This window comes from Melanotaenia boesemani, chromosome 16 (assembly GCF_017639745.1).
Source record: "Melanotaenia boesemani isolate fMelBoe1 chromosome 16, fMelBoe1.pri, whole genome shotgun sequence".
In the NCBI taxonomy this organism is placed as follows: Eukaryota; Metazoa; Chordata; class Actinopteri; order Atheriniformes; family Melanotaeniidae; genus Melanotaenia; species Melanotaenia boesemani.
This window is the reverse complement of record NC_055697.1, coordinates 27,022,018-27,094,106: the sequence shown is the minus strand read 5'-3', so window position 1 is coordinate 27,094,106 and position 72,089 is coordinate 27,022,018. Positions and strand designations below refer to the sequence as shown.

The window sequence follows — 72,089 nt, the reverse complement described above, 5'->3', positions numbered from 1 at the left end:
CTTGCTCCTCTGTGTGTAACATACTGAGGATATGCAGGCTAATGTCAATAACAATAGTAGTGATTACATATCGGCCGTTATAATAATAGCAAGATCTTAAATTCAATGGGAGAGAGTTCCAGAGTTTTGGTCCAACAACCCGAAACACACAGTCAATTTTAAGTCTTGATAGAGGCCAGTAAACCCTGATCAGAAGAAGTCACCCTGTGAATGTTCACACCAACCTGAAATGCCATGTCTGCATTCCCAACCTCACCTCATAAATATGACAGCTACACAGTCTGTACCTTTGGAATACTCCAAATTTATGGTGTACATGGGAAAATACTTATATTTGAAATAAACATAGAAGAGCCCTTTTGAATTACACTGGTTTTCAGTTCACATTTATTGTGTGAAACATGTCATTTCTCAGAGATAAATGTTCCATAGCCGATGATCTGAATATGACAGAAAACCCATGTACAGATGATCTTAAGCCTGCAGTAATCCAGTTGAGTCTTATAAAAAGACTGGTTATAAAAACATTTCATTTGAATCATGTAGGAATAAAGCCTTGGTCTGACATTTTTCTGGTTTTGGACATAGACTTTCATGGCCTCACTTCTTTAAGATGGAGAGACTACAAAGCAGTAATACAGGAGCAATCTGGGGAATAAACACTTCAACACTGATATTAAAATTTTTAGATGAACATATCTTAAACAACATGGTGAAACTGAACGAGTGAGCATGAGGGTACATTTAAACCAGCAAGAGTTAATAATTTAATGTAGGCTCTGATTGAATCATTAAATCAAATACTAATTTTGTATTCCAGATATATGTTGCACACTTCAATATCTTTCCATAGATACCTGAGGGAACCAGGCTCATTAAAGTAGAACTATTGTTGTGCAGACAGAAAGAGGTCTGTGCTTTAATGTATTATGGGTCCCCAGCCAGATGAATTCACCTCTAAAGAAGTCAATCTCTCTCTAAAGTGTAGATTCCTAATAGTACTGAACTCTTGTTTCTTACTAATGGGAGCTTTCTCTATTAAAACATGGACTTTACTCTTTGAAATAGGTTAACTAAAATGAGACCATTCAACTATGCACAAAAAAATCTATGTTTTCATAAATGTTATAGTTATGTCATAAATGTTTCATTAATGTCACAAAAGCTACTTCACACACACACACACACACACACACAAAAAAGTCAACTTTATCAACCAGCTAAAAGCAGACAGCTATATTTAATTCAATTTTGTTTAGAAACTGATAGCACTGGTTAAATAAACTGGCCAGTTTGAACAGTTTTAATTTTTAGTTCAAAGTAAAAGTCAATTAGAACAGAAGAGTTTTAAATAGCAATGAAGTTTTCAGTCCTGAGAACAATTTACCTCTCTTTGAGATCCACGCACGCTTAACCTAGAGTCAGAATTTTAATTTTACAGACAACAGCAGGCCACAGAAATATATATATTTTTATTACAATAACAGCAATAACAGTGGTCGACTGGAGCAGAACTCCCTAAAGTGCCCCTCCTCCACCTCTAGCCTTGCTGCAGCTGTCCATCTCATGTAGACAAACAGGAGAGAGCAGGTATATAAAACAAACAGAAGTTTTCTGTCTGGTTCTGACAAAAGAAAGAAAGAAAAAGAAGGACGTTTAAATGTCTGTCGCACACAATAGAGAAAGGAGTTACGATGAAGCGAGTGGATTTGTAAAGCTCATTTGGAAAGTCAATTTACATATTTCACAAGTCTATATCAAAACTATGAACTATGGAATATTATTTTATGTTTAAGTTATTAATTACTGCGCCAACAAGAAGGATAAATAATTAAAATTTACATTAAGTTTATTACCTCTGACAACTTGATTCTGTAATATCTGTTGGCAAGAAACCTATTTATAAACTGGTGCATTAATGGGGATACTGTAACTGTTCCTGTTGAATTTTAAACAAATCCCTTTATCTAAGAATTTGATGATCTTTTTCTCTTGAAAAAATGTTTCATGTTGCAATGTCACAATGTTTTATAGTTAAATTTCCAATTAAAACTTTATTATTTTGAATGCGGAAATCAAAATGAGTCAATAAAATCGCAACCAGTGCATCTCTAGAGAAAACTTGTCCTGGATCAATAAAATTATTTACATTCTAATAATTTAGAATCCATCTGCAGTCCAGTTTTATCAAAACACTAAGATCTTCTGAAGAGTTCCATAATGGCAGATGGAGATGGAAGGATGAACAGATGCAACAACAGTCTTTCAATGCATGGCTGGAATATCTGAGGAGATACTAGATCCATCTGTTTTCCAAAAACAGCAACACGCTGAGACAGAAGCTTGTTAATCTTTCACAGCACAGCAGTCAGACTCATAGGTTGTGTCCAGACCTCCTCAATGGGGAGAAGCTATAGAAAGGATCCATCACTCAAAATATTGCAAAAGATTTTTGTGTGATACCATGAATGACATGATAAAACCAGAGTGGTAAGATGTGTTCTAGATCATGGCTGGTGTTTTAGAAAAGCGAACAACTTTATTACCCTTTATGGGTTGAATTGCTACTGGGTTAATGAGAAGCTCTCACATTCACACAACTTTTTGAAGAATTCAGGCTACATGATGAAACAGTCTCCATCATCTCATTGATAAACATTACACATTTGCAAATATTTTTCAAATATAACTTGCATCTAAAATCATACATAATTGAAAGCTTATACGTTTAGAATTGTGTCAAACTATAACATAGTGATTTTTATTAGTTTAGCTTATGTAAATGTATCTGTTGCTGTCTGTTGCTTCAGTTAAAAAACTCAGATGTTTCTAACAAGCGGCCATTCTTTTAATATTTTTTTCCTATTAAATATTTCACAAAACACTTTGCTGAATACCACTCAATACACTTAAAGATAATCTAGTGCCAACACTGTTCTCACTGTCCAGAAGTTTTGAGTGCAACTAAGCAGTAGGTTTAGTCCAAAGAGTTAAGTCTACTGTATCCCAGTAGCAGTGGCCCTTGGCAACCAGTGTCTTTAAGTTGAAATGTGCCAACTTCTGAGGGCAAAAGAGAAATTAGTTAAAGCTGCACAGACAGGCAGACGCCATGAACGTGCAAAACACATTTGTGTTTATAAATCCACCATGAAGTGTGAAGACCTTGTGGAATCATTACATTACAATGCACCAGTGCTTTCTTTCTGTCTTTTCTGTTGAGATTTGTTTTGTAAACATATCTGCTTTTGTGTTTTCTGTGCATTAGTATAATTCCATCTACCAGCAGTAAAACATCTTCTACATCCACTAAGTTAATATTGTTCTACACTCAGATTTCTTATATGTTAGTAAGCTCCTGTGTCAGATCCTACTTCTCTCATCTTTTTGCATGTACACAGGAGTTCTTCACTTGTGTTCATTAATTCTTGGAGGTTGATTACAGCTGGTTCATTTCTCATTCTCATTGTGTGATTTCTCTTTTTCACAGCTACACAAAAACCTGCAGAATTATTCTCCCTTCAAATTGCAATAATTGCTCATCTCATGATCGTTTATTAGATCATTTGTAGCAGAGTTCCATCTGGGCAGGACATGAAGCATCAAACAGACAGATGCATCTGGCTTTATCATATTGGCATTCGTAAGCATTTGAGCTGGGCATAAAAAAAGCTAGGCATGAATAAAAATAAATAAATAAGAAAATTGATTAATCGATTGAATCCGTGACGTCACACATAGGTTTCTGAAGAGCTGAATTAAAGCTCATTGGGTGGTTCCCATCCCATCTTGGCAGCATCACGAGTCTTCATTCCCAGAAAATCCAAAAATGGGCAAAGAGGTGGAGCTGAGAGGGGGACTGTGAAGGTGGGGGTGGAGGATTGACACCCATCAAACTCTGAGCTGCCTGTAGCTAAGAGCTAACCAAGCTAACCTGAAGCTAACGGTAGCTAACCAGCTAGTGGAGGTAGCCGGCTAAAAGCCGCTTTTGTACTGCACTCTCTCTCTTCGTGCTGCAGATATTGGATACCTGTTGATCAAAAGGACACGCCCCTAATTATGCCGAATTTCAAGATTAAATAACATTCAAATGGATGAGTTAGAAAGAAATTTACCCCCCTAACAGTTGTCATGAAGGTAAACTTGGCCTATTAATCCTAAAAAAAATTTGTGCCAGGCCTTAAACATGTTTATTTCTGCTGTGAAGTTGGTCTTTTTAACATGGGAGTCTATGGGGATTTGATCTGTTTTGTAGCCAGCCCCTACCGGATGATGGGTAAACTGCAATTTTTGCTCTTCCGCAAAGGCTTCACACTTTACCAGCGGAGGTTGCCACTTGATATATACACACTGAAAGGCTGCCTGTGCCTCTTACATCAAAAACCAGCTTCTCTTACCAAGATCATGCTAAATTCAGATTTTTAAAATATTACTTGTAATGATTTTATTTCTGGAGACCTGATGATAAAGGCTGGACAATGATCAAAAACTTTATAAATAAGGATGAAGAATGGTCTTTGGTCACAGTCTTGTCAACTATGACAAGACTCTTTCCAGCTGTTGTGACAAGCCTATTTGTTACTATGCATCAGCAATTATAGATCATAAAGATTCAGTTAATTTTGTTCTTGGCCAATGAGCTTGTCTTTAAAACTTTTTCATTTTTAACGTGGCCACTTTGAACTTAGATCTGGTGAAATCAGTTGGATCAGGTCTGCTTTGGTGCTGGGAGGTCTGCTACAATCAATCAATTTTTTTTTTTTTTTTTTTTACGTGACTAGACTAACAATAAAGAATGCTTATTATTACTTTTAGTTGTTTTTTTTTTTTAAGAAATGTGGCTGTGGAATAAAGTATTAAGGGTTGTATTTAAATTGAGGCACACAATATTTAATATAGTAGTAAAACCAAGAAAGACATCCATACTGGTCTTTTGAAATGGCAAGTGTATGTATAGCCGTAAATGAAAATGTAATCTGTTACCTTTTTATCTCCTTTCTCTCTCTGCTGATTGCCAACGGCTTTGTCTAGTATAAATGCTCTAACTACACAATCCAAGGTTTTAATTAGAAACCAATTCATCCTCTCCTCTTACACTGGTTTGTTGGATTTTATTTGAAAAAAGCACATTCTGTTCTTCTACTTGTTCCTCCTCCTCAACCCTTTTTTTTCTCCTTCTGTCTGCCCCCTCACCTTTCTTTTCTTAGCTTATGTAAAATATATGCAAATTGAATAGTTCTGTCACTGGCACCACTGGATTTAAGCCCTCCCACAACCAGCATGTCAGGCTCTGTGTTTTGGCTTTTTAAAAGTTACAGCCAGCAGTAACAAACAAACAACCCCATTATCGCTGTATTACTGAAACAAGGTGAATTAATACAGAGGCCAAGTCAAGACGACTCAGTTGTTTTATTATCTTTGATCTGTTTTCCTTTTCACTATTTGTTTGATTAATATTTGAATAAAAATGTGGAAGAGTGCATTTCAAAGAAGACACAACATGCATTAATTTTGATAGCTAGATCACTAAACATTAAAATAGCATTTCTGATGATGTACCTGTAATTTCATAGTTTGTTGTTTAACTTGCAGACAGGAAGCTGTGCATAACATTTGGTTTCTAATTCTTTTTTTTTCTGCAAGTTATTTTCTCCAACATACTATCCAGACTCCTAAATGAAGGATGATATCCACAGAAAATAAACCAGCAAATCATTCTCATTTGTAAAACTATAACCTGCATAATTTTCCACTCATTTATAAACCCAGCATGAAAAATCCTCTGCTTGTCGACTGAGTTGAACTTGAACTTTGCTGCCTCCTGCTAGCTGTCATCTGTTAGAGGCTTGCTGGGAGAGAATGTGTGTGTGTTAGACATGTTGAGACTGATCTAAATATGATCTAAATATGTGTTGTTCAGAACACAGAGCGAACTCTGCTGATTCACAGCAGGAGTTTCCACAGTTTCCTCAGGAAGGAAGGTAAAGTTAGCCAGGCTTCTGTCAACATAAATCTGTGCACCCTTTTTTCACCCATTCATCACACTGGCAATACAAGTGGTAATGTTTGAAGAGCAATACTGATGTCGGCTAATTTAGACATTTTAGAATAAAGTATATCTTCTAGATGAAATCAGATATTCACCAGTTGCAAATCCACCAAAACACACGCAACTTATATGATTGCAATGTTTCTTGCATATGATGTGTTTAAAACGTTCCATATGCACGAGTTCTAGATGCATCTGTGATAAGCAAGCCAAATTCACAAAGATTCTGCTAATTTAACTATCAGCTAATTTAACCATCAGCCAACATCCCAGTAGCTGACACTCCAGAACAACCTCAAGTGACCTCAGTCCACAACTTGACTGGTCAGAGCCCTTTTGGAAATACAACCTAGGCGGGTCATGTAATGCAGTATTATGTCTGACCAGTGTGTGCAGCAGTCGTACCTGGAAAAAAAAGTGTTTAAACTAGACTATTGCTTATAATAAAGACAGGTAAAATAAAATTTAAAGTAGCACCCTCAGAGGCATTAGGTGGAAGTATCTCTTAGCTTCTGAACTTTATTATCCTGTTGACAGACGGTCAACTTCTCTACAGTCAGACTACATACGTTTTAGAGTGAAGCTGTAGTAATACATCAAAAATGGTATTACCTAGATACATATGGTTAAAACCTTCTCTATAAGATATATTCTCACAAAGCTCAAAATTTACTGTAAATCTAAAAAACAAATCTTAAAACACAGTCAGCATGTTGAACAGAGAGGTTTCACACAGTCAGTCACTCCCAGGTTGCTATATGTACACTTTATATTAGACTATGAAGCAGGTTCATTTCTTAGGATTAAGACTTTATCTATAAGAATGAGGTTGTTTTATTATTATCTATTTATTTAAGATTTTTTTCCCTTAAACCCAACCATTATGTAATGTATGGAAGGCAGCTATGTGTGAAATCTGGTCCATGGGGATTGTTGCTGTGTTTCACAAGACAGGATCATTTATCATTATAAAAGAAACCTATTCCAGATGGATCAAAGGCTGTGCAGCTGCCACTGCAGAAATGAGAGGCAAATCCTCAGTAAGACTGGATCTCTGAAAGGATCTTACTCTGTTAAAAAATAAAACAAATAATAATAATAAAATAAATGATCAAAAATAGATGTTTCAATCTAACAAATTAATCAAAAGACAAGCAGTAGGTAGAAAAAGAACAAGAGGTGGGCTGCAATACATTTTAGATGAATACAGGAACAAATCATCCATTTTGATATAATAAGTGAGATTAAGTTATGCTTCATGATAAATTCAGTGAAAATTGCAATGAAATAGCTGTTTTATTAAAAAAATATAGTAAGAATATTAGCAGCAATAAGAAATTAAATGACAAAAGTAGTGTGTTGTTTCAACTTAAACAATTAAGTTTGAGTATAGCAAAAATGGCATCAAACGAATAGCTGGTGGTTGATCTATTAATTTGTTAATATTCTTACTTTGATGGTTCTGTAAGCTAAGTAAAGACAAATTATCTATCTTTAATCCTACAATGAAATAATAATTGGCACACATGTTCTATCCCCATCACTGGATGTCAGAGCATTTAATCAACTATGTAATTAAGACCATGAGTGAAAGATGACACAGAAGTTTTAATCCAGCCCAAAGGAGTATCTGAGATGCTGAGTCAGATTTTGAAATATTTGAATTTTGCTTGAGATGAGCGGGTGGGAATGATCAACACTGTCAACAGCTGTATTAAGATCTATAGCTAAAACAGCAGAGTCATTCATCACTTTAGAGACCTGTCTCAGTGCAATGAAGAGCTCTGTGGCTAGACTGGAACTTCTCAAATGACTCCATTTTCCCAACCTCAAAGCTTTGTATGTTTTATTTTATATAAGTGAAACATTCAGAGACACAACTATTTGTATTTGAGTACGCAATCCATCTTCCTTTGAGTTCCTTGGATTTGTGCATACACAGGACTATTATATATATATATATATATATATACACACACACACTAGTGCTGGGCACATTAACGAGTTAATTAATGCCGTAAATATTTTTAATCGCGCGTTAATTTTTTTTTTTTTTTTGTCCAGTCGCTGGCTTTGATGACAGAATTATGGTGTCCATGTCTCCCTTCCCTGCTGCAGCGGTGCGTCTGATGTAATCAGAAGAGAGCGGGTTAATTTTAAATGAAGAGACATTTTCTGTCTGGAACTTAAGAAAGAAGAAGAACTGACATTTCTCTTTGTCTGTCAAAACCCATGCAGATGGCAGGACATCGTGATTTTTGGATGGAAACTGCTACCAAAATACAATGAGAAACTTTTATTTATTGCTTTATTTTTAATAAATGCAGCTTTAATTTATGCAAGACATGCGTTCTGACTTTTACAAACGTAAAGCATGAATCGGACCTTCTTCTGCATCTGGCTCGGTGAATCTTGTTCATAGTGAGATGAAACTTCCAGCTATGGAATCTGTGAGATGTGAGCTTTCAGTAGAGGATTTGTTTGTTCGTGTTCACGGGGAGACATCATCTGTGTTTACATTTTTTTCGGGCATTGTGTACCTGGTTTTTGAATTGTTTGTTGTCTTAACTGTGTTTGGTAGTCATAGAAATGGTTTTGCTGAGCTGAGAGTCTGGACTTTATGTGGATACCAGACCTGACGTTACACCCGGAAAGGAGATGTTAACCCCTTAACTCCTGGTAGCGGAGGCTGCAGGTGCAGAGATGAAGCTAAACAGTCAAGCTAAGAATGAAAGGTTAGAGAATTTATAGGCCAGAAATCTGGATAATGAAGCACTGAAGGTGCATGGATGAAAGTTATTTTTCATATTGTGAATATTTCTCTCTCCTCACCATCTAGAATCCTGCTTTCTGTCTGTTCACCTGATGCTGATATTCATCACATATTGTTCCTTCTGTGTTTAGAAGGAAGCAACTCTACAGCTTTAAAACCATCCTGCTGACTTTTTACCTTTTAGTTAGTAAATCCTGAACATTTCATTATTCTTTCTCATAAATATTTGATTTTATAAATATATATTTAAAGAAATATTTTAATTGTTGCTATTTAAAAAGAAAACTGGAGTTAAATGTGTTTATGTATTTAGTGCAGAGGTCTGCAGCCTTTCCACTTCAAAGAGCCATTTTTCCCCTCAGCCGACTAAATAAAACTCCTTTAGAGTTGCAAAAAGGCAACTTAATATATATATTCTTAATGAAGAGCCACCATAGGATATTTGTTATTTTTGAAGAACCACATTTTTATTTCCATTTTTTAAAATAAAGAAAAACATAAAACCTTTATAAAAAGAGGATAAACAGATGGGATGTAGACGTTTGTGGAAAATTATGTAAAGTAAAAAAAAAAAAAGTCCCTGGTTTCCAACCTAATGACAAGAAAGATAGATTTAAAAAAATATTTTAGCCCCGTATTTAGAGGCATTGTGGAATTCTGAGATTAAAGTCGGTACTTTTTCCCAAAACTGCTGCTAACAAGGAACCAACATTGGTGTTTGTGTCATTGTGGGAGAGCAGGAGAAAAATGACAAAGTTGAATATTAAAGATTTTCTTCCGAGACAGAGGCATCTCAGAAGACCAAAAATCTATGTTGGAGGAGCAAAAGGTGGGTAAAACATATTTACTGGTTAGTTTGTGATTTTTGTACATTAAAAAGTGTGAAGCAACATCTTTGATTAGGCTAGCCTGCATGCTAACATAAGCTAAACGTTTGCGCATTTAACCCTATGAGCGGACGGCAGACCCATTTGTGGTCTAATTGCAATATATATTACAACCACACTGTTTATCTTCATATAATACAGACTGGGTGTGTTGAGGCAAGGTAACATCTAAAACCTGCAGGACAGTGGACCTCAAGAACCAAACTTTAAAATCCGTTTTTGGCATTTGTGTGTTATGCATCCTTACTATTCACATTCTAAATTATAATATAGTGGGTATCTGTTTTTCATCCATTTTCTATACCCGCATATCCCATTGCACGGTCACAGGGATGGTGGAGTCTATCCCAGGTGCTAGTAGACAGGGTAGCCCATGGACAGGTTGCCATGTTCATCACAGGGTCAATGTAGAGAGACAAACAACTACTCACAGTCACTCCATGGGAGAATTTATAAACCACCAATAACCTTATGTGCACATTTATGGTCTGTGGGTGGAAGCAAGAGAGAACCCACACATGCACAAGGAGAACATACAAACTCATAAACTGCCACAAACTCCAAACAGAAAGACCACAGCTGAGAGTAAAACCACGAACCTTCTTGCTGTGAGGTGATGGTACTTGCCACCACATCACCATTCAGCATTTTGGCTTTCCTACGAACATAAAAAGTGAGAAAACTGCACAAAGGTCTCTAGTTAGGTTGAAAATTGGAGTGCAGTAGACCTCACTGTACCACTGTGCAACATTTAATTGTGCCTTTTTTTTATGATTCTTGGAATTGTAATTAACTTTACTAATTGCGTCTGAAAAAACCTCATTCCATGTTTGAGTAATTCTTAACATGATTAATGTTTAACTTTATAATAAACATGATTAATGCCTTTGGCACATGCTTTAAACCCTCTCCCAATAAAGTATTAGAACAGTTTTCTTACACAAACACAACATAAGCATGTTTAGCACAGACATATACATGCACATTAATTTACTTCCACATATATATAGAAAAACAGGCTAGGCTTCTTTTATAAGCATTTAATTTACGTTAGCACAACTGTATGCTTTTCATGTTAAAAACACAACGACAAGAAGAAAACTGAACTATTTTGTTTATTAATCTTGAGATAATCACATCAAAGTCCATCTCCATTAGACTCCGACTTCTTAACAACTCACCCATTTTCCTCAAAATGCTATAATTTTAAGGTTTTGGCATGAAACAAAAAAACTGATGGTCTTAATATTGTCTGGGGATTTACTCTCCAACCCTTCTTTCATTTAATGAGGAGATCTGTGTATACACTCATTAGCTCCACCCACAGCGGAGAATAACTTGGTACTTTTTAATTAATCTTTAAATTTAATTACAAATCAAATTTCCCACACTTCCCACTACACCATATTCAAACTGTTTTGGACAAAGTGAGGTGGGACAAAGTAAAGTGAGAATGATATCCTGACATTTTCATCCTTCTTGTGGCGGTGACATATTTGCCTCCTAAACCATAAGTTGTATAATGTGACCTTTCCTTTTTGGCACAGAGCTGAGTTTGTTTTTCTATCAATAACAACAGCTGTCAGAGTGGTGCGCCTGTAAGCCTATGACGTACAGTAATTTTCCCTAGATAATGCCCTTCTCTGTCCCGTGGCCTGTCTGTCTTTTTATTTGTTTGCATCTGCTTTGTTTCTCTCCCTCCTTATCTCTGTCGTTGCTCTCTATTATATTTCAAGCCTCATCTTAGCCTCAGAAATTAATCTGAGGTTTCCACAATGAGCTTAGATGGAATTACATATGCAAACAAAAGTCTGATATTAAAAATCTAGCTTTGCCACAGAGGAGCAAGAAAGACAGCATGTGTATTTAAACAATGCTGTTCTTTCACATTTGAAAATGTAGGATTTATATGGAGTAAATGAATATGTTTTAATATGTTTTACAGCTTATGAGCAGATGACCTGGTACTATTCATCATTCATTCAGTCTTCAGCAGGTCCAAGATTATTTTTAATTTTATTGTTTTCAGACTGGTGTTGTGTTATGTTAAATACCAGCAGCTGAAATCACCTTACTTTGTTTTGGTGAATATGCTTAACATAATTTTATTTGAAGGATGCATTTCTCCATCATAAAATGTAATATTTTAACACTCATGAACACTCATGCTTTTGATCATTGCCGTTACAAAGGCTTACAAAACAGGCCATTATTGCCACTACAGTGAGTTCCCTTTTGAATTTTTAAAGATGTAAAGGCCGTAGAGTACTTCAGATCTAAGAGCAATACCCTGATTTTTTGTTAGTAAGCTTGCTGATCATGATAGAGAAAGGAAAAATGCCCATTACCTAATGCAAGGCCGTGTCCAAGGAGCAAGTTAATTTTGTGTGTGTGTGTGTGTGTGTGTGTTTTATTACAAAGTAAACCAAACTGATCACTGCCAAACCTCTGTATCTTTGAGAAATTATTCTATTCTTGCTTTATATGTGATAGAATTCCAGCATTTCAGTGTAAACATGGAGGTTCATGACTTAGTAATGAAATATAACTAAAAAGGAAATAGAGTCAGATGGAGGAGTCACTCAAACTGCTCTGAGCTAAATTACAATTAGAGTGGGGCAGAGACAGCTGTGTGTGCATATATTCTCACCTAAGAGCACTAATGTGCTGTATGCGCCTGGACATGTGTGTCTAGCTGATTAGCTCTTAGTGCTAATGCATTTATTACTATTAGCCCGCACATTCATCCATCACAGCCAATATCGCCAATATCAACAGTAGAAATGTGCAAGGCTATATGTGCTTGATACACAGCTAAAGATGTTTTTTTTTTTTTTGTTTGTTTGTTTGTTTTTTGTTTTGTCTTGTTTTGTTTTTTTGTATATCGATCAGTCTCAATGTTGACAATAAGAAGTTAATGCTGTCAATTTAAAAGTATACCAGTAACGACCACAAGGGAGATCATGTCTAGTGCTATGAAATATATCTGCACTTTGTTTAAATAATTTCCATATGGGAAGGTAACTAAAAAATTATTAAACATGATGTTTTACTGTTTGATGCTTGCAGTCAAATAAAAGCAGATGCACAGAGTTTCATTGGTCTACATTTTATTGCTTTCGGCATTGCTACTGGGATATTACTGGGATATACTGGGCTGTAGCTCAGGAGGAAGAGCAGTCACCTACCAACAGGAAAGTCGGCGGACTGATTCCCGGATTCCTCTGACTCCATGTCCGACACTTTGCCTCTTGATGTGCTGATTGGGGTGTGAATGTGTGCTTTAGTAGAAAGCATTTAGTATTTTAGATTGGACTTTATTAATCTCACAGTGGAGTGGTATATAATAGAGGATCTGTTTGAGTGTGTGGATGAATATGATATGTAATGCAAAAACACTTTAGGTGGTTAGCATGTGACTAGCAAAGCGCTATATAAGTACAGTCCAGTTACATTCTAAATAAACAAATTATTCATGTTTCTTGTTTTGGTATTTATCATCTGACAAAGTCTGCACAGTCTGGGTTTAATAATTTGTACTAAATCCAAATCACTTCTATATTACTGATAGTGGGACCTTTGTCAACTACCCTGACAGTTTGGGAAAATAACATGAATTCAGTTTCAGTCTCACCCCTGTTTTTGTGACTCCTAAGATACATTAATTCTCTATTTCTTTCCTCCTCCGTCCGCTAGCAGGTCATCGTAACATTTCTTTTTCATCCCCCCTCTTTTTCCCTTTTTGGTTTTCCTTGTGATAAACAATCATTTTAGTGGTGCATTACTGCCAGCTAGTAGACTGGAGTTTGCTGAAGGATACACACATCTGTAGATCAGTGTTTCCTGGTCCACAGGATCCCCTGCTCTGCATGTTGTAGACATTTCCAATTCCAGCACACCTGATTCGGATTAGCTCAACTGCTCCTCAAGTTCTTTGCAAGCCTACTAATGAGCCATTTATTCAATCAGTCTGATTGGTTTTAAGTACAGGGACATCTAAAACATGCATGGCAGCGGGTTCAGGACCATAACTGAAAACACTTCTGTAGATTAAAAATATCTCTTGCTCATCACTGAGATCAATGCAAATTTAATCAAAAATCAATTAGACAATCTCAATTTCTTTGAGATTGTCTTATTTCGCAGCTTTAGTGCATCCATGCATGCATGCAGGTGTACAAAATTTTTAAATGGTTGTGGTTTTAAAATAAAAATAAAAAAAAAAGAATTGAATTCCATAACAAATGCTCACAAGACAAATGCTTACAACAGTAAAAGAAAATTAGACAAATGCTCACAAATTGTTTGATAATATATATTATTTTTGATAATATATATTACTTCCACAGTCGCTAGAGAGGCAGAGGATGGGTTCGGTATATTCTATGACACACTGTCAGCTTTCTAAATACAGCACATAGTTTTGATGCATTTCTCTGTTTATTTAATGGGATTGCTGGTTCACAGGCATAACTCACTGGGCATGATGCAGGGACAAACTGGTTAAACATAAGAGGACAGCATTTAATGTACTACTATAACTACTGCTACAGTCATTTAGCAGATGCTTTTTTCCAAAGCGACTTGCATCTGAGAGTGAGAACGCCACTACCAAGAAATCAAACAGGAGGGGACATCATAATAAAGTGGTAGTCAGGATGCTGTGACACAGGTGCTGACATGTAGTGCTAGACACAATGTTTCTTTTGTTGTTTTTTTTTTTTTGTTTGTTTGTTTTGTTTGTTTGTTTCTCCCTTTTCCACTCCCTACAATAGTCCTTTGTTTAATTACAGGATCACAAGTTCATCACACAACATCAACTTGGGTAGGTAAGTGCATGCAGTAAGTGCACACTGCTTTTTCAGTACTGAGTTGTGCCAAAGAGCTGGACAAATCTTTCTAACTCATTCTGATGGGTAGAAGAGTTAAGGTAAGTGCGGAAATGCTCCTTAAACAGCTGAATCTTCAGCTTGCTCTTGAAAGTAAATGAGGACTCTGCGGATCCGACAGTTTAGTGGAAAAGAGTCTAGCTACTTATTTCATGCCACATTGTGGTGGGCGCACTAGGCATATTTCACTGGCACTAAAGCTTTTCATACTTGATCTTAGCACATTTAAGCCTAGCGGACAACAAAAATTACGGCTACAGGCCAAAACAAGACAGGCCCCACGACAGAGTTCAGGGGGGACCAGCTGGAGGTGGAACAGACGGCAGGATCTGGTCAGGAGGCCGGACGGGGGGCCGGACGGACCGGGGCAGAACCTCCGGCGGATGACCCGGAGGCTGAGCAGACAGCAGGACCAGGTCAGGAGGCCGGCCAGGGGGCCAGATGGAACGGGGCAGAACCTCCGGAGGGCAACCCGGAGGTCGTGAAGACCTTGACCTGACATCTGGACAGGCAGGCCGGATCTCTGGCGGCGGACGGGCGGACTGGGTCCCTGGCGGCGGACGGGCAGACTGGGTCCTTGGCAGGCAGGCAGGCTGGGTCGCCGGCGGCGGATGGGCAGACAGGATCTCTGACAGGCAGGCAGGCTGGGTCGCCGGCTGCGGACGGGCAGACAGGATCTCTGACAGGCAGGCAGGCCGGGTCGCCGGCGGCGGACGGGCAGACAGAATCGCCGGAGGCGAACGGGCAGGCTGGGTCTTTGGCAGCGGACGGGCAGGCTGGGTCTCTGGCGGCGGACGGGCAGGCCGGGTCTCTGGCGGCGGACGGGCAGGCTGGATCGCCGGAGGCGGAGCAGGCTTAGACCAGAGCTCTGGAGGACAGGCAGACTGGATCTCTGGCGGTGGCGGACGGGCAGACTGAATCTCTGGGTCGGGCACCAGTAGCGGGTAAGGGGCGTCTCGGCCTGAGACCCCCTCGGGAACAGGAACTCGAGCAGGGTGAGAAGCGTCTCGACCGGAGACCCCCTCGGGAACAGGAACTCGAGCAGGGTGAGAAGCGTCTCGACCGGAGACCCCCTCGGGAACAGGAACTTGAGCAGGGTGAGAAGCGTCTCGACCTGAGACCCCCTCAGGAACAGGAACTCGAGCAGGGTGAGGAGCGTCTCGACCTGAGACCCCCTCAGGAACAGGAACCCGAGCTGTGGATAATAAAGGTGCCGACACAGGGGAAGAAGACCTGGACACTGTCGTGGGACGCTGCGGCGCAGGGCAGGACCTTGGAGCCGGCGTCAGACGCTGCGGAGCAGGGCAGGACCTTGGAGCAGGCGTGGGACGCTGCGGCGCAGGGCAGGAGCTCGGAGCAGGCGTGGGACGCTGCGGCGCAGGGCTGGACCTCGGAGCAGGCGTGAGATGCAGCGGCGCCGGACAGGGCCTTGGAGCAGGCCTGGGATTCGGCGGCGCAGGACAGGACCTTGGAGCAGGCTTGGGATTCGGCGGCGCAGGACAGGACCTTGGAGCAGGCGTGAGATGCGGTGGCGCAGGATAGGACCTTGGAGCAGGCATGGGATTCTGAGGCACTGGAACTGGAGGCGAAGCTGGAGGAGTGAGCCTGGGAGCTGGTGGCGGCAACTGTGACAGTGCCACTGATGGCGTCACCCGAGACGTGGACCGAGGAGCTGGTGTCGACCTCCGGGACGATGCCCGCCCTAGTGGCCTGGGGCTTATCGCCAATCCAGTCCCCCAGAAAGGCGACCACTCGGGACAGTCCAATGGCTCTGGCTCCGTATCCAGTCCCAGAAGAAGTCCCACCAGTTCGCTCGATGTCATGATCTCGAGGGGCTGTCGCCCCCGGTGCCTGGACGTCCTCCTCCTCCTGGACCTTGTAGGAGGAAGATCAGGAAACCATGGGTCTGGGTCCACCACAGTCGGGAGGCTTTTAGCTGCCTCACGGCTGAAGTAAAGTCATCATACCGCCTGCTGGGTCCATTTGTGGTCGGATCCTACTGTCATGAATGGCGGGCGTCGGAGGAGGTGAGGACCCAATTGCAGGCAGGAGGCAGAATTGGTGCAGGTAAAAAGGGTTTATTTCCAAAACAGAAACCAGAGGGAACAGGCATCCATGAATGGTGATGAAATAATGATGAGGATCCGACAAGGAACAACAGAAAACCAGGGGTACTTATACACTGAGGAAATAACAAGACACAGGTGAAGTGGATGACTAATCAGACCAGGTGAACTAACGAGGCAGGAATAGAAAACCACAGAACACAAGGGAAAAAACTAACTAAACATAACCAGAAACCCAAAAAACACCAGCATAAAGTCCATAATCGTGACAGTTGCCTAGTGGTTACAGAGGTGGGCTTAGGTCTGGAGGACCTGGGAGGTGAACCACTGTGCGCCCCTCAGCAAGGCCCTTAACCCTCAACTGGCAGCCTGCACGCGGGCTTTTATTTTGAAAAATACTGGAAGCTTTTACACTGCTCCCGTGTCTGATTTCATGTCTGCCCCGATCTGAACTGTGGTAATTGATGCATTCTAGGTGCATGGAGCGGCAAAAATAGACTTGGCGCATAAATCTAGTGGAGCGCTGCAACAATGTGCTTCTGGGATGCTTCTGGGATGCTTCTGATATGCGCTGTGGCGCACCTGGTGGAAACCAAACCATTCACTAAAATGGCTGCAAATAGCAGCAGAGGCCGGAGCACAGCTGTAACATGGCACACGCGCACCCGGTGTAAAGGAGGGTTACAGCATGCAATATGTAGTTGGTTACAACATCCTATAAATCTTTAACAACGTTTTATTTGAATTCCTTTTTTTTTTTTGTTTTTTTGTTTTTTTTTGCTTGCAAGGGACATATGGCACCAGTCAAAAGTTTGAAACAGAGGACGAAAGTGTGTCCAAACTTTTGACTGGCTGTGTATGTTTAAATCGCAAACTTGCAGCAAAAACAACCACTAAAATTTGCTATACTGGAAAAATAGTCATCTTCTTAGTTTTTATTCACTTGGCGTGTTTTGTCGACCTTCTTTCCTCTCACATGAGAGACTTTTCAATCAGTAAGCCCTCAATCCAATCGTTTTAGCCACAGAAGAACTCTCCACATTACAGCATAGATTACCTCACTAAGAGACAACACAAAGCCCCGCAGCTTCCATCAGCCCAACAATCCTACCTAGAACCGAGGGATTACTTACAGAGTGAAAGTCAGTGGGCAGATACAGAGGTGGAGAGAGAGAAAATGAGATGTTGGTAGAGGGAAAGAGCAGGTGCAAATGGGACCAAGAAAATAATAAAAAGGCCTGTAGAGAGTAAAGAGAGCATGAAGAGAGCAAAACAGCATGAGTGAAAGGGAGAAAAAATCTCCAGAGGTGATTCTGAAGATGCAGGACTTTGTACAGTCCATCATGAATACATCGACAGGAGGATGGACAGAGGTCAAAGGACAGATGAATGAAGGATAAAGCAATGGATTAAAAGTAAAGTAGAAAGAGTCATAAAGAAAGACGGCACAGAGGCCATGAATAGAATGAAAGATGGATGGATATAGGTAGAAAAGCACTGTTAAATAGTGCTTTAGAAAAGTGAATAAGGGCCAAAAGACCACTAACTGATTCTCTTACAGTATCATTCTGATGGTTCACAGTTAGCCATTTCTCCTTTAATAGATTGATTTTCTTTGCCTTCAAAAGGCATGAGTGACAACGCTGCTTCAGCTTTTTGGACAGAAAGCAATCTTTGTGTGTGTGTGTGTATATATATATATATATATATATATATATATCCAAGTTTCTAGTCCACCAGACTCATATTTCCAGATTTCTCAGTTAAGATTTATGTTTTTTTTTCTATATATAAGTATCTAGATGTTCATCTAGATTGTAACTAGCTAGTAATAATCCCCTTTTGCAGAAACACCTTGGAACAGTCATCCTTTTCCATGAAAGGCAGCGATATCTGAAGCACAATGCCAAACGACATGAAGGGTATACCAGATTTTACAACATTTACACTAAATGTGAGGAAATGACTGAAAACAAAACAAGAATGTACTCACATATATGCTTGTGTTATTTTGTATTATATTGGTGTTGTTTATAATAAATTATATTATTTTGTTTTCTTTCTCTCTTCTTCCCTTCTTCCTTTCTGTTTTAGTTGAAAAGCCCAACCAGAGACAAGAGTTGCAAATTAGTTTGTGATATACCCTACATGCAAAACACCAGTGGTTCTAAATTTTCTCTATGGGTCTTTGCATTGTCCCTGATAAATAAATGAATAAATAAATAAAACTATATTCCCATTAGATATAACAGAGACATTAAAGTTGCGTATGCTTTAGGACTGGGCGAGCTTGTGTGGACTTTTAATGTTGTTGTTGTGCTTTTCCGCCCATGTTTGTGTTTTCAAATCTGTGGTGGCAGCTGAAATCAAATCTTCCATGGTCTTCATAACATGTTGGGACAAGCATGAAAAGACCAGACTGAAGGCACAAAGGAAGGGAAAAAAGACTTTATTTTACTCTAAATGAAACCGCCTAACAGATGTGTTGTCTTTATTAAAGGGTGTGGTTCTCTGTGATTGAGATTAGTGCTGCTATATGGCCTCTTTCTTTAGTCAGAGTTAAAATAATTTGTCCGCTTGCAGGTCTTTGCTAATTTACTTGTATTGGAAATCATCCATCTATGGCTAATTAGATGGCCTCTCATTGTGGCTGATGCTGGAATTCCCATCAGAAAGAAAATCCTGACATAATAGGACAGAGGACACACTAAAAGGGAAGCTTACCAGGAGGTGGAGAGATTGTGTACTTGGTGTGTGTGTGCTTGTGTTTATGCACAGCTGCAGTTTAAGGTTTAGGTGTGTGTGTTCATGAGTGGTTGTGTTAAGAGAAAAGAGGGCTGGTTTTACCTAAAGCTTGGGAATCTTTCTGTGTGAGAGTGCAGTATGTTTTGTTTGTATATTTCTGTTTATGTTTTGTTGTAACTGTACTCTGAGGGAGACATTAAAAATAGATAAGGACCATGTAGAAAAATAGTCTGGGGTTAAAGAGAAAGAAATGCTAGGTAAGTTCACATGAAGTCTTCTTTCACAACATTCTAGCCATGCTTTGCCGTATCCTTCCCTCCATCTTTAAAATAGCTTAATTTTAATTTATTTTTTATTAGTTTGGATCAGTCAAGTTTTAAATTAACATTATTTATCTTGTTAGAACTATGATGAAATGACAAAATTGTAAGGCGCTCACTGGGGCTTAACACTGATGTACGACATTTTATGACTGCAACAGTTAAAAAAAAAAAAAAACATTAAATATACATTAAAAACATATGCACTTGTACACATTTTTTTCTACTATTGGGCTTAAATTAAACTGTTAGTATTACTTATGGTAAAGTCCCAAGGATAGCAGTAGATAGTATTCACTAACAAGCTCAATTGTTTCAACATCTGGATCATGGTGAAAACCAAACAACATAGAAATCAACTGTATTCCATTTTTTCTGTTGCAGCTTGATATTTTAAAATAACATTCATTATGTGAAAATGTGAAGCCTAATATATGTGATTTGCTGTTAAAGAAGGAGACAAAATATTTCAAGTGTGTACATATGAGTGGATAAGGGTGGCACATCACTTGAAAGAGACAGAGAGAGTACAATTGGACAAGAATTTGTAAAAAGCTTGCAAAATTCCCCCATAAAGACATTTGTACAGCTGTTGACCTTGGGGATGCAGCAATGACTTAGAGTAGGAAAAAACACGATAAGAGCTTTTATTTAGATAAGCCTCTCTTTTGCTCCATGTCCCTTCTCTAATCTGCATAATGTTGTGAAGTACTACAGGGTAATTTTTCAGCTCCAATTGGAATAATAATAACGCTGCTTGCTTTTCAGAGAAAAACACTCCTAATTACTGCAACCTTGCAGAGTAAAAAAAGGGCAAAGCACTTACTACTTTTGCACTAAGTAGCTCTTGACTTAGTCTTGTGCATGAATCCATCTTATCTTTATACTGATTTGCTGGTCTAGAAGAAGATGTCATACTTATGATATTTTAAGTTTCAAATTTTAAACCATTTTTTTGTTTGTTTTGCAACTATAGCTCAGAAGGTAGAGTGATTCAAGTCCCAGCTTTCCCAGTTTGCATGTCTCCCCTCACACTGAGTCCCCCTAATGTGTTCCTTCATTGTACCTTACTTTGGATAAAAGCATCTGCTAAATGAATGTCATATAATGTAATAAAACTCTGTATTTTCCCATATTTCTGATTAATGCACAAAGACCACATTAAATACCACGAAAAACAGACTATAACAGGCATATCAACTTGCTAAGTAATTTTTCTTAAATATTAGAATATGTTCACTAAAATACTAACTTCTCCACAATTCTTAAATAATAGCAATTCTTATTTCAACACAGTCACTAAGTTTTTCACTTAATATTTACGGTATTAAGCACAAAATACTGCCCTGTAATACAGATTTTAAAGCAGATGTATTTTTTGTTAGACTTTTGTGAAACCACAAATCCCATCAAAAGCAGTGAATGATCCTCTGATCTGGAGTCCCTGCACTTAGCTGTGAAAATTAAGAGTGATTTAGCAGTAATGGGAACAGTGGTGGCCTTCCAATGGCATTTTGCCATTTCTCCTTGAGTACAGAAGAAACCATGCTGAGTTATTTTCAAGTGTAGAGCTTTTTATCAAAGAGTTGCTAGGGGCTGCTTCTCTGGAGACAAAGTTGTTGCAATCTCCATCTTTTCTTCCCTCTGGTTCATTTCTCTCTTTTTCTCTCTGTTGTAATTTTTACCCTGCCTTATTGTTTAGTGATATCCAAAAATGACATAGAATTGCCAAACCATAATATCCAAGCACTGGTCAGTCAGAGCGGACCTTTTTTCTAACATGATTTTTTACACTAGAGACTGGCTTAAACAGAGCTCACTTTTGTGCACATGTGTGCAATAATTGCACATTAGAACTGCATTCTTCTCATCTGTTCAATGAGACAAACTATCTGCTCCCAAGTTCAGAGACTTTCATATATGCCACCCCTTCGCTTTCTCAGTTTGTTTCCATACATCGTTTTTTCCCACTTGCTGTCTCTGGATTATAATAACCTACCACACTGGGCGCATAAGAGCATCAAAGAAGGACTCCATGAAAACAGTGATCACTGTGCTCGGAGCAGAGCGCTCAGTTTTGATTGGCTCTAACATGCACATAAAAAAAAAAAAAACAGCTAGAGAAAACAAGAAAGAAGGCAAGAGACTTATTTAACACAAAATTGATAGTGTCTTTTGAAGTTAAGATTGAATCTTGAGCTTTTTGACAGCTGTGTATAATACTGGGCCTGATCCCTTTAGAAACACAAGGCTTTATACTTTCCTTGTGCTGTGGTTGTTTTGGTCCTCAAACAGGTCAGTTCCATCCAAAAATATTTCTTAATGTTAAAGTTGCAGTGGGTGCATTTTTACTTTTCCCTAACATTTTTACTCTAATTGTTACTTTAATCCAATTTAAAAGCATAAGAAATTATGGTAATATCCCATTTCCTTATCAAAGGCCCTCTGCACAAAATTTGCCCAAGATGCCTTCTGCCAGTAGGAACTAAGGACACCTCTTCAGTTGTGTACCCTGGCATCATCAGATAACTCACAATGCACCCTCTGCTGAGGCAAGCCCACCACAGGTTGATCGGACATTTCCTTCTTTCCTCTTGATCCCCTTGCTGCAGCGCTCAGTGGTCCCTGATATTTCCCTGGTGGTCTTGCGCAAGGCTTGGCAGCAGATCCTCAAGTCTTTAAGGAGTTGGAAAAAATTTATATTCAAAATTTAATTCTCTTTTTGAAATTACAGGATCACTCTGTTCATCAGCAAATTATGTCATACTGACCCTTGACAAACTATAGATGTAGTGGCTGAAATACTTGATTTGTGAATACATGAATAAATAGAATTAGCCTTATGTGCAAGAAACTGTGTGGTAATAAATCTACAAGCTCTATAGAATAATTCAGTCCAGATTAGAACACAAGCCTTGCAGTTTTTCAGCAGGACCTGGTCTATTGTGATCAATGCACCTCCACCCAAAAAAATAATGGACACACACTTTGTGAATATTACCAATAAAAAGCTAACTTCAGCAACGTAAGATTGCTGTTTTTGCCCATTTCTTCAATCCACACTCAGCACCTGTCTTTAAAAACTAAACAGCCTGATGTATTCATTTTATTTAAATGAGGGAATGTCATCCTAAATGGCTGCGGGTTTACAAATCTCCTCCACCCGATGTGCAAACACACAGACACATTTAGTACACTCCCACTCAAATACTTCCATTTACCAACATTCTCTGTGTTAAAAACAAAAGTTAACAATTGGTCTGTTAACGATTAGGATGCTTTCTCCAGGATTACAAACCTACCCTCCATCCTGCCAACAACAGACATAGCATACATTTACAAGCATCAATGTTTCTGATCACTGTGTGGTCTAGCATCGGTCTAGGGTGCAGCTGGATCCCTCAACCAATCATTTTCTAAGGCTCACTCAACTTTTGATTGGTTGATTAAAGCTCAGTTCTTCTCAATAGAATAATTCAAAGTGATGATAACCCACATTATCAATGTATTAAATTGCCCCCCTCACACCAAGAATTTCCACATCTAGAGATCTGGCACAGTCCTGAAATACTTTAGCCCTGAATACTGTAGCTGTCACAATCAACAATTTGAAGGAGTCTCCAAAAATATTAGTCTGAATGATAAACTTAATCATATTAAAATCCAAGAAAATCAGGCTGCTGCATTTCAGGGGAATTTGGATGCTCTGAAACGCCAGGATTTGACTGAGAAAATAAGAAGTCTAGATTGCGAGAAAATTAGAAGGAAAGACAAAGAAGCACTATATCTGCTGAAGGACCACTTTAAGAATGTGTGGAACAAAAAGAGTCTGACTATGGAGCAGAGTGCTTGAACAGTGAAATAATTGGGTGAAAAATAGACTAGGCACATATAAACACAGTTTTTACATGTGTATAGCCAGACTGCCAGACTGTTTGAGATATCTTATTTAATTTTTCACAGCTCCTCTTTTATTTAGCATGTCTCATTTGCTCCTGCCTGTTGGTGTGATCCCAAAGTGATTCAGTGAGACTGAGATCAGGACTCTGAGGGCACTAGGCCATATGTTGTTAAGACTCCTTGTTTTTTCTATCGTGCTAACACCCACGACTGGCTGTATGTTTGGAGCAATTATCATACCACAGAATTACTCAGATTGTTCACATATGACAAAGAATGACCATTTAAAGTGCCTAAAATTAAGCAGAGAAAAGTCTACCACTTGACAGTATTGGATTTGTATATTTAAAAGAAAAAAAAAAACTCAATGAATGTGCCACATTCATTGAACAGGCTGCCTAGTAAAGACACAAATGGGTAGAGTATAATGTGCTTTGTTTCCGTCTGCTATAAATGTGTAAAATCACAAGAACATAAGCAATTCATGTCAATGTCAGCTTCATTTATATAGCACATTTAAAAGCCTATGGCCAACCAAAGTGCTTTACAGTAAAAACAGTCATCAACAATAAGCAGGCAAAAAAAAACAAAAAAAAGTGAAATAAAACCGATAAAAAATCCAGTAGTGGTAACTTTACTCAGCCAAATGCCAGGGTGAATAAGTGGGTCTTAAGATGCATTTTAAAAATGAAGAGGTTATTCGCAGACCACACAGAGAGGGGCAATGTGTTCCACAGCGTTGGGGCCACAGCTGCAAAGGTTCAATCTCATCTGGTTTTCATGAGGGATCGAGGAACGTCCAGGACCATCTGGTCAGCTGACCTAAGGGCTCTAAAGGGTTGATGCATGTGTAAAATATAAAGAGATTATTCTGTGGAATAAACCTTTTTTTTGGCATTAATGTATAAACAAATTATTACTCAAGTCAAATCAAAAATCAGAATATGGCTTTTTCTCAACAAGAGAAGCTTATTTTGGGCATGTAGGTGTTTTTTCACAGTAGTGAACTGAATCTACCAAAAACCACTTTATCCTTCTTATTTTTGAAGATTCTGGCAATTTTCAGGCCACAAATATAGAGAATGGCTGCAGGATGACCCGTTTGATGAGGACTTTGCTTTTGTTCCGTATGCAATTTAAGCTGATCTGCTGTTATGATTCAGACATGATCTTTTGTTTAAGTGTCAAAATTGAGGAATCTTTGTGATTAATTATTAATTAATAATAATTATTAAATGTCAGTAGAGACTGCCCCTACCTGACACGCACTGTAACTGAATCCACTGCCTTGATGCAGACTGAGAAATCTGAGAGAAATCCAACAGATGAATGGAAATGTAAACAAATAATTACATGAACTTAAAAAGTAGCTCAGTCAAAGCCAACATAAAATGTCATTCCACATCACTGAATCCAGTGAAATCTTCATCCTTGGTGTCGTTTCTGAACAACTCCGCCAACTGCTAATCAATTACTGTTTTCAGCTGCGTATTTTACTACCTGCACTTTGTAATCTGGAGAATAGGATTTTATTCTTGGCAGCATTTTGTTTGTGTTTTGTTTGTCAGTCTCTCATATATATATATATATATATATATATATATATATATATATATATATATATATATATATATATATATATATATATATACACGTCATACTTGCCTATAAGTTGCAGGACCAGCCAAACTATGAAAAAAAGTGTGACTTATAGTCCAGAAAATATGTTATAGAGTATAAAGCAAAATGCAAATGTAATATGCTGAAAAAATGTTAAATGAATCTCCTTCAATCAATAAACTATGTTTTAATCTTAATATAGAAAAACAGTGAAAAAGACTGATATAAATTTAATATGACATTTAGTTTAAATGCAACTTGACTCTTTTGTGCCTTTCTCTAACTCTCATCCACTTATTCATATGGAGGACCTTGATGTTAAAGAGCAGCTGTATTGAAATTCAGAACGGATAAGTGGAAATCAGTCTGAAGGTTGCAATTATCACACTGAAATTGGTTTGAGGGAAAGTGCGACCGAATTTGGCATCACACACACACATGCATAGGCAGCTGCTTACATGTACACAACACACACAGGAGACAGAAATGATGTATAGACACTAGCAAGGAGGCTATTCAGAACACAAGTGTGAATGCAACCAGCTCTCATCCTAACACAATTTAGAATGTGTAGTGCACACTGCACAATACAATAAATACTCTAAACTGTACAAACAAACAAAATATTACATGAATTGTATAGTAAAATCCCATTTTCAAGGCTGTGAAAAGTTACATTCCAACATTTTCCTTTACCAGGTCTATTATGCCAACAGTTTGTAGGAAAACTGTTGCACAACTAGAACATGTTTAAAATGCCCATAAGTAGGTAGGAGAGGGTGGGAGGTGGAATTGCACAGCATACTGTTAGAAAAACAAGTTTGACCCCCAAGCAACATATGACTATTGTTCAGGGATTTTTCATTTTCTAATTTCATACTCAGGTGAGGCATGAGTAGGCATGGCTAGGCTTAAATATTATCAAATGTGGGATATGGTGACAACCTTGCATCACCTGTCATGATCGCTGCCCTAAAACAAAATTACTGGCAGTTAAACATTACCATCTCCCAATTTCTGAGTCATTATTGTCACATGTTTTGGACATGTGGTCTTTATTTGAGTCTGGAAAAGATAAGGCATGATGATCAAATTTAGATGTACTAACCAACTTAAGTTGTATTGATCTGTTCTCTGTTAGTATTACAGAAATTCCATGCTCCACACATGGACGATGTCACATGTCTCATGTATGCAAGTCTCATGACTGGTCCAGATGTGAACTTAGGAATGTCTTTGTTTCTATATTAACAGAGGGCTGATACAGACGGTCAGTTGGACTTCCACAATTGGCCTTATTAGGCCTCAGAGATTCTGAGGAACTGTTTTAGATGCCAGACTCTTTGTAATAAACCTTTTTATTATTCATCAAGCTAGTGTCTGGAACCTTTTTTTTTTACCTCCCAACCATCTTTCCTACATCACCTGCCTCAAGACAGAAACTTCATTTACTTCACAGAAAGTTCAGCTCACAGGAGTTTAGTTGAAGAAGCTTTTTTGTCCATGTCTGACCTCCAGTTGCAGTGAGCACAATGGATATTAATATCCTGACTTCACAGCCAGAACTCAATTTAGCCTTATGTTTTCTTTCTTTTTCTTGTGTCTGAAGAGTGGCCTTATTTTTCAAGAATAATGCAAAGTGTGAGCAGTCACGAAAAGCCGACATACCTCATTAGCAATTTTCTTTATCTTGATAACTACATCAGCTACTGAATGTGTAAAAATCAGAAACAGAATGAGGAGAAAAAAAAGGATAAAAGAATAAATAAAAACACCATTAACAGTCCCATCATGTGTCTCTGGCTTGCACCCTTACTGTTAGTGGCCGTGGATAAAATCATTAGTTAAATACCTGAAACACTGAATGGGGGTGTCTTCTGCAAATAACTGATTGCCCAAGCAACTAGCTATCTCCATGCTTGAGTTATCATTACACCACAGGACTGTTCTATTATGCATGAGAGTGATTATGCTTTTGCAGATTACAAGCTGACCCCATTGCCTTTGCTTTACCTGAAGTGTAATTTGGATTTTGGAGAGAGGTGATGGAATGTTTTTACCATCAATCTCTTCGATGTCTGTGGATTTAAATGCAATAGCGTAGAATAGAATGGGTCGGGCCTTAATGGCCTCCTGATATCATGTTAAAATGGAATGGGACAACATGATGAAAATCCTTATTTTCCTTACTGACAACAAACCCTCTACGAATAAAGTCCCCAACAGACACTTATCCACATACACGTATCCTAACAATGCTTCTAGTAGCAAAAGTGTTAGCATGTGTATAACTACTGGAAAATAATGGATTAAAAAAAATTTAAGGGATAGATTGTAACTGACTGGGCATGCCCCCTGGATATGGCAGGGTGAAAATGACCTCTACTCCAGCTCTCCCTGACACTTTTTATTTTCATTTGTGATGTCTTAATTTAGTGCCTTCACACACAGAAAAATCTTCCTTCTCTTTAGTGGTTTAAAAGTTTTAACATCCCTTCACAATCATGTTGTGAAATTTTCTGCACAAGTTGGGATGAGATTTTTTTTTTTTTCTTTCATATAGCATCCCCAGTCCACATCACTCATCCTCCATTTGCTTTTCTCAGTAGTCTGTCACAATGTTTTTTTTTTACTCATTTGCACTTCTGCCACTTAAATAGACTTGAGGCTCCAGTTTCAATGATCTCTTCAGATGATAGCACAGATACACACTCTCCCTTTCTCCTTATCCAAGGTTAGGATCAAAAGGCCAGTTTCTACCTGTCCTTTTTCTCTCAAGTGTGTCTCTTTCATGTGAAATAGCCAAAAAAAAAAGAAAAAAAAAGGACAACATACACACTTTCATATTCTACTTATACACACACACTCATGCACACACAAGCCAGTAAGATCAAAGGTCTGATGTCCAGCCTGTTCTCTTTGTCTGATCCAGCTTCAAACAGTCACATGTTGACAGAGCAACACTGGGTTGGCATGTTAATCAGATATTAAATGACTAGAAATCAGATGAAAAAAAATTTTAAGTCCTTTATTTTAATTATTATCTGATCTGCAAATTAAATTTTATTAGTGTAAATTTGCCAAGGAAAACTGTATACAATTTATGGATTATCCTTTTTTTGTGTGTGTGTGTGTCAACCCACAACAGCAGAAGCAGATAGTGATGTTGGTTTAAGAACCACAATCTTAAGGTGAATGAGAAGCCAGCATGAGACAGGGATGTGGATATGACAAAGGGAAACCTAAAAGAGGAATACAACAAACAACCTGCGGGGTCACTGTGAAGAAGTTACAGTCCATTTAGTCTTGGGGAACTGAGCAAAATTTGGTTTAATTTGGCAAGAATGCACATGCCTCTGTGATCATTCTGGCATGCAATATCATGACACGACTACTGAGAAAAATGAGGCATACAGAAGAACTGTCAGAAAAATGGATTAAATCAACAGGAGCTACATGCACCAAAACGTAATTTGATAGTAATTTGATAGTAGTTAAATCTATTTAAATTGTATTAAATTGTAATTAAAAAGCGTGAAATTTATCTTCACCTTGGTGAAGATGTGTCAGACAAGTTGATGTAAGCCCACTAGGGCTTTAAAATGCCCAGTCATAAATATGACAAACATGAGAAATATAACATTGTGATATATACAGAAAATTCTGCAGCCACATCCTGTTTAAGTTATCTACATGTGAACATATCATGCCATGCACTGAGTTGCATTTACATGTAAAAAAGGAAAGACACAAAAACCTATTAATATATTATTATCATACTCATATTGACCAAGATTACCATGACTCAGCAAATGTTAATTACAAAAGTATATTAGTAAAAATATAATGCCGTTTCTGTACGTGATTAAAAAGAAAAACAATATTTTATGTAAATATTTAATCTTAATCAGTCTCACATCAAGGGAAACAAGTAATTAACACTTAACTGTGAGAGATTGAAGTGAACTGTTCAGCCAAAGGTTGCTGTAATATTTTTACTTTCTGTAAGTAACAACACAGAAGCCATACAATGTTTATGGAAAAGCCCTATTTTCAGGGCCCAGTGAGTGAATGTTTGGATGGGTTCCCAGATGTCAGGATGGCTATGTCCACCACAGCCTGGTGTCCCTTGTCTCCCAACTAATTGTCAGGGACAGACTGGTAATTTGGCAGGTAATAGCAGAGCAGCCCTTTGTTAATGGATTCCTGCCCAGAAAATGAGACTTTGGAACCATGATGACAAGATGATTGACAGCTAGATTAGAGCACAAACTGAGGGAGGATAGGAGAAAGACAGATACAGGTATGCAAACAGAGAATGTGAAAGGAAAAACAGGGAATGAACATGCCAAAAGGGTGGACGAGGAAAAAAAGGAGACGAGATTAAATGAGATAAGAAATGTATAATGGAGGAACAAAGGCGAGATAAGAAGTGATGCAGACCTGGAACAAACGTTCCAAACATGAGTGCAGCAGAGGTTCGCCTCCCAAGAGAGAAACATTTCAGAAAACCTTCATCCAACAAAATGAAACAAGCTGCTTTCCATCAGGTTTGTGATCCTGAGCCACTTTCCCTTTGAAATCAGAATAAAATGTTTTTTTTTATAAATTATTTTAATACACTTGAGTGACAAGAAAATGTTCGATAAGGCCATGCCAGTCATAGTGCTGGAAGCAGAAAATAGTTTTAAGTGATCCAGGAATGGTTTAATAATTGCTATAAGAAACATCACATCAATTGGAAGTTGTATCCATAGAAATGCTCCTTCCACCTTAAGACAGTGTCAACCCTTAACGTCACAAAACTGTTTCATTGTAGCTCCTATATTCTCTGTCCAAAGGACTCACAGTCCTTACTTTCTAAAAGGTTTTAATTTTAGGCCTTCATAAGATCAGCAAAGACAGTCCCAAAAAAAAGAAAACTAAGTGCCATGCAGTTTTATTCTTAAGAAAAGGCAAGTACTGCTCTGATCACATTTAATAAGATCAAATTGTACAGATGGCAAATGATTTACCTGAAAATCTTGGTTCAGCTAAATCAGTTTCTACGTCTTTAATCAGTCCAGCCTACACAACTTAGACCCCAAAGACAGAAAGTAAAAATATTACAGCAACCTTTGGCTGAATTAATTATATATATATATATATATATATATATATATATATATATATGTGTGTGTGTGTGTGTGTGTGTGTGTGTGTGTGTGTGTGTGTGTGTGTGTGTGTGTGTGTGTGTAAATAGTAAAATCAAAATATGTGGTGATATGTTATTTTTCCTCAACAAAGTCGCTGTGATCCTAGCATGCAATAAAGCATTCAATTATTTATTTGGCTTTTGAATTGGACTGAATGTGGTGTTCCTTCTCATCTTAAAGCGACTGGGAGGTATTTTCCTAACACTATAACAAAAAGAGGAGGATTTTCTGGGGATTGTTTTAGTGAGCTTCAGAGGGTGAACACCATTACTGCTGGGCCATCATTCAGACAGCAACAGATGGAACACGTATTACAGCAAGTCTCACTACAAGGGTTGACTGGTGTAGGTGTGTTGTAACCATGATTGGGGCTTGATTGCTTTCTTTCCTGTAACAGAGTCATGACAGCTAGAAGCAGCTGTACATCTTACAAAGAAATCAAATATGGTTGTTTAGATGAAATCCTCCTTGCACAAACGCTTAGCTTTCAGGAATTTAAGGGTAAACATGACGGTGCTCAGACTGACCGTCATCCTCTGGGTAAGCTGGATTTGCTTTGCCTGTTCAGCAACCTCCGGTGTGACAGCAACATAGATTATCTTTTTCCCAGTACACGGAACATGTGTCTAAATGTTTACCCCAAATGTTCGATCTCCATCCCACTTTCTTCCATTTCCCACTTTCTACATTCCTTCTTGGTTTGTTGCCGTCTTACCTATGTGCACCTCATTCAGAACGGACACATACATTGTTGTTGTTTTAATCACTCATTCAGGTCTTATTCAAGCACTTATTAAAATCAATCTGCATGTAATTTGTTTGCCTGGGCAGCTAAAAATCATCATGAAAAGGAGATGTTTTTCAATCCACATTTAGAATTTTAAATGCATATTTCCATGTTTCTTGGCCTCATACATGTACAGCAGCAGGTGATGTCTTCATATTCAGAACCAGCGTGATACCGTGCCATAAAATGTTTATCCTGGCTTAAATTCTGATTTGAGGAACAAATCTGATTTATCTGTAGACTGAAAATAGTTTCTTTCTAGAACTTTAGTCCAAAATTTCTATTTGCCAACAAAAATGAAAGGATGTCTGTTTTTCTATTTATCTTTGATTCTCCATTTCTCCCTGTCAGTTTCCAGTATAAAGATGGGAGAAAAAAAAAATCTGTCTTTTCTGCCGTTTGTTTTTTCGTCCTGAGTTATTCCTCTGATTCTTTGCCACATGCTGCTAGCCTGACGGCTTGGGTCAAACGTACTGACCCAATCCGCATTTCTAATGTACTCTAGGAGAATGAGTTAAATTATGCTCACTGCGGGGGTAAAGATATACATAACACTGGTACTGAAATCCTCAAGGTTACTCAGTATTTAGCCCTACAGCTTCCAGCTGTTAACAAAAGATGTTTTGCCAAACTGACAGTCTCATGGCAAATACAGGCAAACCATGGGACACGTGCATGACGTCAAGCAATATGGTTGTTGGCCTACACAGGTCTCCAGTGGTCTCAGGAAAGACATAAGAGGACAGCTTGTTGGCTGGCACCCAGCACATCGCACTTCACTGCCACAGCAATGGAGATGTATTTTGAGTACTGACACACATTTCAACAAAACATGATTTTTATTATCTGTCCAATTTATGTATAACTTTCTTTAACAGCACAGCTTTAGGACAACAATTGTGACTGAAAATGTGACTTATGAAATATAAGCACATACGTGAATATACAACGCTGCTGTCAGATGTACTGATGAGGGCCACATTCTTCTCATATGCATCCTACCTCATCATAGAACATGTGCAAAAGCATAACTTTCTGTAATTCAAAGGCACCCCTCAATGATAAACCTGATCCATAATAAAAGTCAAAATGTCTATATTGCTAAGACAGCCTGAAATATTACAAGTATGCACAATGTGATAATGATACATTTTCAACACATTGTGCATCTTAAGCCTGTAAACAATTTTATGCTAACTTTGTAAGCAAATCAATGACTTGCTGCAAGAGCCCAGTAAAACAGTTTTCATTGTTCATAAAAGAATAAACACATTTAATGAAGGCTTTGATCTGTAATGATAAATGGCTTAGAGGAATAATATATTTTCCCACCATAAAACTCTGTGCTTCTCTTGTTTTGATGGTACGCTGACATTCATAATGTTAATTCCTGGGGCAGTTATTTGCCCTGCAGCATCCCGGGGCTGAGAAACCACATTTCACAACTTTGCATTCCAGCTCAGATAATTACATTACAGCTGCTTGCGTTATAGCACCCTGTCACCAGTAACTGGATATCAACACACAAGCCATTCTGAATGCCATCGCTGATTTAGCAAAGAAACCCAAGTGGACATTATCAGAGGTAACAAGTGGAGGAGAGAAAATGACGAAATAAGACAAGAGTAAACATCAGACTGACTTTTTCTGGCTCGAGAGCTCAGACAAGTGAAAGGGTGAAAGATAGATGCCAAATTAGCCTTGTTGTTCTTGGATTGGTAAATAATAAATGATTAGCCAACTTGTTATTCAATAATTCTGTTTTCTTTATCATGAATATAAAACATATTAACATTTTGTTTTATACTCGAGAAAATTTGAATAACTTTGTTTGCATTTTAGTGCTAGCACATTAAAAGGCTAAATTTGCTAATAAGCTGTAGCAAATCTAGCTTTGACCTAGCAGCTAGATATAGTTGCTGTTTGTGAAAAGTAAAATTTTTTGTACATTCAGGTTTCTGCCAAACAGCAACTATCAAAGATTATATTTGGTCTCTTAGCATCTGATACGATCATATAGAGATACAGAAAACAAAATTGGCTTTGCAAATCTGCAGTATATCTGCTGAGTTAGCTCACAATGCTAGCTTCAATTGTTTTCATCTGGTGAATCAAAGATTTGCATGAGGTATTTTGTTCGTTTTGTAACCTCCACTAATATTTTAGATTGTAATGTTGGCATAGCTGTACATTCTGTCTAGATAAGTTATTTTTTGTATATTTATATCACATCACCACTCTCAGTTGTGTACAATTGTTGCAACTAATCACTCGGGATGGATGGATAGATAGATAGATAGATAGACAGACAGACATGGATTTATACTCTAAAACCACAGTTAAAAAAAAAAAAAAATAAGCTTATTTTTGAAAAAGCTTTAGCATTTCTTTAAGCTATATATTTGAGTGTTTATGCATTTACAAAATACTATGTTAATGTGTGTAGTTGTATTATTTTTATGTCCTGTAACAACGTACCTCGTTGCTCAAAATTTTGGTGTCTTCTGATGGTTTCTCTGCCGGCCTCTTCAAAATGAGAACAGATACGGGTGTAAAGACATCCGCATGCAGCACTCAGACAAAGACTGGTTTTAATGACTGTGCTGCGACGTCTCACAATGTCAAAAATCTGCAGAAGTTCAGTAATTCCACTTTAATTCCACCATAGACACATAATGGCTTAACTGATATTCTGACTTTTTATGTTTCACCTTTCAGTCACAATAAACACACACAAAAAAAGAAGAAGACAGGCAGTTGAACAAAAATAGATCAACAGGCCGACAGCAAAGAGCAGACACGTGAAGCCCCCGGGAGATATCTCTAGGTGAGGTTTTACAATGTGGAACATCAAAACACATTGACATCAAAAAGCAAGAATATTTTTTTTCAAAACCTCTCTTCTGTGATTTTGCTCAGTTTTTATCATTCTTAAGCAAATATTTTTATTTCCGCAGCCCCTCCCTATCTTCCGAAAATGTGGTACCTTCTACATATGTTCCTTTTATCAGGGGAGGAAGGTTCAGTGCCTTATTACATATTCTCAAATTGAAGAACTGTTTTCCTGAATCTTAATACAACCCCGGTTACAAAAAAGTTTAAATAGTGTGCATTGTTTAAATACAATGCAATTAAATGATTTGCAAATCATTTAAAATCTATTTTTATTGTGATAACAAAGACAGATGCTGGAAATTGTATTTATTATTGTATTATTTACTTTTTTTATACTATGAAATTTTAGAAGCACTATCATTTTAATTATTATTATTACTGATAATATTGTCACTGGAGGTTGGTGCACCTCCACCTCCAATTTTTTTTTCTGCAGTTTTCTCTCCTGTTACTCAAGGGGTCTGGTATTTGGCTCAACTGGTTCAGAAGGGTGTACCATATATAGAGGTTTAAGCCAAACTGGGTCCTGACCAGTAGCATTTTGCTACATGTCTCATGTCTGCCCCCTTTCCTGTTAGGTACCTTTCAAATGAAGGTAAGGCAAATTTATTTGTATGGCACATTTCATGCACAATTCAAAGTGAAGGCCACTAGTGACCAAGAATTCTTAAAAAAAAGAACCTAAAAACCAGGAATATCCCAATAAAGTTACATTCAAGTTTTCTTGTCCTAATTTAATGTATAGTCCAGATAGTCGTACTCCCTGTTTTATTTAATAAAGTATATGCCCTTGTTTTTTCAAGGTTAAATTTGCATCCTGTTCTTCTCTGGTTTCTGTTTGCTGATTACCACAAATGCTCCTGAGTAATTAACTCCCTCTGTACCAATAGTTGTTACTTTCTTTTGCTCCTTGCTAGATCCTTATCAATCCTGCCTGGGATTATTTCTTCCTAGCTTTTCTTAGCCAGGCAGTCAGTTTTGTGTTAATTTCTTTTTCAACTTTTTGTTCTTCATTAATTTAAGGTTAGACAGATGTCAGTTATACGGTTCTGTTCTGTCCTGCACTTGTCTCCTCTTTATTGTTAGAGATGGCTGATTGAAGCTTTGTATAATTGTTATTGTCATACTACTTTCACAAATACTGGTAAATGTGTCAGAATAAATCTTTTTTTCCACATGTGAACATTTTACTGATATGAGCACATGCTCATATATTCATAGAGTATGTGTACAAGCTGCAAGCTGAAAACCAGAGAACCGTGTAGCATATGGAAAAAGATTAAAGAAAAAACAGAGCAAACGCAACAAAAGTAAAAGAGTCCAAAACCAGCATGTGTATTTCTGTAATGCAACATATCAGTAATAAAATATTTTTAAGTTTGAGCGTTAACACATTAATAAAGTAAACATGAGAAGTTCTCAATGCAACGCAAAGAAAAATGTGCACAATTTAACTGACACAGAAGACACTAGAGTGGCATGGCCTACTGACTTTCTAATTAAACTATTTGAACCTCAAACAAACTTCATGCAGATTTCAACAGGCCCTGTCAAACCTGTTCACCTGGGAACACAACTTAGTAAATGTAGGTAAATTAAAAACATGTGCTCCCATCCTACAAGGGCAAAATGCAAGTAAATATAGTAACTCATATAAGAATTGAGGCTAATTAAAATATATCAGGACTTTTGATTTGGAAACTTAATACGTGATTGTATTCCACCTGGGGCTTATTCAAGGGGACATTTATATTTTGACATTCCCTTTAATCCTAGATTTTCAAGTCTACAAACAAGTCTAACTTTTTTATACTTCATACAGTGATTACCATATAATTTAGAAAGCAGAAAAGAAAAAAGAACAAAGAAATGATGTAAAGAGAAACAAATTAAACTTGATTCTTATCCATCTCAGCTTTTACATAAATGCACCAACTAGTGGTTGATTTTTAAGTTTTGTATTTTTTACACTACAGCCGGCAAACAGTTTACAAGATTGTTTCTTTGCACAAGCTGATAGAGCTTTAAAATATTGCATTCATTTTACAATGTTTGTCTTTTCTTATATTTAACAGATATCTGTCCATGTCGGCAGAAATAAGGTAATTAGGTCTCATTAATGGCAGGACCATGAGATGGAAGAAAACACTATAGCTCCTTGCAGTTGTACTGTAGGTGGTCTAGGTGATCTAGAAATGATGAATTTCTACTTATTGCCCCCTTTAATAAATAAGAAATCCCTTTACTTCAGTCTATACACTGATTATCTTATCAATTCAGTTTGGTATTTAGAGCAGTCCAGGATGTGCAATATGACATTAATTTAAACAGAGATAGTGTAAAGGGGTAAGACTTACTTTTAATGATCCATATGGCTGCACTGGATTCCCTTTGCATTCCATAAAGAATAAAAACACAAAGCAGCTAGAAATAGTTTAAACAGTTCACAAAATATAACTTCAAAGTGTAGAATAAAGTTCAATTCAGTTTACAAAGTTGAACAAGTTGAGCTAACAGAGCACAAATCTTCAATAATGACTTATTTCCAGGCACACTGTTGGTGTTTTAAATTTTACCATCCCAAGGAAATAAGAGAAACGCTAGCACAATGATGCAGTTTAAAGAAATTAACACTTTATTTGTTTTTTGTTTTTTTTTTTTAACTTTGCCACGTGCAAAATCTGGGAAGGGTATCCCAATATCCAACCTGAACCCTCCTATTTTTGGGGGATCCTTCCTTTGGGGTATCAATCTAATCGATCCGACCCAAAAGGGTGGAGCTATACACACTGCTATCGATTTACTGAATTAAAAAAAAAAAAACATCACTTCCCATGCGACCACAAAAACAAAGCAGGAATGGCTCCTTGTTTAGAGCAGATTTTCTTTTTATTGATCAAATCTCCCTTTAAAATGCCGTTGCGAACCAACATTCCATAAACATTCAAGGAGGTCTGTACTTTCCTCAGGCTCATTGGGGAGAAAGAGGTCCAGAGATAACTTGATAGGGCCAACCCAAAGTGTTTTAGTTATACTTTAAGGAAGGCATTGCGCTGCAGTGGTGTCATGCTATTATGTGGCTGAGGCATCTATCGCTATGCAGCTGATACTCCGCTGCTCAGGTAAAGTTACAGTTGACTGTGGGAATTAGGGTTGCACGATTAAGACCAAAATAATAATCACGATGATTTTGATCAATATTGTAATCACAATTATTAATCACGATCATTCACCGTGTTTGGAAAAACATGTACTTTTATTGCACCAATTATAAACAAAACTAAGTATATAAACAACAAATTTTAGTGAAAAATTACACTTTAATTTAGAATAGATTATAAATAATGCAAAAAAATACATTTACCACTAATTTTTGAGAAGTAAATGTAAATTATGGGGCTACAAAAGACGCAAAATTAAGAGCCAATCAGGAGCCAAAAGAGCCGGCTCTGAAAAGAGCCCAACATCCCATCACTAATATAGTTGTAATGGATAGCCAACAGTTGGAGATGGTCTGGAGCATCATCTTTTTCTTGTATTTTGAATGAGTGTGCCCAGACATGCCTATGCAACTTATATAATCATTAATGCAGCTGAGTGTGAGGGTGCTCACTGATTGGCTGTTCAGCATAATAAGAGTACACAAGAGCATTCGTGGCAATGACTTTACATGTTACACGCACACACGTGTAACATGGGAGTTTGTCATCTTCATTTCCCCATAACAAACTACACTAATCACACCAGCATGGTCATGTGGGATGAGAAAACTGGAGATCAACTGATAAACAAGACTCAAAAGTGACAAAGAACACACTGCTACATTAACTTTTTGTTGTTGTTGGGTTCTTATAGTTTTCTTTCTTTTAAATCTACAATCTTCTGCTTTCTTTTTCTTTAAAACTTACATTGTACTGTCCTCATCTACAAGCAACGTCTTCTTCCACAGGCACAGATTGAGCATTCTTTGCAGCAGATGGACGCTTTTGCAGTGAGTTAAAGTGTTAATTCTTTTTAACTCTTTCAGCTCCCTAAGCCGTAAACCTCACTTACAATCCACTGTCCTTGTCAGGGCATGATAAACGGTTAGAAAATGTAACATATCACAGTTTAATATTAGATTTAAATCATGTCGAAGAGCAGAGAACAACAGATGGCGTAATTTGTTAGCCAACCATGAACCACATATCCAACTGCTCGGTATCTGCAGATACAGGTCGAAACAAAAAACATTTTGCAACACATAAAATCAATTGAATTTACTTAATGTACATTTCAAAGAAAGTAAGGAAACACTGCATTGGGTATACATTTTAATGATAAAGTGAGTTCAGTTGGATGTACAATCAACACAGCGTGGGTGGAGCAGAGATGACTTCCAGGTCATGTGACTTGTCTCAGATAAAAAAGAAAAAAAAAATAATAATATAATCTTGGCACTCATTATCAATTACAACAGTTTGTTATCTAGTTTTTATCTGGGTTTAGGAAATGAAAATTGAACAAATAGTTTTTCAAATTTTTCCCATGGAAGTCCATGGACCCTGGAGAGGGTAACGTCTGTAAAAATAGTTTGGTGTCAAAATAACATCTATGCAAATGCCAGGATGAAGAGTCCAAGATGATATTCCCAGCAGAATATCACTGTAACAATGTGATGTTACTGACTTTACCCGTCAGAGGTTTTAATATTATTGTGACTGATCAATATTTACGCCACTTTATGACGGTTATGCCTCGTTTCCTGTTGAACTGTCCAATCTTTCGACCCTTAAAACTCCATGTTCCTGACTCATTTGATGGCACAGCAACATTTATTATGCATTTCTGAAGTCATCACTACCTCGTAGCCTCCTGAGGCTAAGAAACTACACTTCATAACTTTTGTTTACGGAATCCCACGTGGCTTTGCTGCTGAGTTTTCCTTTACACGCTGGGTCACAGGCTAACGAGTGAATATCAGCACACCGGCCATTTTGAATGTGCACAGCAAAGTAACTTAAAAGGACATTATCTGAGAAATAACCTGGAGGACTACAGGTGTAGTCAGGAGGCCCAGAGCTGTTTGTGAACCTTGTGAGACCTGCACTCAGGCTACAACCCTCTACTATCCAGGGACCAAAGGTTAACCTATGTGAAAGCCTCCATTTTGACTCATCTGTCCATTATGACTCAAGCTGAATTAAACAGCCAAATAGAGCTTGTGTGTCATTAGGAAGTTCTGTATTTAATTTATTAGAGAAGACAAGAGATATTTTGCGCAGTGAAATGTTGCGCAATAATTGTTTTTGGCTCATTATTTTGTTTTTTGTTATTATCACTCAAGGCCACATGTGTAATCAGTATTAGCTTATTTAGTCTCCAAGCCTTATGTATAAACAAACTGCCTACAGCTTTATTACAGCGAATTATAGAAAGTAGTAGCTTTGCCATACTAGCCATTTGCAACTGCTACCCCATATGTAGTTTTACATAACATTAAGTTTGTCTTAAACACTTTAGATAATCCATGCAACAATGATTCTGCACACCATAAAGTGGGAAGCACCTTTATTGGGGTTGGACTTAAATAATGTGATTTGTTGATACATGCTACATAAAAATTATTTAATGTATTAAAAGCAGAAGAAAAGAGACTGTAGATTGTGGTAACTGGGGGTTAGAATGGCTTTGTATAAATTAAATAAAGCCAAGTCATTTCATTCAGTTATTTGAAGACTAAGACAGACATGTGCCTGCCATTACACACCTATCAGGGGACGAGAGGGGAAAAAATTATGGTGAGTGTGCATCTCCTGAAATGAAATATGAAAAGGGGACAGGAAAACAAGTACAAGAAGATGACATCAGTGGCAATGACAAACAAGAGGAAAGGAAAACCAAGAAAAGAAGTATAAAAGAAACCAACTAGTGGGTATTGTGCTGCCTGGGGGGAAGTATACCTTAGTGTACCCAACAGCAGGAAAAAAGAATAATGAACAAACTGAGGCAAACACTGTGCTGTAGTTTCCTGATCTTACACTGCCATCTAATGAACACGGAAAAAAGAACAAACTTAAATGAATTTCTTAGATTGGTTACAAGCAGATTTTTGGACTTGAATCATTCAGTTTTGCATGTTTTGCATACTGTATATTTAGTAGATTCACTGTGTATTCATGCTTTTCATGGCATATATAAATCAAATTAATTCAGTTACTTTCTCTGAATAAACTACATTTTTAAAAGTCAGTCTTTTATTACTATGCAAGTCCAACTCCAGTAATGACATATGAAAAATGTCAACTGAAGTACTATTGCATGCAATTCCCAAAAATAGACAAGAACTAAATTCAACAAAATAAGTTTAAAGGATTGTTCATTTATTGGGGAAAAAGTCTAATATTATTTTTCTGTGTGTGTGTGTTGTGTATGTGGAGTTCTGTGACCTATTGATAAGCCCTGCACAATTTTTTAAATTACAAGCTGACCTCAGGTCTGTTTACAAAATTTCTATTAGATAAAGGTCAGCAATTTAATTTTGTCCTTCCAGAACTTTGTTAGAACTGATGGTATACTATACTGGGGGCCATCATGCTGCTGCATGACCCACTTTCTATTAACATTTAAGTTAACCTCAGATTTTTAATTATAGTTCAATGGTACAACCTATCATCATCATAGCCCCCAACACAACAAAATAGGTAAGATTTTATCACCACATTTACAGATGTGATAAGGTTCTTAACATAGCCACAGTTAGAGAGGTCTTTAGTTCTTCAGTGTGTTACGGGCTTTATAAAAGACTGAATCAGTCAAATATCCAGTTTACTGTGCCATCGGAAATGCCTTTACACAAAATCATATAAAAACTATTTCTGTTCAAATCATGAACTACTTTCCACGTGTGAGTTCAATCTGTAAAAGTTTAATAAATGCTGGACACAATTAGTTTACTGCTTTTGACTTGAAAATAGACCCGAAGGCACATCATGTTCATCGCCATATTTTTCACTGGTTTGATGCTCCAAACTACTGAAGTTGACTGAGTTGACTTGGGTGAATCCTGCCATCTAGTGGATGCTGAGTATACCTACAATAGTCTGGGGCTTATCTCATATTTGCTATTGTGAATGGCCAATATTCAAATATGAGTCAGTTTTACAGCCTTCTCTGTAATCAAACCAAGAACTATTTAACTTTAAAGGTCTTTGAATTCATGTCATTTTAAAGGCCTTTGAATTCATGTCATTTTACTTAGTTTTCATCATTTCATCTAAAATTTCTTACAGAATTAATAAAAAATCCTATTAATTTCTGGACTTTCTTTTAAAGTCTTAATTAGCATAAAACCATTGTGTGTAAAATTCTATTCTATTCTATTCTATTCTACAGTCATTTAGCAGACGCTTTTATCCAAAGCGACTTACATTTGAGAGGAAGAACAACACAAGCATGAATTCAAACAAGATGGGACGTCATAATTAAGTGATAGTCAGACCGCTTTTGAGTCCAGTTGGACCCAGGTGCTGTCATGTAGTGCTAGTGCAGTGCATATAATTGTTTTTTTTTTTTTTTTTTTTGTCATTTTATTTAAATACAGGATCATGATTTCATCACACAATATCAACTAGGTCATAAGTGCATGAGTTCATCACATAATATCAACTTGGGCATAAGTGCATGATTTCATCACACAATATCATCTTGGGCATAAGTGCACACAGCTTCTTCAGTACTTGGTTGAGCCAAAAAGCTGGACAAATCTTTCTGACTCATTTAGTTAAGCTAAATGTGGAAATGCTCCTTAAACAACTGAGTCTTTAGCTTGGTCTTAAAAGTGGATACGGACTCTGCGGATCGGACGGAGTTTGGTAGATCTTTCCACCACCGGGGAACAACAGAGGAGAAGAGTCTAGCTACTGATTTTGCACCACGTTGTGGTGGGAGCACTAGGCGTCTTTCACTGGTAGAGCGTAAGTTTCGAGAGGGAGTGTAGCTCTGGATTAAGGAGTGAAGGTAGCCCGGAGCCGTTTGGGTTATTGTTTTGTAAGCCAGAAGCAGAGCTTTGAATTTGATGCGTGCTGCAACTGGAAGCCAGTGAAGAGCAATTAGCAGTGGAGTGACATGAGCTCTTTTGGGCTGGTTGAAGACCAGACGTGCTGCTGCGTTCTGGATCATCTGCAGAGGTTTAACTGAGCATGCAGGCAGGCCAGCCAGTAAGGAGTTGCAGTAGTCAATGCGTGAAATGACCAGAGCCTGAACCAGGAGCTGGGTCGTGTGTTCAGTCAGGTAGGGTCTGATCCTTCTGATGTTGTAGAGAGCAAATCGGCAAGACCGGGAAACCGAGGCAACATGGTCCTTAAAGGTCAGCTGGTTGTCTACCATGACACCAAGATTCCTGGTAGAAAATGTACGCCAATTTTCTGAAATGCATACTCACCTTATAAAAACAGCCACTTAATTTGGTATTTAAAATTATCAACAAAGTTGACCATTTAAAGTAAGGAATGTTTAACTGAAAGACAACACCTTCTTAAGATTCAGAGAAACTTTACACCTTTGTTGTTTTTGTAAGATTTATAACTGGACAGTTGTTCAGTCTGGCAGTTACCCTGGTGAGTTTCCTGTCATGCCATGCAAGCTGGCAGGGTGCTGGGAACAGTGCATGTGCCTTTGTGTGTTTGTATATGCGTGTGTGTGTGTGTGTGTGTTGGTGTGCATGTTATGAGGCAGAGGCATGCGTGGACATACTTCTCATTTTATCAGCGATAGCTCTCAGCTGTCCTCCTCTCTACCCCCCTGCCTCTGTCTTCTCTTGTGTCCTAAAGTGTCTTAAAGCGTCAGCTTGTCATTCATCCTTTGCCCGTGTTTTCTTTATCTCAGACTGTTCTCTACTACTCTGTCTCACTGACACAAGATGTTATGTTAGAGTCACTCTTCAGAAAAAAAAACAAAAACAAATAGAAAAGACTGTCATCCATGGGAATGAAAAATATGTCAGTGTTTTTTGTGCATGTCCAACACACACACAGTCACACACACTCCCAGCTGTCTCCTGCCAGGAAGTATGCTGAGAGGCTGGGATGCTGTCGGGTGGGGGGAGGTGGAATGGAGTTTGCCATAAGAAACAAGAGCTCGTCGTTGAAATACCAGCTGATCCACCTTCCCACTACTAACCTCAACTCTGAAGCGACTGCTACAGCTTGAAGGCACATGTCTTTTTCTGGTTAAACTCCGTTAACAGCTTATACTGCCACCTGCTAACTGTTAAGACACATTATTGAACGGATGCTGTGGATTTCAGTTCTGCTCCTGAAAGAGATATGAACCTTCCCAGGGTACACATCTTGTTGGCATTGTTTCTCTGTGTATATTCTGGTAAGTCATACTTTTGTATTAAAGAGTCTTCCAGTAAATATATATATATGTATTTTATATATATTTATGGATGTGTAAAGTGTCAGATACCAACTTGTTTCTACATGTCACAGATTGCTTGTCAAGTAATGGATCCATTTAGGAAATAACCTCAGTTATATTTTTTATGATAAGCCACATCATGAAATCAGTCACATTTATAACAAGGTTGAATGTGTGAAGTACTTTACAAGTTATTTATTAAATCTCTTGTGTCTAGTGTCAGTTATATACTGAGACTGAACAGTTGTGTCAAATAACCACAGTCAGAAACAGGAGACATTAAATTATCATGTATTTCATAATATTAATATGTATTTTCATTCCTAATTAAAACAACCTGCTATTCTCTGAGTAAGGCACTTCTATTAACAGTATTTAAGTATCAGATTTAATTCAATTCACCCAATTTGTTTGGTTCTGCTGCACCTTTCCTGATTAACTGTTATGCTGAATTAGTGCATAAAACATATAATTCCACTTAAGATGGAAAGAAAAGAAGAAGGAAAAAGTTGTTGGATTAACTTTCCAGACAGTTCAAATGCATCAGTGTATCAGTGATGGGCAAGAGGCTGAGTACAGGGAACTGGTCAATCTCTCCAACAATCACCTCATTTTTAACATAAACATGAAAAAGCAAAAGGAGTTCGTCCATCCAACTAGAAGAAGTGTAGGTGGTGGAGGATTATTAATACACAACAGTTCAGTTAACAACAGGCTTCACTAGATTTTTTTTCTAACCTATATTTAACCAGGACAAGCGTCATTGAGATTAAAAATCTCTTTTCTAAGTGTCCTGGCCAAGACGGCAGCAACACAGTTAAAAATGTACAAACACACAGACAACAAACTTTCAAACTAAGGTTTTAAAACAAATTAAAATCCCCAAATCAGTCAGATCATCTTCAAACAGACGCAACTGCGTGTTGAAATGAAGTTTCAAGTCTTTTTGGAGTTTGTTCTGGGCAAAGGGAGCAGAACACATGAAAGATTTTTTTCTTCATCTCCATCCATACCCTTGGAACTGAATATTTTTTTAAAAAATCATAAGAAAGAAGACTATCAGGTCCTGAGCTCTTCATAAGAAGAAAGATTGCAAGGCAGCAAGAAAACAGACCAAGAACAGCTTTGTAAATAATACCAATGTCTTTGCCTTCATGTAGCCAAAGATGACCATCCCACATGGTTGTACTATAAATAACGAGTAAGAGATCTAAAATTTATGATTAACCTCAAAGCTCCATAATACACAGTATCCAGAACACGTAGACTCAGATGAGGCATGTATGTACAAACCATCACCATAACCTAAAACTGACATGAAGGTGGCAGCAACAAACCTTTTCAAAGATTCAAATTAAAGACTGATATTAAAGACCTTTTAACCAGCTGATGAATTTATGGAGTAAAAGGAAGTAATTTAATCAATCAAAATTGACACAAACTCATCCTGTGAACCCTGCAAAGTGACAATTTGGGGCAGTTTTCTGTGGCTCGGCCTTGGCATTTGAGAGCAGCATGGCTTCGGTTCTAACTGTGTTTGTTAAAAGCTTAAAATTATTAAAAAAAAAAAATGCTGTTAGTCCTTGGATTGGGGTGGGTAGTTTGCAATGTCTTAAATGCAACATGGGAAATACAACATCAGACCCAAATCCTTCGAAGGGCTTCTAAGTCAATCTGTTTTGCATCCATCGGTTGGGGAAACCACATCAGAACCAGTCACTTAAAAAAACTGGACAAACTGATCAAGGCTGGTTCTGTACTGGGAATAACTCTAGACCTGCTGAGCCAATAGCCCAGAGTTCAATGCTGCACAATTTGCTGAGCATAATGGATAATTATTCACATCCTCTACACAACAAGAAACAGAGATTTTGCAGGTCCATGTTAACACAGTGAGGTACAGGAGGCCATTTCTGTTAACAGCCATCACCCTCTGAGACAAGACCCCAAATTATTCATTTAGTTAGTTTGGCTGAAAATAGAAAGAAATATTGAATAAAAAATAAACAATACAATCTACTACAACATTAGAAATTTACTTTACATTAATGTACTATTAATGTCCATTAATAATGGACAGAATGGACACATCCTGATGTACTTTAACAGCATCAAAACTATTTTCAGACTAAGACACTGTTAGGTTACCATTTTTCAACAGTAGATTTGTTCATATTAATATTATGTAGACTTTATTTGGCATGGTTTTTCTTTTACATTAAGTGAATTCTCCAAAATCTGTCTAGTTCAGAGTCTGCAACGCTGCTTGTCAGTTCATTTAAGTAAAATTTCAATCCATTTTCCTTTCCAGCTCAGTGATCTGAGTACAGGTTGATTTATGATACACACTGATTTGATGGCCAGGACAAGGTGGTAGATCCGGATGAATGGATGTGCCTTGTAAGCCAACAGTTGGGTTTCATCTGCATCATTACAAATGTGTAAAAATTAAACTCAGTAAATCATTTATAAAGCTTTATTGTTGGCTGCTATTGGTGCTTGTCTTTTCATTTCATTAGATAACTTGTTTTCCTTCAAAAAATAAATAAATGTGGATTTCTTAAATCTGTACAGTTCTGGTGAACAATCACATTGATGTTGATGTAAAGGCGCCATTTTCATCCACAGTAGCACAGTTTAGATCAGTCAGCTTCATTACAGATAGCCTAAGGAGAGATCTTAGGTGTGACAACGTGGTTAGGGGAGCCGCTTATGGAATTACTATTACCAACATAAAGAAATTCTCCACTGAAAGAAGAGAGCAGGCTTATCTCTGTTTTAAAAAGATGTTTTTGCTCTTTCATGCTGCCAAGGGTTTGGATTTAGACAGCTCCATCTTTGATTAATAGACAGTTGATTCATTTACCTGGAAGTACTTTTATGACTTTGTAGATGGGTTTTCTTTGCTGCACATCAGGTTAAAGATCCGTGGGACTGTTCTTTGTGAACTTAAATATTTTATTTCCTATACAAGATGGTGGCATGTGTGCAGTGTAACTCGGCTTACCAACGTTTGGAGGAGAACATCCACCGGCTTTGGACAAAAATCCTGGACAGGACAAGTAGATCGATCATTTAATAGCGGTCACGATGGTCCAACCCTGACTTGTCCTATGCAGGCATCACTGGGTGCTCCCTGGCTCTGTCTCCTTCTTCCCGGCTGTCTCAGGCCCCAGTGGAGCCTGTCGCTGTGGTGGAAGGCCCGGCGGGTATGAGTTACCAGCTGACTGCCAGAAAGGCGGACTGCTGCTGTTGTGTCATGGGCTGTAGATCCAACTCCAGTTCCGGCTCAAAACGACTGGGGTCATTTGGGACCAAACGAGAAACCAGTTTCCTGTTGAAGGCGGCCTTGATGAGAAGGAGTAGGCTACCGACGGCCTCAAGCTGGCGAGGAAAACGTCTGGCAATCCTGCTGCAGCCCCCGTCGGCGAAAGTTCATCCGTGGGCGGCGAGTGCGCACCTTCAACCTCTGATAAAGTCCCGTAATCTCCCCAGGCCCTTTGTTTGCTTACATCATGATTGCTGGCGCCTCCATAGTTGGGAACCTTCGCTTTTTTAACACGGTCTCTCATTCTGTTCCTGACATACCAGCTCTGCCCATAATAATTAAACTCCACAGCTGGCTGCCATCCTCACGTGGGAACCAATGATACAGTTCTTCAACAGTCCAAACTGACTGAAGCTGCTTTTAGCAACATGTTTGAATTCTTAAAACACTGTGACAAGGACTTTTTTTTCTTCTTCTTCTTTTTTCTAATCTCTGGGCCCATTCCCACCGTGAGTCCAGGCGCTGGTCATTTCAGCAGGATACTCACTCATATCATTTGGTTACAGTCAGCCTTTAGAATCCACTGGATGGGTTATATTGACAGTTTTAACTTTTTTAATCGTTTGACTCTATTAACCAGCGATGGAGTACATCCCAATAAAGCTGGCTGCCAAATGTTAATTGCAAATTTGCAGAGTGCTGTGTAGACCTACCCACGTGACTGAACGCGCTCGCCATTCAGACACGCCCCCTTCTTTTGTGTCATTCCTGTTACTGACCAGAAGAACGCTTTTATCATTTAAAAGTCACTACAGATATTATTCCTGATGTAATTTCTGCCACACATCTGTCATCATCTTCTCCAATACAATCATGTTCCTACAGCAAAGAGCAAATCTGTCTAATCTTATTTCCAGGTCTTACCAGCCAGTAAAACAACAAAGCCCTTCTCAAAATTTGGTCCTTCAACAACAATTTTCTCATCCTACATGAACTTATCACGGACTGTAAACCAGATCTTCTCTGCCTCACTGAAACTTGGCATCCCTGCTGCTAGCTCTTTTCAGCATATTTCGTTCTAACTCGCCAGCCCCTCTCCTCTGGGTGTTGCTATAATCTACCACACTCCCAAACCCAGTTCCAACCTTTTTTCTGATCTGTCTCACCATGATTCAACTTGTTGCCATTTTGTCTTCTGTGCTTCTGTTCGGGGATTTAAATATTCATGAAGATAATGCAAAGTGCAAACTAGTCACAGATCTTAGTGTTTCTGGATCTTCTAAAGTGTTTTAACATAACCCAACATGCAGACTTCCACATGTACTGGGCTTTGTTTGCACCTGTGGAATCTCCCTGCACCAGCCCTCCAGCCTCAGCTTCCATCTGTCTGTTCATCTCCCTATCATTGTCGTCATGGATATTCCCATTCTCGCACATTTAAAGGATTTAGTGTAAGTCTTACTTCTATTTAGAGTCTTAAATCAAATACTTTTAGAACTTAGTGACAATGTAAGCAGGCTATCACAGTTACACCACACGTTTGGATATAAGCATTTCCTTTAATTAAAACAAGACCTTTTAGTTGTTAGAAGAAACAAAAGTAAAAGATTCAATGCATGTTTTCTTAAGCTCACCTTACAAATTATTACAGTGTCGAAGTCTGGTTGATATTTTCAATTTGGATTGATTTAACTGAATTGATGAAACCAGCAACTTAGTCTAATTATAAGTAATTAATTAAGCATTTAAAAAACAATGTGAAATCTTCAGTTGACTTTAGTCTTATGTTTGCCTACTAAAGCAAAGTGTTTTGCAGGTCCCATGTGGTTTGGGCTGAAGCTGAAACCCAGTCAGAACCAACCTGAAATCCATATGGGCAAACACATTAGAAGCCACTGGGGAAACTGTGGACAAATCCACTTCAGACCCTTATCTGCAGCCAAAGTTTAACCCTTATGGGCCCTACATGGACATGTTGACTTGGTGGTTTAATTTTGCAAGGGCAGGTTAACATCAGTCAGAAACAGGAATTACATGTGGGCAATGACTGACAGCTCCAAGTGTCTTTCGTGTCCCGCTTCCCCTCTATTTTTGTATTTGGCAAGATCAAAGCATGCTAGCATGAAAACAGACAGGGTTCAAGTAGACAGCAACAAGCACAGATGATGGCAGGCAGCCAGAGAAACGAGCACTGGCTTTGTAAACAGAACAGTGCTCATGATCTTTGAGAAAATATCCCAAAGGGAAGTTTTGAAAGGAAAAAAGAAATGCATGTGTGTTATTGTGCATGGAGTGTGTGTGTGTGTGTCTGTTGCTCTTGTGGGCTACATGAAACAAAATACTAGGCTACTCAGTTCAGGCTGAGTGAAGCTCACCAACAGATTCCCGAAATAACATGCAAAGGATGGGACATGACTCAGAGAACTGTGCTGAGTCATATTATACTAAACTGCTTGGCATGTTTTCTGTGATTACAAGAAGGGACTGTAATGGTTCATGCAGTGTAAGCAAGATAAAGTCACAGAGTGAGTTAATTCATTTTTAGGAACTGTGACCTAAGTACCAAACCTCTGTGAATGTACAAAAGAAAGGAAAGATGAGGCAGACGGATGATGAGGAAGAACCTGACCAGCAGCCCTATTCACTAGTTATTAACAGGCACAGACTTTTAAGAGTTGTGTTCACTATTCAAAAGGCCTTAATGTTAAGCTTTTTCTCCAAAGGCTGAACAAAGTAAAACAACTTTAAGGCAAGAATGCCAAAGGGACTTTTGTAAAAGAAAAAAAAGGCTTGTTGAAAAATAAAATAGAATAAAAACACCATAAAAACAAGCCTCTGACTGTATTGTGCAATCTAACCACCATTAAAGTCTCAAATTTTAAAATAACTGTCCGCTTCTAAATTTTAAGTAGATACTTCATCCATTCCTACTAACTTTCCAACATCAAAACTTTGTGCTTCTGACTTGTTTTGAGGACAAAGTGACATTTATCATGTCCATTCCTGGAGGCGTTGTTGCCCTGTGTCCTGAGGTTGAGAAACCGCACTTCACAGTTTTTCCCCCAAACATCACTTTCAAGTAGCATATTATCACTTTACAGACTGCGTCAGACAGTAACATGGATGTCTGGATATAAACACATTGGCTGTTCTGAACAAACACATAGCTGGTTCAGCTAAGAAACCCCAGGAGAACATTTTAGAAGGAAGTGAGGAAAAGAGCAAGAAAAAGGGACAGAGCAAGAGACAAGACATCAGACTGACTTTTACTTGCTGGAGAGAGCTCAGAAGAGACAGGACGCAAGACAGATAACAAATAGCCGTCATTAGAGGGTGCCTCAGTTCAGAAGTGGGGCTTTAACAGTTGTCAGTTTCTGTAGTCTGCCTATGTATAGGCTACTTTAGAGATCCAAAAATGTTATTCTGAATGGTTAAAAAATGGTTTAAAATTTGTATTAAAATATTTTAATAAAACAAAAGGAGCTCCAGAGCAGGAAACACAAGGAACTAAACTAGCAGAGGCACAACTAAGACTACTGAAAGACTAACTGAATGGATGGACAGACAAATGGAGACTACCAGGAAACAAAGGACTTACTGACTGACTGACTGACTGACTGACTGACTGACTGACACAACATTAGGACCTGCCAAAGAACAAAAGAAAATCTGGAGCATAAATACTGAGGAAACCAAATGACAATGGAAATCCGCAAGAACTGAACCAAAGCTCACAGAGCATTACATAATTACAGCATATTTTCTGTATCTTCAGACTGGCTTAACTTTGGCATTGTTAGTGATATGCAAGAGCAACACACACACACATCAACAATAACACGATGGAAAGATGCCAGAATTGAAATTTTTAATCAAATAGTTCATGAACTAACAGAAGAGTATAAAGGATGGGTTTATCAAGGCATGGATTAGCAGATGTCTGAAACACATTTTGTACAAAGAGGTGTAAACGTAGGTTAAATGTACTGAACTCCCACTGATCCAGACTTCATGTCAAGTGGATTGGTCAGGGCTGATTTTCCCAAACACCCGCTTAACACTGAGATTATGTTCACGTAGGACTTATACAGAAGGATTTGATTGCAATACATAGACAGCTTATGGTACATTCAGTGTAGCGGCTTTTCACCAACATGGAATGTTAGTCGCTGGAGTGCTGGTGCTGTTGCTGTTGATCTGTTGTATCCACCTGTCCCGCCTCTCTTTCATCAGATAATTCCCCCCTCCTCCTCATCTTTCTTCTTTCCACGTATTTCGTCTCTCTGTCTCTCTGCTGCACTGAAGGGTTTCATGTTGCTGGTTGCAAGCCAGGGAAATCTTTGGTGTGTGAATCACTGTAAATGTAATCTTCTTCAGCTCTGCTTTCCGTTCTGGTGTAAAAATATTTCAGGAGGGGCCTGAGATCAACGGCAACACTGTCCTCTTAATATACATTTGTCTAACTTCAAGCTAAAATTCATAATGAATGCTTGCTTAGGTTTCTCTATAGCATGCTGAATTCCACTACACCAAAACCACACCCAAAAGAGTTTTCCTCCACTTATCATTTAACCAGTCTGAATGAACTTTATGTCTATTTTCTGTATCTTCAAATTCAAAAGATGTGAGTCAATAAATAAAAACTGTAGAGATAAATAAATGTGAGTACCTAACTGAATTTTGTGTTTGCCTATCTGGTCTAGGCCGAGTATTCTGCTCAGAAGATGAGACGCGGTTAGTGAAAACCCTGTTCACCGGTTACAACAAAGTGGTTCGTCCTGTTAACCACTTCAGTGAGGCTGTAGTAGTCACTGTGGGACTGCAGCTCATCCAACTTATCAGTGTGGTAAGGGCACAGGTGTAGCGGATCTCCAAAACAAACCTAGCTATAGCTGTCACATTTTTGTTATATTTTAAGGTTTGTTGATTTATTTCTGACCTCAACAGCAAAGCAACAGAGAATGATAACTTTTGTATGTTATAGTTTCTGGTAAAACCAATTATTTCCTTTAGTTATAATATATAATTAACTACAAGTAAAAATGAAAAGGTGTAAAATGTCTGTAAAATTTTGCCTTTTGATTAAAAAAATGTATAAAGTTTACAATAAATGTAAAGCATGTTAGTCACACATTCATATTGAACTGGTTTGTGTGTCCAAGTGGGGTCTTGCATCCAAAATAAAAGAAAAACAAGGAACTTTTTAATACATACCTCTTCTCTTTCAAGAGTGCAGATGTGTCCTGACAATTGACAATAATGAAATTTTCTTTTTTAATACTTTTTTGAAAGTTTTCAAGTCAATTAGAACAGGCCCCTAGCTAGTCTTTCTTTCTTCTTTGTATTTATCAGCTAGTGAAATGTAGATCTACATCCTTCCCCTCAAAAATTCCTCAGTTGCTGTTACATGTTTGAGATAGCAGAGAGCAGCAACTTTTGGAAAATAAGTCTTCTTTCATGAAGGGTTTTACTTCCTAAACCATTCCTTTGGACTTCAAATCAAAGCTAAGAGTATGCACTTCAGACGCTTTTGTCACTATTATATAACTGTAAGTTGGATATGTTATAGCAAACAGTTAAAATAACTTTTTTTTAAATCACAGATCTCCAAATATTTTAAGACCTTACTGTGTTTCTGTTTGACTTTTTTTGTACATTTTTCTCAGGATGAAGTTAACCAGATTGTGACCAGTAATGTCCGTCTCAGACAGGTAAAACATGAAAACCAAAACAATGATAACTGATGATGATAAGTTAAATGGGCCCCATTTAACATGACAGAAATTAGGCCCCATACTGGTTATTGTTTAAGCTTACATTTACATTAAGCTTACATTTTAATGATGTCAGCAGTGGGTTTTATATACTCATTTATCATTTATTTAGATGCTTTAAATTTTCCTAATGAAAAAAAAATCTCCCAAATGGATGATCTTTGTTGTTTTAACTATCAATATTATTAAAAATGGGATTTAATCATATTTAAAAAAGCAAGGAGTCAAATTTTCTTTTCTTTTTTTTATAATTAATGCTTAGATGTGGATAAAAGAACTCCATAAATGATTAGTTTACTACTAATGTAAAGTTTTTCAACTTTCCTTCTCAGCAATGGATAGATGTGAACCTAAAATGGAATCCAGATGAATACGGTGGCATCAAGAAGATCAGAATCCCTTCAACTGATATATGGAAACCTGATTTAGTGTTATACAACAAGTAAACACGCATCTGTCTTGTTGGTTTATACTCTCAAATACTTGTGTACTACGCCTTCTTTATGTCTTGCTGCCCTACAATCACAATGCCTCTCCTCCACTGCCACCCCCTGCAGTGCTGACGGTGACTTTGCCATCATCCATGAAACTAAGGTTCTGCTGGAGTACACTGGCATGATAACATGGAACCCGCCAGCCATCTTTAAGAGTTACTGTGAAATTATCGTCCTTCACTTCCCATTCGACCTGCAGAACTGCAGCATGAAACTGGGGACCTGGACATATGATGGTCTTCTGGTTGTCATCAATCCAGTGAGTTAAAAAGACTCATTCTAATTTGGGATATTTCACAAAATACTTTAAAATAAAACATAATATTTGAAGGCAATGATGTCTCTGTGTTTTAGGACAGTGATCGACCTGACCTCAGTAACTTCATGGAGTCGGGTGAATGGGTGTTAAAGGACTACAGGAGCTGGAAACACTGGGTTTACTACACCTGCTGTCCTGACACTCCATACCTCGACATCACCTACCACTTCCTGATGCTACGGCTGCCACTTTATTTCATTGTCAATGTCATCATCCCCTGTATGCTGTTCTCTTTTCTCACTGGACTAGTCTTTTATCTCCCTACTGATTCTGGTATGTTGATCCTGGTGGGTTTTGAAGTGTTCAAATCTAAAATTTGAACTACAGTTTAAACAGTAACTTTCACCAGATACAGAAAAATTGCAACACATCATATTTGCTCTTTTCTGAAATGTTCCATTTTCTGTTTTGTGTGCTTTTACAGTTTTATCGTGTTTTCTGAAATGTCATTATGTTTTATGTGCCTTCAGGTGAAAAGATGACTCTCTCCATCTCCGTTCTGCTGTCTCTGACTGTCTTCCTGCTGGTCATCGTGGAGCTGATCCCCTCCACTTCAAGTGCTGTTCCCCTTATAGGGAAATACATGCTCTTTACAATGGTGTTTGTCATCGCGTCCATCATCATCACAGTCATCGTCATCAACACACATCACCGTTCGCCCAGCACACACACCATGCCTGCATGGATACGCAAGGTTCATATTTAATTTTCAGTATTTTAATGTAAGAAATGCAGCTTTTGTTTTATGAGTGATTCATACAGTCAGTTTGAAAGGAATTGAATCCATTCCTTTTTCTGTTAACTTCTTAGGTCTTTATTGAAACCATTCCCAACATGATGTTCTTCTCAACAATGAAGCGTCCCAGTCAGGAGATCCGGCAGAAGAGACTGTTCCCTACTGACATGGACATCTCTGACATCTCAGGCAAAATACATCCCACTAAACACTGTAACATGAGACGAGGAAAGCATGTTCTGGGAAGAAAGTCAGATATTTTAAAACTGCAGATGTATTTATGTCACATGCAGGTGTTACTATCAGCTGGACACAGTGACCCAAGAAGTGAAAATAAAAGCAGACAAGTCACAACATGCTCATTTAGACATAATTTATTATTGCAAATTAAAAATCAGTGAAATATTCGCTAACTGGAGTGCATCCAAAAATTGTGCTAATAATTAAGTGGTGACAATGTACATGTTCTCTTTTCTGCAGGCAACCCAACCCCCACCAGTGTCACCTACCAGTCTCCTATCATTAAAAACCCTGATGTGCGCAGTGCAATTGAAGGGGTGAAGTACATTGCTGAAACTATGAAATCAGACGAGGAATCGAACAATGTAAGAGAACATCTGCATACATAATGCGTGCTCTATTAATATTTATTAGTTCAGCTGGCCAGTAATTCATGTTTTTCTAAAACTAATAATCTAGATTAAAGTGCAAAATCTCCTGCAATAAGCATAATGTGACAAAACATAAACATTTCTAAATTAGTTTAATACCAAGTACTTTTTAAAAAAAAAACGTTTATTACTTTGATGAGTCGCTGCCTTTTGTTATAGTTTCTAACAGATACTCAAAAATAGGCTACCACACTTGTGAAAATATGAAATTAAAAATCTCTTTTATTCCATCTTAATGTAGGCAGCAGAGGAGTGGAAGTTCGTTGCCATGGTTTTGGATCACATCCTGCTGTGTGTGTTCATGGCTGTGTGCATCATCGGGACGCTTGCTGTATTTGCTGGGAGACTCATTGAGCTCAACATGCTGTAAACGGAGAATGTGTGATGAGTTTTGACATCTGATTTGAAGAGGCATCAGGAGAAGACTGATCCAGACCGTATTTTTCCCACTGCGCCACTAACTCTTGTGTCACATTTAACTGTGTGAGTTTGTGTATTTACTAAAATTGAAAATTCGATAAGAGAAACTCCGACTGATGAGTCTTTTGATCTAAATGGGTCATACTTGAAGCTTTTCCTGTTCCTAACATGCTTTTTTTCTATTGCTTTTCTACTGTTTGTGATTGCTGCCGTCTCTCTGGTGGGCACTCCTTGTGCATTTTATTACTCTTGAAGCCAGAAAGATTTGAATTAACGTGCTGGTATATTTTGGCAGCTTTATGAATGTGTTGGTCAGATGAAGTGCAGGCAAAATATTTTCCTGTGTGGAAGTTTTATTGATTGGTTTTGCCTGATACTTTCTTACTTTCAAGTTTTATTTATGGGTTAAAGTCCGTTGGTTTGCATTGTTTGAAGGTAAGACTGAAAATCTGAGTACAAATAAGGTTTTAGTTGTAAGAGAACCTCTGATGACTCTTACATTTTGATTTCTTGTGCAAGGAATTTACCACAGTAACCATGAAGTGACTCACAGTGAAGTAATTATTTTAATAAAAATACTTTTGTCTTCTAGCATAGTAAACACACAGAAGTAGCAAAGGATAATTGTTAAGCTGACATATATATGAACTCCATTGGATGTATAATTCAAGTATAAAAGCTGCACTGTTGCTGCTTGTGTTTCAACAAGTTTAAGGCAACTTGATTTATTTTGTGGCTTTACTTAAAACTTGACCATACGCTTACTTCAGTGTCATGACACAGCAAACTCCTGCTGAATCAATCGCTGTGTTTTTCTTTTGTAATTATTGTTGTATAGATGTGGAACAGAAGAAAAAATAAACTATATCAACCATTTGTTTTCATGCTGTTTTATCTTTTGTATCAATATTAACTGACTTCAATGATTATTTACCTCCTAAATCACTGATTGCCAAATGTAAATTAAAATTTTATGCAGTCAAATCATAATGTGGAAAATTAGCTTGACATGAGGCCAGCGGTAACATCACTGAAAGATCTTTGAAAACAACTACTGCCCATCTGTGTTACTAAAAAACTTTATTAGCTGTGCCATGCACACCGATAATGACAAACAGCATTGGCAAAAATGCAATTATTAAATCTAGCAAAGAAAAATAGACCTACAAACACAAGGTGAACAAGTAGTATTACACATGTTCATGTGACAATTTACAGAGATGTTATTAAAATATTAAATCCACATCTTATCATTTTGAATTTATTATGGCAGAAAAAAAAAAAACACTGTCAATCCTAGCAGCATTCAGGTAGCCACACATCAGTAAGCAGGTGTGGGCAGCATGCTGGAACATTTTAGGAACCTAAACTCAGATGAAGGAGTTAAGGTGGCAAAAATCAAGACAGGAGACTCTCAGTTCATGTAGAGGAGTCTCCCCAACATAAAGGTTTGTTCAAGAACAAGTTTGATTCTGGCATTGCTCAGCCAAAACCTTCAAACACAACATTGCTTTAATTCATGTTATGGTAGCTGACAACTAATCTTAAACACCACAAGATTATGAAAATCCAAAAGTTGACTTAGCCAACCAGCAGTTACCAAGGCACACATTATATTGGCCCCACACACTTACAAAGAGCAGTTAAAATAAGAGAAAGCAAACAGAAGAAAACCGAAAATACCTCAAACAATATATAATCTGAAGCAACATCAAATCTATGGAAACCCAAATTAAGTCATCACTTTTTAAAAGTATAGAACACGTTGGCAATTACAGGTTACTCAAATGTTTAAAATCAGTGCAGCAATAACTAAAATAGAAACCAAAAGACAATACTGCCAAATAAATAAATAAATAAATAACAGTGCAATTGCAAATATGAAATACAAAAATAGCATTTGGCAAATTGTCATCATGAGGACAATGACGGGCAAGAATCAGTCAGATGTAAAGTGGCAGTTTTACCCCCAGTGTGCCATCTCCTACAGCCTTTTAATCCTACTGCAACCACAGCTCGCCAACATACATTTTATCCTCAGAAGAAATTACTAAATTTGACCAACTCCTTTATACAGATTTTTAAGAAAAACAACTTAATCTAAATTTATAACTTTACTTTTCTTCCAGTGAATATGACAAAACTCCCAGACCTGGAAGATCTGTATTTGGTTCCCAGACAAATACAAATACCAAAAATCCTGCTCAGATTACAGCAAAGTGTTTCTGTTTCTAGCAATTTGATGAATATATTTTCCTTTGCTAAGCTCTGTTTTCTGTAATAATAATCCAGGCCACAGAATGAGGGGGACTGTATACTATTTAGAAAAGGTTACCCTGAAACATACCCTGTGCTTGAAAAACAAGTTTTTCAGTTGTTCCACTGATTGCTGATCTGAGGCCTTTTCCAACTTTCTGACTTATGACAGCAGATTGGGCATCAATATCTCCCAAGTTCCTTCAGTACAACAGGTGGCAGTGTGCATTGCAGACAGTGCTGCAGGCTGCCATAAAACAAAAGAAAATGACAAGTACAAAGAAATCACCCCACTTCAAAAATTAACTGACATAAACTGTATCTAACTTGCAATGGCATTCTTTGTAACTGCTGTATTAAATTTAGTATTAGTGAAGTGAAACTTGCTTTCACCTTTTTAAAAGTTAGTGCATCTAATTTTCTTTCTTTCAATGAAAAGACTTTAGGAAGATGGTTCCTGTCATACTGATTTTTCCTCTGCGAACTTCTGCTCTGAGCAGACCTCCCTTCACAGGAAAAGAAGAGAACGACCTGCAGTTTTCTGGATAACTGCTCATATCCCATATAGCAGGTACAGGATAAGCTGCACAGAAATTATGAAAATATCTTAAAAATTTTGCAGGATAAAATATGCACCGGTATAATATAAAAACATGAGTATACCAAAGCTATCCTAGATAGTAGATGCTTCAAAATTAGGCTAAAATCTTGCTTGAGAGGGGTTATAAGTTATGAGAAAAGATGAAAAAGCTGCTGCAGTACGCCGACAACTAAGAGTGTAGTTGTATGCATAAACTGTAAACACAACTGCTTATGTTCCTATTCACAATGGGTTTGCCTTAAAAAGCACTTTGAGCATCATGCATATCAGGTTTAGTTATTTTTTTAACATCAGCTCAACTATAATTTCAAACAGTACTGCCCCCACCCCACATTTAGAACTGCAGATGTTTCTGCTGTCAAGGCCAGATCATGTGTGAACCAGCTTTTCAGTCTAAAACAAAATTTTACATTAATTATACAGCATCCAACTACTTTAAACCTAAAAGTACCTTACAGAGTAAATCAAAGAATATTAAACTATGTCAGTTTATGTGCTGCCAGCTATGGATCATTATCAACAGCATTAAAAAAAAACAGCCTTAAGATTAAAACTACAATCATCTATCCGATACACTCCCAGTCAAACAATCAAGCTGTTAACAGCATGTCATGTTGGCATTATTTTAGGCAATACTTCTAGACAACTATTGATAATACTTGTCCGTCAACATTGCCTTTAAATGGTACCAATCCGCTGCGGCCAACAACATCTTCACGTCGCTGGTCCTCCGTTTAACTACAATGGCTGAGATTCTGTCTCACAGGGGTTGTTTTGACTCTGCTCTGATTCCTCCTCTGCCTCCTCTTCCTGAACCAGCTCTTCCTCTGCCTGCTCCTCCTCTTGCTGTTGCTTCTCCTCTGATTGGCTCTCCCTCTCCATTTCTTCGGTAGGTGCTTCATCTTCTCCCATCTCTTTTTCATCTGTAGAATTGACATGGAAGTGACACTTGTTCATAACACAAAACTTAAGTAACAGCTGGAAGAGTGAGACTGAAAGTGCGAGTATGTAAAATAATATAAAGAAACTGCATTAAAACAATGATTGGTTTTTGAGAGTTAAAAATCAGTAATGATGTGAAAATTAGCAGCATTCCCCTCTGATGTAGTTCACTTCTGGAAAAGTTCATGCAACGTAAGAGGTTTTGCAGACAAACCCAAGGATTCCCCTTTTCCCATTCACCCAAATTTTGAAAAAAAAATATTTTCTGAATATTGTCTTTGTGGGAAAAAAAACAAAAAACATTTAATTTCCAAATCAACAGCAGTGATTTTAGTAAACAGACATGGAAGACAGAAGTATAACCACATTTAACGAATCAAGATTTTGTACTTTAAAGTCCAGAGTGGCCGTACACAGTTGTTGAAATTTGAACAAAAGACACAACAGAAAATATTCTGTACCATCATTGGGTTAGTGATGTTAAAGTTCAAATGGGAGTGAATTGGCAAGATCATAAAAATGTAACTACGTGCACAAAATATTTACAGTCTTTCTTTGTTTTACATTTTTCCTACATAAAGGTAACCAACCAGACCACTCTGATCGTGGTGGCTAGTAAAGATCAGATCTGAGTAAAAATGGTATTTAAAGTCTAATGTTTGGAACTTGTTGAAATGATCATCTCTAAAGACAATAAAAGAAAAAGCAGGAGCCGAAGTTATTGTCTGAATTTTATAAGCTGAATTAAAAGGGAGGTACTTATCCTAACTATTAGACCCAAGTCTGTTCTGATGACTTCCAATATCGTCCAACTCCAATAGCTGACTCAGTGTGACTGCCAGTAGTCGTAGTCTGAGTAGGGACAGGATTGTGGTCTATGATGTTGTGAATTCTACAGCAGTGAAGACTGGCCCATTTGAAAAGAAATCAGATTAATCACAGTTAAAATTATCCCAGATTGGACAGAGAATAAGAGAAGGGGCACAGGGGAACCTGGACTCTGCAGGGGTCGGCTCTGAGGATTCTTTGGTTTCTGCTGGATCCTGAAACTGTGGACCAAATTCCGTGGAGCCGGAGGTTTGGCTAGAGGCAAGATCACACTGTTAAACTTACTGGTCACTGATGCTGCAGTGGAACTTGTGCTCATGTTTAACTCCCATGTAGGCTGATTATTCATGGGAGTGAAACAAATGTTTGATTGCTTTACTGTTCAGCTGGCACTAAGAAAAGTTATACTAAAGCTCTTCAATGATTTTGTACAAGCAAAACATTTAAATTTAACATTGCAACAGTTCATATACGAGATCATTTGGTTGGTACTTAGATAATATGACCAAAAGCAAGAAGGTTGAGTAGTAGTAAGAAGATTCAGATCTACAAGATGAACCAACAAACAACATCTGGTATAAATAAAGATACTGATTTAATAAGTTGACATAAAGCTGAAAGAAAAAAAAGCAATAAACTAAGAAGCACTGAGCAAAAATAGCTAGAACATGGAGTAAGTTAGATGAACATGGACAGCAGGGTGGAAGTGGAAGAATGTGTGTGTGTATAAAAGACTTTTCCCCCTCAACTCCCTTCTACTTTGATTCTTTCACATTCAGACCCAAGACCAATGTTTGGACTATGCATCTGTGTTTTAGTATAGTTTTTAGTACCTCCAGAGGGTGGTGCACTCTCCTCTGTTTCTGTTCCAGAACGTTGCGATGGTCCAGGGGAATGTGAATCTGCTCTGAGTCTCCTCTCATAGCTAAACTCTGGAAGTCTCGGAGCCTGAGGTCGAGTCTTCCTGGCCGGGTTCAGAAAGTAGCAATAGGCACAACGAAATGCTGGTGGGAGACGGGAAAAGTCGGAGGGGAGTAAACATCGCTTAAGAGAACTATAGAAGTGTATATCATTCCAATAATTATGACACGTCAACGTGCTTTTACGAGCATAAATCGTACTTTATTTATGCTGCTGAAAAAGAAGAAGCAAAATGTTTTTTCTTAAATTAAGTTAGTTCTTAAAATAATGCAGTAGTGAAAAAATGCAGTATTATGTCTCTGATCTTACCTAAATATTCAAACTCTTCTTTCAGAGCCATGCCGTTATGAGAAAAACACTGCTGGCAGATCAATGCATATCTACAGGAAACAAAAAGAGATAAAGGAATGAGGATGGAAAGAAAACATCTGATGTGATAAATCTATGATCTTTAGTGCATTCTGGGAATTATCCTGACAATCTGTCTCAACCACTTCAGTTCTTTTTTCTGTCTTGCTGCTGTGTTAATTACATTTTTACTAAATTTATGGTCTCCCATTTTTTAAAAGGTTTTCACATTTAGCTATTCAAGTCTTTATTTGTAGTGTGTCATTGAAATGGTCAAGAAATACATGAAGAAACATACTTAATTTTTTCCTTTCTTGTTTGCAGTGCAGGCTATGAACACATTTGGCAGCTGGGTTTGATTACTAGACACTGCTGCCGAGTTTGGAGAAAGAAGTTACAGTTTCTTTACTGCCAGTAAATATGTTGTTTTTTTGTGCGTTCACTGCAGAAATGGCCTTTAAAATAAGTAGGTACAATCTGGCAAAATGGCTGAATAACGCATCCTTGAGGAGGACAGCAAAATGTGTGAATGTGGGTATAAATTTCAAGCAGAGTCCACGATGAGCTCTCAGACTAAGAAGGGTCTTCACCTGTTCTGTGGTCCATCTCCTACCAGGTATTCAATGACCCTGTCCATTGCTCCCCTGTCTTTGGGCAGAATGGGTCTAGCCAATGGAGGGCCTGGGGGATGCATACCTGCAAAAACATCCACACATATGATAATAAACACAGACATGGAAGAATCTACTCTTTCAAATCAGGACCACCTATGTTAAAATACACTTACAGGCATTGAAACTGGGTTGTGGGAAAAAGTTGTTTTTAGATGCACTGCGATATGAACGTGGACAATTCAGAATCAATGAACAACTGTTTAAAATACAAATAGATTTGTTTAATTGTTAAGTATTAAAACAATGTTGATTAATGCAAAAGGTAGAACTGGAAATTATGGAGGTGCAGCACCCAGCCAGTCTGTGAATGCACAGAAAAGACAAGATGGCTGAGAGTGAAATCAGACCGGCACACACTAAAAGCTAGTGTGTGGAAGTACTTCGGTTTCTAAAGGGGGGCTTTGTTTGTATGGAAAGTCCAGTTTGTTCGCGGAGGTGTGAATATGCAAACAAAAACTCTGGTCCTCCTACAAACTGACTTCAAGTGAACCAAATACAGGAAGCAGAGTACAATGCAAAGGGCATTGTAGGTGAACACAACTAAAATACACTCCCGGCAGCTCTGGCTGGGAGAACTGTCGAGCAGTCAGAAGTGGAGGAATGTGGTAAAAGTTCTGAGAGAACTATGGTCAACCCACGACCTCTAGGATTTGATGCAGATCCATGTTTTGCTCTTATGCGGTGGAAACAAAGTAGTCCTGTATTATCTAATAGATGAGCAAGTTTTCTTCTTCTTTGCTTGTCATGATAAATATGAGAAACCATACGACACATTTCCACTGAGAAAGCAGTAGCAGTCCAATAGTCACACGGATGCATCAAGAATTGTTTTATAATCGCATCTGAATCGTAATTCAATCGAATCGTGAGGTGCCTGAAAGATTCCCACCATTACTGAAACCTACCTACACCTGGTATAGGGGAGCAGGGGGTCCTTGGTACAGCTCCCTGGGGGACAGATGCCAAAGGTGAAGATTTCTCCGGTGGTCCTCCTGGAGCTGAGAGAGGAACACGTTCTGTTGGAAGAGCAACATCAAGTAAAGACACAACATACTGTCTAAAAATACCCAATCAGAGGCAACTCGCCCTGCTATTCTGTCTTCCTTTTGTTGTCCATTGTCTTGATTTAAAAACAATTACTATATGAGGAGATCGCAAGTGTAATATTTACAAGAAACATTTAACTCTACTTTAAACTCAATTTTTAATGTCTCCATATGTCCCCTTACCCACAGGTGTACCCCCTGGTCCCAGCAGGGGCCGCGCTCCTGGTTGGGGGGTCATCACCATTGGAGTTGGGGTACCCATTAGAGTTGGGGTACCCATCGGCATGGGTCTCATTGCTACCCCCCTCTGGCGAATCTCTGCATAAAAGAGGAACTAAATTTGTAATTTATCCATTTTTTTTTTCAAAGTTTTTTTCAAATATTTTGATGGATGTGTCTCTTCAAAGAGAAGTTTCCAGCTGCAGCTCTAGATTGCCACTCCAACTTCCAGCAGTGTCACGCGTACTGTACCTTGACCTGGTCTGGGAGTCATCTGAGAGCGAGCTGGTGTCGACTCCAGTTCCTACAGCAAAACAAAGCCAACACATGTAAACAAAACAAAGCTAATAAAACATTAAACTATACAGACAGCTAAAATTAAACTCGAACAACACTCACAGCTTTCTTCTTAGCTTCAGGATCGAAACGTTCAAGAATCAATTTGGCATTTTTGTATGTCTCTGTTTCCATCACTTCCTCCAGCTGGAAAGACAAACTGGTGAATCTTTCAGTGATAACAGAATTAACAGTCTTAGCTAAAACATGAAGTAATGATATAAATAAAAAGGCTGGAGTGATTCTTCTTCTATCACAGCTTATGAGTTTAAAGAATAAATGACATGAATGACAGCATAATATACTGTAGGATTAGCTTTATGAAATGTTTTCTAAATAAAAAAATAGTGTACTGTTTAATTCATATCTATTGATATATGCGCTATTGGCTTGATCATCGAATCTATGTAGATTGATGCATTGTCATAAAAAATCTTGATCAAATTTTCCAGGAGACAAGAAAAACCATGTGGTGAAGAATGGAAAAGTCTCACTCTCAGAACTCCCTGCATTAAGTAAATTGCTGTGAACGACTGAAAACTTACTATTTTTTTCTTGGCAGCTTTTAAATCTTCAAGTTTATCATCTAAAAAAAAAAAGAAAAAAGAAGAAGAAGAAGCATACACAACTTCAGTCAACAAGTAAGCTTCATTCTGCTTCATCCATCCTTGTCCACTCAAAAAATAAATAAATAAATAATATTATCAATTTAGACTTTATTAAACAAACATTGTCAAGAATTTGTTTTATATTAAATTATGTATTTTATAGTTATCGTGTCCTGAATTCTCTGGTAGTAATAAAATAAAAGCTGTTTAATCTATTACAGTTTCAAGTATCAGATAAAAGTGAAGTTCAATACTCTCCATAGTTTGTGTGATAGTTGAAAATAGCAATAAAAAAGGAAATGATACATGAACTGCTAAAAGAGAAGCAATTCTCTAAGAATGAATTCTCAAAATATCTTTTTTTTTTCTCCCCAATTCTTACAACCAATATAAGCCTTTAATTGTTATTTGAGGTCTTAGCTTAATGGGAGACTGACTTACTGTTTCTTTCAGTGCGTTTGGAAAAGAGGAAAATCAGTAGCTTCCTGATGAACCACACACTGAAGAAGAAGAAGACTGAGATGAAGGTGGTCTTTACAATTAACTTCAGATTTAAACATGTTAGCTTTCAACAACACTTGTATTTGCTCATTGTAAAGTTTGTAGGACTCACAGAAAATAACACAATAACATAAAAAACATCCCGCAAAGAGCAAATTGAGCAAAAACAAAAGAAAATCCACATCTATATTTAGCAAAAAGTTGCAAATGATCATGAAATACAACACTCACAGTACAGGATATAAAAAGAAAGGCAGGGCCAAGGCTAGTCTCTGTAACCATTCGTCAGGAAGGTAGAGACAGTAGACGGTCAGAGAGGTCAACAAGTAAAGGACAGATGAATAGAGAAGCAACCGGCCGACCCACAGCTGCAGACAGATACAAACATGATCATGAGGATAAAGAAAAAAAAGCTCCAGATGCTGTTCAGGGTTTGATGACTTTACCTTTTGCAGACGCTGATTTTTGGCTCGAAACTCCTCTAGCTCTTTAATCTCCTGCAACAGAAAATACTAATTAAAAAAAGATAAATCAAATAACAAAAGAAATTGTAGTAAAAATGAAAATGTTACATTTTACCAATTAGGGGTTCTAGGTCAAGCCTTGAGACAAGTATGTCTTCTTTTTTATTTGTCAATAAACTAGCAACCTTTCTCACAAGGCAGGACTTATTAAATTAGCTGGATAATTATGCTAAACAGAACTGGGAATTTCTACCTCGTGTTCAGTTCTGGTCAATCCCTAATTCAATAACCCTGCTGCAAAAACAGGGCCTTGCTGACTAGGGACTAATATGAAAAGCAAAAATGAGCTTGTGGGTATAAATGATCTTGTATTTGTTCATAATATCACAATATTTAGTCAGTACCTTATCAATGTTCTCCAGCTGCTCAACAGTGGTTGGTTTTGCCTACATTGAGGGTAAAGATCAGAAAATCATCTACATTATCACCTTTGAGCTTCTCTGTACAACTCACAGCAGACAGACTAAAAAGATTGATCTGATGGTTAAATCATCCATATTTCTGTAAGCACATGCTCACTTCTTACTAATTAATAGATCAATCCCTGCTTCACTGAATATCTAAACTACATGTACATAAAAAGCACATGTGATGTTAAATTTCACATGATCGAAGGTTGTACTACTCTTCAGTCTCTTCAACTGCCCCCCCCGTCTCTCTCCCTCTTTCCCTTTGGCTTCTCTACTATGTCTAAAAATAGTGCTTGAGTTTAATCTAGCTAGAGTGCAGAGTTCAGTGTGTTCATCACTATCATAATTTAATTGTCTTGTAGAAAAAAAACACAGGAAAAAAAATGTACAGACTTGTGGAGCAGAATAATCAGGTTAGCAAAAAAAGACAAGAGATAAATAGAAATAAAGCACTGTAACCATTTAAAATACGTTAAACGCTGTATTAACGTATACACTGACATAACCCCTCATAATAGAATAGAAAGACTTTATTGTAATTATATATAAACTAATGTACAATGAGATTAATTCTGTAAGCCCTTAAAGTGTGAGAACTCAAGGCTTCTGAAATATCATTTTGATTGCAAAAGCATGAAAAAAACATAAATTACTTTTTAAAAAGACTAGCAAGGCAGTCAATTGTATTGATTTCTGTCCATTAAAAAGACTTTTCTATGTGTTTGTATAAATTTAAATATCTGTTTGACAATGAACTTGGCTCTCTTAACAGCTATAAATTTAATTGAAATCCCTGAGATAAAAAATAATCTATGAATTGTCAGTCTTTCATTGTTCTCAGAGATGTCAGATCTTTCTCTTACTTATCGTATATTTATAGGTCTCTTACCTTCCATCGTGAAATCAAACCCCCCATAGCTTTAAGTTACAGCAGCTTTTCTTCTTTGATTTCTTGTGGTCACTATAAAACAGAGACGCTCCTATTTACATCAAGGTTTAAGTACACAGTTGCTGCTTATGTTGCCTGAAAATGCCATATATACTTACATTATCATATGATCTATAATGCTGCCTACATAATCACACACAATGGTTACACTTGTTGAGGATTAACTAATACAACCTTCTCATGTAGCTCCTTATATATTCTATTAAATACAACAAAAACAAACACGTCCACATAATGATGCCCTGATGTAGTAATGTAAAGATTTAAATAAATCTTTATCACATATGAAGATTTAATTCTACATGACAAATCCACGTCTACAATAAACTATTTGCAGTACACTTGTTGTCTGAATATAACATATATATTTCATCATAGATCTTAGTTCACAAGTAATGTAACTGCTACAACTCCAGCTGTAACTAGACAGAAAAGTCGAAGATGCCTCAAAATTAATCTGCCCATAACTAGTGGTAAAAAGATGGAAACATATACTATGAATAGCACTGACTCAGAGTGTAAGATGTTCCATTTCACAAAATTTGCAGGCTTCAGTGATATAATTGTAGTGATTTGCGTCATTTGTGTGGTTTGTAACTTTTGAAACAACATTTTCTTTGTATACCGAGATGGCAAAAGTCACGGTAGTCCCAAAGGCAGAAAAACTTCACTGAAAACGAAAATATGCCATCTTTTTTCCTTTTGAATGCCTTTAAGCCAACAGCAATAAAACAATTCCACGAACAGCTAACTTAATTAAATTAGGACCAACGTTAGCTGCTTTATCAAAGCTATAGTCACTTAACTCTACAGCTTGTAAACCACAGCACCGCTAGATAGCCATTAGACGGAAGGGGCGTTAGCCACAAAATTGTTAACTTGAACGTTAACGGGAAGACAACGAGACTATAACAAAAATATGTTTACTGATGTACCAGGCTGCTAGCTAATGCAGCGGCATGGTTCAGTCGTAATTACAGGGCACTCTATATTACCGTTAGCCATCTTCACTCGGTCTTTTCCATTTATGATCTAATAATACTTACATTAAACGGTGTTTCTGTTCGACTTTTCTCTGCTCAAAAAAGAGCAAAGACAAGGAAAAGACACACTTCAGTCCTGACCTGATACTCCAGCGGCCAACCAAACGAGAGTTTGGCGCGGCGTAGAAAACGTAACCTCTGAATGACGTAATCATAGGACAAAGGGCGCAATGTTTCCCAGAGGCCTTTGCAATGTAGTCCTTTTCATTCCTCTTTGGTAGAAATTGAGTTTGCCTAACATTCATTATCGCAACTTTCATGGCAGTTTCATCGACGAATTGATTAGTCAGAAATAAAGTATTATTATACTTTTTAAATATAATGAGACAGAGAATCCAACAAGAAAAATAATAATCTAGATTTAATTTCTTTATTTTAGGAGCAAGTTCCATCAGTACAACAAATAATAAATATATAAGGACTGTTGTTGGAAACTAAATGCTGACATCAGTGAAACTGTACTTTTTATTATCATTATTATTGTTGTTGTTGTTATTGTTGTACTCCAACTGCACAAAATGGAAAAGCAAATTTTAAATCGCAATGGCTAACTATCGCTAATACAGTCCTCAACAAACCTATGGCAAAACTCAACCGCAGGCTACAAGCCCGTGTTTTTTCTGGCGTTTCTTTATTCATTAAAAAAATGCAGCTTCCTGCATAGAAGCTGTGATTTCCACTTTTACCACTAGATGGCGACATTGTATAGGGCAAATCACATAGGCCCTCATACCATGGACTGTATCTGGTCAACAGGACACACAATATACTTTGTAATTACAGTATTTCTTTTTAACTAAATATTTTTCCAAGTAAAATAATTAAAGGAGTATTTGTTCATCTCCTTTCTCCAATATACTAGTCATAATTTAATATGTGAACTCTTTAAGTTTAAGTTTGAACTGTTGTCTGCACAGCTGGATTCGAGGCCAACTCAGCTCTTCAAACTCACACCTGGACAGGAATCAGCACATTGTTTGAAAAGTCTTGAAGCTGTGGTATCCCACTAATATTCAGCAGTTTCTTCTCGACTCCCAACTGAGCTGCCTGAGATTTGGCTGCAGTGTGCAGAGAGTTGGCCTTCAACTTTAGTGCTTGTTTCCTCCGGAGTCTGAGGAGTTATGGGCCCAATAAAACTCCCTCTCTTACCCTCACACGCACACGCACTACAGATAGGCCTATAGGCTGTTGATATATATTATAACTGATGAGTAATCCTGATGCTAATGTTATTTCCGTTTCATTAACCCGTAATAAATTAAATGCTGAATGAAATTGAACGGCAGAGACTTTTCCAACTTTCCAGCACAGCATACGCACGTACATACATTTTGTGTGTGTAGGTTGCTGTAAAGTTGAGTGCAGCGCATGTGTCTCAGATAAACAAAATAAAATAAAACCTAGATGGATTTTTTTTTATTCTTTTTATCTCCTGAACAGAAATGGAAGAACATTTATAATGTTTTAGTGATTCTAAGCGCAGATCGTGCAGAGATTTCGGCTACTTAAAATGGTTTTTGTGAGCTTTAAGTCTCATTTAACGGTTTATACCCAACAAGACCAAAAACAGGTACTTGACAGTTTTGTTCCGCAATGTGCTACAAAAATCTCTTGTTCATAGTCTTTTAAAGAAGGTAAAGCATAATCACAGTACGAATATATTATTCGTACATTCGTACATTATTATTATTATTATTATTATTATTATTATTATTATTATTATTATTATTATCTTACCTTAGTTTAAAATATTTTGCATCATTTAGCCCAGGGATCACCTGCTCCGGTTTTCGAGGGCCGGTGACCTGCAAGATGTTTCCCTGCAGCAACACATATGATTGAAATGAATGGGAGTCATAATGTCACGTTTTGTGCAAAACTTGACATTAAGCTGTTGGAGATCTATTTTATTTGGTGGGTAGCAGAATAGAGAAACACGCAATACCTGCAGGACATCGGCCCTCGATCGGAGTTGGTGATCCCTGCCATCGCTGAGGGATGCTCAAATCCGGTCCTCGAGACCTATCCTGCACCTTAGATGCATCCCTTCTCCAACACAACTGAATGAAATGGCTGAATTCAGGCACCCGCGAGTCATTCAGCAGAGGCCTGGTAACGAGTCATTCATTTAAGCCGTGAAAGGATAGTGGTTCTCGAGGACTGGACTTGAGCAACCCTGCGTATCGTCTCCACAGCAGTGTTCCAGTGGCAATGTAAGGCCCAGCAGTGACATAATTTCTCCTCTTTTATGGGATTTGTGACATTTAGAGTGATGCATTCATAGTTCAGAAACTCATTATTTTGTCTGGCAGCCAGACAGTGTCTGTCAAAAAAATAAATATAATTTTAGAGCAACATCCAGTGGATTTTTCATCTAAATGTGTCGAGTTCAATACATTCGTCACATTTGTCAAATACTGAATATGTGATTTTTGATTTAAAAAAAAAAAGAAAAAAAAGAAAAAAAAGTGAACTGATTTCCTCGTATGGCTCTTTTCTTTATTTGACTTCCTTTAAGCGCGCCACGTTTTTAAGACAATATTAACGAGTAGACCTTTTCCTCTTTTGGCACCGAAAATAAATGCTGAAAAATGTAGGCGGTCTTCTGGATTTTAACATCTTATAGGCCTAATATTAATAACAAAAACGAATGAAGAGAAAACAAACAAAAGAATCATTTCGCGGCTTCAGAACACTGGCTTTACTGAACAAAGCAACAAGACAGTCTAATACATTAAATCTGACCAAACTAGTTAAACGAGTGGTGATTAAAATAAAAATATTTTGTATTTGCGATGGTAATAATTAATTTCACATTCTAGGACATTTTCAATGTTTATTTTAAGGGTGTTCTTCGTGGATTTAAAATTGTATTTATTTTTTATTTTATTTTATTCGGCTGACTAGACTCTAACTCGTCTGTTCTTGAAGCCCTGGGACTGGGATGGATCCCATCACCATGAGCAGGCGGCCTGACTGAGGTTCACAGCCAAAGGAGAATTTCCAGTTAACCCACTGGCGTGCCTTTGGACTTGTGGGAGGAAATCGGAGCATGAGAACGTGCGAACTTAAGGCGCGCCTTCTGGTTTGGTACACTGTAAGATGACAGAAGCAGCCACTGCTCCAACAACACGAAAAGTCATATCCATTTCAACTAATTAAATCTATATTGAATTTATACGAGCTTTATTCGTTTTTTAAAATCTATTATAGGCTTCTTCCGTTCATATACAATACAATGACTATCGGTTAAACCTCCTTTTTGTAGACATAGGTTTACTGAAACATCCTTAGTTGTAATGTACCACACCTAAAGCGCACGTGACCGCGTGGTGCAGCCATAAGAGATCCTACATTAAAATGGCCGTTAAACAGAGGACATTTTGGGTTTTTCCTGAATGTCACACATTAAAGCAGGGGTCCCCAAAATTTTCCTACAGGGTCCCATTTATAAAAAAAAAAAAAAAAAAAAAAAAAAAAAACAATGTCAAATCGTGAGTTGTACGTTTGGTGAGACAGGCTTTTCTAGGGTTCAGGATGAGAAGTCCCCAAGTCCTGTTATAACCTGTTTAGCGTGTCAGATGCTAATATTTGGAAACACACAGCACACTGGTCTCTTTTCATTACCCACCATTAAACTTTACCTTTACTTGAGCATTACCAGCTTATAGGGCAAAATATGCCTCATCATGTTTTTTAGGTAGTTGAAACTGTTGCTAATTCATCATCATTTGCCCATTGGTACTGTCACAAATTTTGTCTATTTCAGTCTAGCTGTGCCTGGTCCGTCCCCCAGTTTGGGAACCACTGCAATAAAGCAACATGGGGAGGATCAGCAGCAGTAACTAACCCTAGAAAGTATCAAAACACTGTTAAACTGTAAACATTTTATTTCATTTTTATAATCGCATGTGCCCCACAGACCACAGAAGGCGCTGTAGTACATTTACATACCGAAAGTCCTTTTCCTGAAGGGTTAAACTTGTTTATAAGCTTGAGTGGTTTAACACCAAAAATTGCTTTCAAATTAACCAGCATAATATCTTGATTATTTGTATTTTGCTTCATAACAAAATGATGCACTGTTATATTCCAACACCACTTTATGCTACGATTTGTATCTTAGGTAACGGATCCCTTAACAGTCACTCTTACAATAAAGCAGCCCTTTGGTGCAGTTTCCTCAGTCTATATTTACTGTGTCCTGTGTCTTCTCTCACAGGAATCCAGGACATGATGAAACTGAGCTGAATAAACCCACAGGCTGAGAGGAACAAAAAGCTTCACACAAATACTGTATCTTGTAAAATTAATGTATGGTTTAGGTTTTCTTTATGGGGAAGCAAATTTTCATCTTTCTCCAGAGATCTGCATCATATTCTGAACAGATGAATCCACAGTCTTTTGACAGTCATTTGTGTTTTACTTGGAAATTGATGCAGCAATTTTATTCACTGAATGCTTGTTGTGTGAAATTAATAGTTTGGATTATAATTGTTGCTGCAAAGAGGTTGGATTGGAGATGTGCCAATCAAACCTAAAAACATCAACCTTCCTCAAACGAGACATTTTCTGTAACTGCCAACTCAGTTCACATGTATCTATACTAAGAACTGCTTTTAAATCAAAAGGCGTGCAAAATCACACACTTTATATCTGATAAGAACATAGAAAGA

At 37.7% G+C, this 72,089-nt stretch overlaps 2 protein-coding genes and 1 long non-coding RNA gene across 6 annotated transcripts; 1 reads left to right on the top strand and 2 right to left on the bottom strand.

Moving 5' to 3' along the window:
- Positions 1–24,174: 24,174 nt before the first annotated feature.
- On the bottom strand, positions 24,175–46,745 carry LOC121655496. The gene is made up of 3 exons (XR_006013221.1): positions 46,533–46,745; positions 24,885–24,933; positions 24,175–24,457 (listed from the first exon to the last, which is right to left on the bottom strand). It is a non-coding gene; the product is annotated as an uncharacterized LOC121655496 (long non-coding RNA).
- On the top strand, positions 43,261–56,083 carry chrna1 (cholinergic receptor, nicotinic, alpha 1 (muscle)). The gene is made up of 10 exons (XM_042010182.1): positions 43,261–43,483; positions 51,497–51,639; positions 52,460–52,504; positions 52,900–53,009; positions 53,125–53,320; positions 53,416–53,653; positions 53,851–54,074; positions 54,191–54,305; positions 54,597–54,721; positions 55,029–56,083. The coding sequence occupies exons 1-10, from the start codon at positions 43,429–43,431 to the stop codon at positions 55,155–55,157; spliced, it is 1,380 nt and encodes a 459-aa protein (XP_041866116.1). The 5' UTR covers positions 43,261–43,428; the 3' UTR covers positions 55,158–56,083.
- Positions 56,084–56,270: 187 nt separating this feature from the next.
- lnpk (lunapark, ER junction formation factor) lies at positions 56,271–67,530 on the bottom strand. 4 transcript variants are annotated; one of them, XM_042010183.1, is made up of 16 exons: positions 67,417–67,530; positions 66,311–66,382; positions 65,356–65,397; positions 64,934–64,984; positions 64,719–64,855; positions 64,428–64,486; positions 63,924–63,964; positions 63,442–63,525; positions 63,295–63,346; positions 63,007–63,141; positions 62,683–62,793; positions 61,694–61,799; positions 61,065–61,135; positions 60,668–60,838; positions 60,000–60,089; positions 56,271–58,987 (listed from the first exon to the last, which is right to left on the bottom strand). In XM_042010183.1, exons 2-16 carry the CDS (start codon positions 66,335–66,337, stop codon positions 58,803–58,805), a joined length of 1,362 nt encoding a protein of 453 aa, XP_041866117.1. In that variant the 5' UTR covers positions 66,338–66,382; positions 67,417–67,530; the 3' UTR covers positions 56,271–58,802. The 4 variants fall into 4 exon arrangements, with proteins under 4 accessions (XP_041866117.1, XP_041866118.1, XP_041866119.1 ...); XM_042010184.1 differs by having other exon boundaries at positions 62,683–62,775; XM_042010186.1 differs by lacking the exon at positions 56,271–58,987 and adding an exon at positions 58,995–59,858.
- Between the last annotated feature and the right edge of the window lie 4,559 nt (positions 67,531–72,089).

Coding starts and splice junctions, on each gene's coding strand:
- chrna1 (XM_042010182.1), top strand. CDS start 43,429: ATGAACCTTCCCAGGGTACACATCTTGTTGGCATTGTTTCTCTGTGTA. Junction 51,640..52,459: donor TCATCCAACTTATCAGTGTG/GTAAGGGCACAG, acceptor CATTTTTCTCAG/GATGAAGTTAACCAGATTGT. Junction 52,505..52,899: donor GTAATGTCCGTCTCAGACAG/GTAAAACATGAA, acceptor TTTCCTTCTCAG/CAATGGATAGATGTGAACCT.
- lnpk (XM_042010183.1), bottom strand. CDS start 66,337: ATGGGGGGTTTGATTTCACGATGGAAG. Junction 63,142..63,294: donor GACTCCCAGACCAGGTCAAG/GTACAGTACGCG, acceptor TCTTTTATGCAG/AGATTCGCCAGAGGGGGGTA. Junction 60,839..61,064: donor AGAAGAGTTTGAATATTTAG/GTAAGATCAGAG, acceptor GTCTCCCACCAG/CATTTCGTTGTGCCTATTGC.